Source organism: Heterocephalus glaber, unplaced genomic scaffold (assembly GCF_053883595.1).
Source record: "Heterocephalus glaber isolate CG9 unplaced genomic scaffold, H.glaber_assembly_v1.0 deba00001569, whole genome shotgun sequence".
Classification (NCBI taxonomy): domain Eukaryota; kingdom Metazoa; phylum Chordata; class Mammalia; order Rodentia; family Bathyergidae; genus Heterocephalus; species Heterocephalus glaber.
Genome location: NW_028258354.1, coordinates 506,361 through 578,449, shown reverse-complemented (window position 1 = coordinate 578,449; position 72,089 = coordinate 506,361). Strand labels below are relative to the sequence as shown.

General features: G+C 33.4%; 3 protein-coding genes and 2 pseudogenes across 3 annotated transcripts; 3 read left to right on the top strand and 2 right to left on the bottom strand.

The window, feature by feature from the left end:
* Positions 1 to 7,434: 7,434 nt before the first annotated feature.
* On the bottom strand, positions 7,435 to 8,379 carry LOC101697398 (olfactory receptor 10A4). The gene has a single exon (XM_004875462.4). It carries the CDS (start codon positions 8,377 to 8,379, stop codon positions 7,435 to 7,437), a length of 945 nt encoding a protein of 314 aa, XP_004875519.2.
* Positions 8,380 to 24,502: 16,123 nt separating this feature from the next.
* On the top strand, positions 24,503 to 25,462 carry LOC101697025 (olfactory receptor 6C6-like). The gene has a single exon (XM_013069540.2). It carries the CDS (start codon positions 24,503 to 24,505, stop codon positions 25,460 to 25,462), a length of 960 nt encoding a protein of 319 aa, XP_012924994.2.
* Positions 25,463 to 27,960: 2,498 nt separating this feature from the next.
* On the bottom strand, positions 27,961 to 33,479 carry LOC101696666 (olfactory receptor 6C6-like; annotated as a pseudogene).
* A 16,327-nt stretch (positions 33,480 to 49,806) lies between these two features.
* On the top strand, positions 49,807 to 62,076 carry LOC106008743 (olfactory receptor 10C1-like; annotated as a pseudogene).
* A 1,224-nt stretch (positions 62,077 to 63,300) lies between these two features.
* Positions 63,301 to 64,257, top strand: LOC101725710 (olfactory receptor 6C74). The gene has a single exon (XM_004875459.2). The coding sequence runs from the start codon at positions 63,319 to 63,321 to the stop codon at positions 64,255 to 64,257; it is 939 nt and encodes a 312-aa protein (XP_004875516.1). The 5' UTR covers positions 63,301 to 63,318.
* Positions 64,258 to 72,089: the final 7,832 nt, after the last annotated feature.

Genomic DNA, 72,089 nt, shown 5'->3' with positions numbered 1-72,089 from the left:
CAATATTTTCAGACTAGAAGACTCTTCCTTCTAGCCGTGAGACTTTGTTTTGTTTGAATATAAGTGTGGGCATTCTCCACACCTTCTTCTCTGCTTTGAACAGTAGTATTAAATCCAGGCATGCAAATTCTCCCTAAATGTAGTTTCTACAAGATAAGTGGGTCCCAAATTTTGTAGTGTTCATGCACAGGATTGAGCCCTAAATCACCTGGTTCTGGACATTTACAGAAGTTAGCATTCTGAGTCTTCTAAACCACAGAGAACTGAGTCTTGACTTTGGAGTGCATAAAATATCTCCTTGGCCTAAAGTGAACAGTCCGATCAAGAGTACAGGCCTCTCCTTCAGATTCAATGCATGAGGTCTCAAAATTCCAGTGTCATTTTTCACAGAAATAGAAAAATTATCTTTAAATTCATATGGAGCCACAAAAGATTCTGACTAGCCAAAACAATCTTGAGCAAATAGAGCAAAGCAAGAGGCATCAAATTCCCTGATATTAAATATGTTCTAAAGCTATTATAATTAGAATAGCATGGTATTAGCATAAAATTAAACATATCAACCAACAGAATAGTATAGAAAGCTCAAAAAGAAACCTGACTATTTAGGGTTACTTGATTTTTTGACAAAGTTGCCAAGAACACATTTTGGGAAAATGACAGTATCTTCAATAATTCATGTTGGAGAAAATGAATATCCACATGCAAAAGAATGATACAGAACTCATACCAATGAAGTTAGACTGAAAAAAATCACATCAAAATGAGTTAATAATTGAAATATAAGTCTAGAATTAAAACTGTAACACCCCTAAAAGAACACATAGGTAATAAAGTTAATGATATTGATTTGGGCAGTGGTTTCTTAGAAAGAAATCTCAAAATATAGGGAACAATACCAAAAGTAGGCACATGGGATTTTATAACACTAAAAAGTTTGAGTAAGCAATAGAGCAAATAATATGGTGAATAGATAACACATGATCAGGAGAAAATATTTGCACATTATATATTGATAAGTGCTTAACATACAAAACATATCAAGAACTGAAACAACTCAAAGGCAAGAAAAGAAATAACCAAATTGAAATTTGGCAAAGAACTTGAAAAGGCATTTCTCAAAAAATTACATGTGCATAGCTCCGTGGTTTCGCCGCCTGCCTCGCAGACGCAAGGACCCAAGTTCATTCCCCAGTACCAAAAAAAAAAAAAAATTACATGTGCAAATAGCCAATATTTCATGAAAAAATGTCCAACATCAAGGAAAGGCAAATTAAAACCACAGTGACATATTACCTCATACCTGTTAAAATGCCTTTCATTAAAAAAGATGATTTATAATAAATGTTTGAAAGCATGTAGAGAAAAGTGAACACTTGTACTTCTACATGGTTGGTGTGAATATAAAGTGATGAAGTCATTTTGATAAAATAGTATAGAAGTTCCTCTTAAAACTAAAAATAGTATTATTGTATAAGGATGTATATATTAAGAAAATGTAGTAGATATACAATGGAATATCATACAACCTTTAAAAAGAAAATAATTTTGCCATTTGTGTGACAACATAGATTCAAATACAGAATGTTATGCCAAGTAAAATAAACTGGACACAGACAAACAAAAATGTACCATCTCACATATATGTGAAATTTTAAAATGTCAATTTCATAGAAATAGGGCATACAAAGGTTATTACCAGAAGATGGTGGTAATGAGGAGGCATGGTAGAAAGGGAAGATGTTAAGCAAATTGTTCAATGTTTCAGCTGGACTGGAGAAGAAAATATTAGTGATCAATTTCACTGCACGTTAATCACAGTTAATAATAGTTTATTGTATACTTCAAAACTTTTAAAATAATAGATTGTAATGCTCTCACTAAACATAAAGGATAAGTTGGTGAGATGGATGGACATTTTACCTTGATTGAATCTTTCCATAATTTATACATATATGAAAAATCAGATTATACCTCAAAAGTATTGAGAATAATAGACAACAGTTACTTGTCTGTTAAAATAAACACATGAGTATTTAAAAATTAAGACAATCTTTGAGATAAATAGGAAAAAATACTGGTGTACAGGAATAGAGTTCTCATAATAGTAATAAGGAAATTGATAAAAGCATGATAGTAATAGAGTAAGTGTTGCTTATAAAAAACTAATACATTCCTGAAATGCAAAAATAAAAATACTACTTTTCATTTATTATATTGATGATAATATATTAAAAATCATAATACTAACATACAGTATATGCAATTTCATTTGAGTGCCAAAATATTCATGTCAACTGACACCGCTATTCACTTCTGAGCAATTTACAAGAATTGATCAGAAATGTGGAAAATTATTTATATATTTATTATTTACACTAATAAATCATTGGAAAGCATCTATTTCACAGGAAAGAAAATGGATAAATAAATTATTGTATAACTAAATAGTGGGATATTCCACAGCCTAAAGATATTTAAGACCTGAAAGAATGAAACAAGTAGACAAAAGCATAGGGAAACATTTTAAAATATGAGTATATGCAAAGATTTTTTAATGTGACTGCAAAAGCACAGGAAGGAAGCAAAAATAGACAAATGGGATTACATAAAACTAAAATAATTCTGCATAGCAAGGGGAATAATATTCGGAATATTTAAGAAACTCAAACTCAACAACAATAAAAACAAATGTCTGGGGATTTAGCTCAGTGGCTCCGCCGCCTGCCCCACAAGTGCAAGGATCTGAGTTCCATCCCTGGTACAAAAAAATGATTCAATTAGAGAGTGGCAAATGATCTGAATAGATATTTTTCAAAAGAAGACATACAAATGACCAACAAACATATGAAAAATGTTTGATAGCATTAGTATCGAGGAAATGCAAATCAAAACTACAATGGGGTATGGTCTCACTCCAGTTAAGAATGGCTATTATGAAAAAAATCTGCTGGAAAATATGGGGAGAAAAAGGAACTCTTCTTATACACTGTTGGTGGGAATGTAAATTATTACAGATGTCATGCAGAACACTATGGAGGTTCTTCAAAAAATTAAAAATTGATTTATCATATGATCCATATATATCTACTTCTGGATATATATGCTAGGAAATGAAATCAGAATATCAAAGTGTGTTAGTTACTTTTCTCTTGTTGCTGAGATAAAATATGCAACACCGAAATTTAAAGGGGAAAAGGTTTATTTGGCTTACAGTTCAGAGAGGTTTCAGTCTATAATCAGCTGGCTCCAAGGCAGGGTGACAGAGGAGCAACAGTTCATGGCAGTAGAACCAGCAAAAGCAACAAGAGGCCTTAACAGCATCTTTCTGCTCCTTTTATTTTATTCAGATTACCACGATTAGGGTGGTGTCAAACCAATCACTCACTGTAGTGGTTTAGTAATGACACACCCTTAATCCTAGCATCATAAATTCCATATTTAGCCACCTTCCAAAAAGACTGCATGAGGTTTTGGGGGAACATCTAAACACAAGCCACAACACAAAGCTATACCAGCCGTGTCATATTTATTGTACCACTATGCAAAATATGTAAGGTATAGAATCACCTTAAGTGCTCAAGATTGATGAATGGAAAAATAACTGTGGTATGTATGCACACAAACTGGGTATCACCCAGGCATAAAGACAAATGAAATCTTGGCATTTACAGAAAAATGGATAAAACCAGAGGATATTATGTTAAGTGAAATAAGTCAGACACAGAAAGGCAAGTACTATGGTACAACTTTTATTTGTGGAAGCTAAAATTGACATGAAGGCGGAATCATAATCACTAGAAGTTTGGGAGGGTAAGAAGAACATTGATAAAGGGAACCTGGATGTACTGAACAGAAATATTATACCTTATTAATAAATATAATTAATACATATTAGTAACAATAAAGCATTAAGACTTTTTAAAAGACAAAAATAAATTAATTGCATGGTAAAAACAACGTGGTTTTGTAAGGAACAAAATCAGATAAATAGAGCAGTAACTATTAATCAACTATATCTAAACAAATATAACCAGAATGAAAGCCCATCATGTATGAATGGTTATTTAAGGATTTAAAGGCTTCGGGTGTTTAAATTATTTTAGGGTGCTTTTTGTTCCTAGGATTTCTATAGAAAACATTTTTTACCTTTTTAATCAGAAATTGATCAACACAAATTAATATTTCAAGGTTCGCCTGTGTCTTTGTTACTAAGAATGTTACACAGTCCACTAGCATTATCATCATATCCACACAGAGTCAAACGAGATCAGTACCTGCCCATTTTCTGGAAATCGGCTCACCAACTTCAAACTCCTCTAAAGACTCAACAGCATTTCCTTCCATACCTTTCACAGTGGAGTTTAGTTTGAGCTTACATTTTGCCACCTCTTCATAATCTTCTAAAATCTAAACCAGTATACACAGTATGAATTTCCCTCTTATATGTGTGGAAATTACTCTCTAAACTTCTAACATGGGAAAGAATTTTTTTGAAGTCAAAACAATCAAATGTGAAACAAAATTGGTAAAGAGATTTATTTACTTTCTTTTCTTCAGAAATTAGCACCATTCTCAAACCCAAATGAGTGAAATTGAGACTATCCAGAAATATTATTTGTCACCCACCAATAGATTCCTTCATAATTTAGTAAGTGAACAACAAAGTTGCTCTAACTAGATTTGCAGAGCAGTAAGTGTTTAAATATGAGCACATAGTATAAGATATCAGACACCTGTAATGAATGATAGGGGTATGCATGTAATATGATGTGTATATGTGGTGTGTGTGTGTGTGTGTATACATGTGAATTATTATTTATGTGTCTTAGAGATATCAAGGAGACAGAGAGCTTTGGGGGAGAAGAGGTTCAGTTATGTACAGAAAATGCCTATGAAGCAGCAAAACATCCCACTATTCTAAACTTTCCCTCACCCAAGCTATAGGACCATCCCAAATGCAATGGCAAATATTCACTTCTTTCCAATAGAGGAGAGAATACATTTATTTTCAATAGGGGAGTGGAAGTGGATATATTTGTTCAGCTTCCAATTTCAGTGATGTTTAGTCTCTGAATTTAAAATCACTGGGTATATCCTTTCCAGTTGTAATTCTATTCTAGGTTTTGGATTCTCTCTATCATAAAGCTTAGGACTTTAGGGATAACTTGATTGGAATGATCATTTTAATAAAGCAATACAACTGGCATTCAATAAAGAGAAAACAAAAATATTGGGGGAAACTACCATAATTTAGTTAAATAGGAAAACAATTTGTATTACAGTCATTTTTTATCATAGACTACCAAATGTGTCTGTATACTTTCTCACACACAATTATGTAATTATTTACTGAGGACTAATGAGTAATGTGTCAATTTGATTATGTACTAGGAGGGGGAGTCAATTCACAGTTGTCAAATTTAGTTGCTACACTATCTTTCCACTTCAAGTATTTTACTCTTAGCCTTTCTTAGACATTGATGATAAAAATATCAGAGATTTCTTACTAGAGAACAATATATTAAATGATCAAAAATACTTCTCAGGACCTCTGAGTCCAAACTACACATTGTATTTCTCTTGACAGGACTTAACTTACTTCTCATTAATATTTTAATTAATTGATTTTACTTGAGGACAAGGATCCATGGAATCCAGAACACTACCAAATGTCTGATAGTACAGTCATAATTGCTAAAAATGCAATAAATCCACACCAAGAAAAATCAACTTTGGAATAGTATGAATGTCTCAAAATAATTTAACATATGCTTATTTTATCAAAGTTCATCGATATTAACAAAATAACTAACAAATAACTGTTACTGTATGACTAACCAGTGTCTGGATATGCACCAGGTGATCATCAGTAACACTTAAAACATTGAATCTTCATGACCAATAAACATTTGCAAAAACAAAATAATTAATCTGTCATTGGATCATGTTATAAAATACTAAAAGGAAATGGTGTTTGCAACAAAAGTCCATAAAAGAATCATTGGTATCTTTTATGGCTATTATAAAAGGAGTGTTTTGCATTGGAAACCACATAAAAAATTGACATCCTTCTAGCCAGTGAAACTGCACAACAAAAACAGTTGCAGAAACAAAAAAGAAAAAAATCAAAAAGATTAAAAATTGCTCAGAGTACAATATTTATATGTGTGTATTTCTTGATTTTTTTCTTCAGAAATTTGGGCTACTTAATCCTAAGAGCAAATAAAGGAGCTTCATATTACCCATATAAAACATGTGTGTTTATAGTAGTAGATTCTTTGGGGAACAAATACTTAAAAAGCAGATTGTATACTCATTTTTCAGTCATAAAACTAAATGGATACAAATAGAGAAATAAATGGTGAAATTGACTTACTTTATTCAGTTAAAATAATGGGTCACAAAAAATTATTTTACGCATAATTTCTTTAAAAATCACATTTAAGCACACTCTTTTACAAATATATTCTTTGGACAGTCACGGACAGTCGCTGACAGTCACTGACTGTTCTTGGGACAGTCTCCCAAGTCAATGACTCAGGATAGTCACTTCTATGCCCTGATTAATTATGTCTTTGATCACTGATTAATATTTAAAAGATATATTTATACTTGTGAATGGTACTCTAAGAAAGATAATAGTTTAAATGTGTAAAAAATAAGTCAGTGATTTAAAGGAAAGTTGAGCTCCGAGGAGGAAGTGTTATGATATGATTTACATTTTTCTCCAGTGTCTGACAGACACACAGTTCTAGCTTAGAACTGTAAAGATTTTCCTACTGCACAGAGTTTGAAAATAAATGAGAGAAAAATAATTATGGAGATAAGACCCTTACTCTATATTCAAATCAAGTCTTGTATACATGTGTTTCACCTTCTTAACCATCACAAACACAATCACAACAAATTCTTCTGTATCGTAAAATTCTAGGTTTTACTGAACATGTGATCTCTAATATCCCTCCCATCTTATTTGCTAATTTGAGGTTCAAAACCAAATGTTCTTTTGCCAAAATTCTGATTCATTCTACCTGACACCATTTTCAGAAGTATTAACACTCCCTATGTCAACTTTTAAGCAATGCCTTGGCTATATAAATGTAGAGGTCAATAAGGTCCAGGATTGTGTGTTTTATACTGCTTCCCCCATAAAATTAAATTTTATTTTTTTCCAAAGATTCTTAAAAAGAGTGACTATGACACAGGAGATGATCATTAAATACAGTTGGATAGAATAATGATAAAGCAATCAAATGATCTGACTGCACATTTTCTTTTGCTTATTTGCATTGAAAATCATAAAAAAAATCCAAGTGTCTTTAGGTTGCTAGGCCATGAAAGCATTGGTGACAACATACACTGATAGAAAGGTCATAAAGTCTTGGGTAAGGCCTCTGCAAAACAGTAAATGTTTTGCCTACTTGGGCTGAACTAGGCCATCTGTCTATGAGAGCTTCTGTGAGTTACCCAGTGAAAGGCTTCCTTCACTTCCTTGTTCCTTGAAGTATAGATGACAGGATTCAGAGCAGGTGTGATCACCGTGTACATGAGTGCAGTGGCCTTGTCTGTGTCTGGAGTGTGTGAATTCTTGGGTTGGATATAGGTGAACAAGGCTGTGCCATAGAACAGAGAAACAACCAGGATATGAGAGGAACATGTGGAGAAAGCTTTATGTCTCCCAGCTGCTGAAGGGATCCTGAAGATGGTCACAAGGATGAGCACATAGGAGCACAGAATAAAAATACAAGGAATTATAAGAAAGACCACAGAAAAGAAAAAAAACACAATCTCAAGGTGGGAAGTATCCACACAAGACAGTTTCACTACAGGCATGATGTCACAAAAGAAATGGTCAATCTTCCCTGTTCCACGGAAGGGCAGACTGAAGATCCAGGTGGTCTGGGCTGACTCCACCACCATACCGATGATCCAAGATGCTGCAGCCAATTTTGAACAGACAGAAGGGCTTATCCTGAGAGTGTAGTGCAGTGGGTAACAAATAGCTATGAAGCGGTCATAAGCCATGGCTGCTAGCAGGCAGCATTCTGTCAGTCCCAAGATGGCAAATACATACATCTGGGCTGCACAGGCCCCCACACTTATGGTCTTGGTCCCCACCAGCAGGTGCACCAGTGTCTGAGGCATCACACTGGTGATGTAGCACATCTCCAAAAAGGAGAGGTTCACCAGAAAGAAATACATGGGAGTGTGCAGGGAAGGGGTGACCCAGATCAGACAAATGATGATGAGGTTTCCTCCCACCGTAAATAAGTACATGATTAAGAACACAATGAAGAGAACAATTTGTAATTCTGCTAGAGAAGAAAAAGCCACAAATGTGAATTTTGTGCAAAGAGACTGGTTTCCACTCATCATGGACTCAGAAATCAGACATCTGTGAAGATAACATAAGATACAGTACACAGTACCTAGAAATCCAATCATCTAACACAGCTCTCTATCAAACTTAAGTAAAAGAGCTCTCCTAGAATCACTGCTCTGAGATGATACCTAGACAACCAGATTTATCTATTATGTCTTTATTAACAAAAAATCCTCTTATTTATATTTTAATTATAAACTATTATAAGCTATTGTGTCCTTAGCATATGAAGTCATTACAATGTGAAGGAGTGACATAAAACATAAATGTAGAGAGCAAAATAGGGAAGTATTATACTCTAATCTGAATTCTACAATCCTCTTTCTACATTAAAGAGCCTGATAGGGAGTTTATTTCCAGTTACTTTTCTATACATATATATATATATATATATGTGTGTGTGTGTGTGTGTGTGTGTGTATACTTTTATTCATTTCCATTTGAACCAAATAAATCAATGATTAGGCAGCTATGATCTAGAAAATTAAAGCAACAGAATCTCTTTTACACAATATTTATGCAATTTTGCATGAAATTTTGACTATAAGGACATACCTAGAACCACAAGATAAACTTCTTTTTTCTTTTTGGGCTTCTAGTTTTGCTATATTTCCAAAGTATAACACAATGACAGAATATATAGTATTTGTATTTTTGTAAGAGCCTCTAGGAATTAAATCCATTGAATCATTTAATTATGTTCATCTCAAGGGGAATATGTTTAAAAAATAACAACAATGAATGTTCAATGTGCAAACATGAATTTCCAACATAAAAAAAAATCTCAAAAGTACATAGAGTATCTTCTTCTTTTTTTTTTTTTTTTTGGTACCAGGGCTCGAACTCTGGTCCTTGAGCTTGCGAGGCAGGTGGTGGAACCACTTTAGCTAAATCCCTGGCCCCTAAGAGTATCTTTAATCCTATTTTTAAACATATATGATAGCCAAGTCTTAATTTCCCAAATGACTCCAACAAAGGAACTTAAACATTAGTAGAGAAAAATAATCAAGTTATTAAAAATATACATACTCTGGATTAACTTACACAAATAGTACTTTACATGCTCTCCTGTTCACATGTGTTGAGTGTTTAGGAATCACTTTTGGGTGAGTTTAACTTGTGTTCACAATTCAAAAATGGTTGATAACTTCTCAATTAATTCTTAAATTTATATTCTGCAACTCAAATCTAGACCAAAGTGAGGTCTCATTTTTACTTTTTTCATGAAGTCAGTAAAAAGCCTCTTGCTGACATTCCTTCAATAAAAATTAATTCTATCAACTGAGAATTAGGACACTGTAAACTTTTTGAGATAGAGACCTATGTATATTTCACCCTTCAAACCCACAATACATCCAAACACTGTCTACCAATTCTTAAGTGCGTCAAAATATCTAAAGGAAAAGAATTCTTGACTAGTTTTAGGAACATGAAAAATTCAAACATCTATAACATTTCAGCTAAAATAATGAAGATGAATCACCAGCAGAATGGCAATGGTATGGAGTAAACAACACAATTTAACTTTAGGTATTTCTTTGTGAGGAGCAGGAATTCTCTGCATCAATAATAGTGCATCTAAATAGTGAGCTATATTGTATATTTTTTTCACATCTACAGTGATTGAGTGGGTGACATTCATTTAGGAAGAGGCAACATAGAATTCTGGTGAAGTTTTAAATCATCAGCCAGGGGGATTTTCATGACGTTCTGTGTTTTTATTCATTAAGTTTATTGATACATTTTTGGTATACAATATGATGACATTCATCATTGGGAATTTGTACATTTACATGATAGATCTTGATTCTCATTTTTTCCCCATTCGCCTGTGATCCCTTCAATCCCTCCATCTCTCTCTACTTACAAAGACATTGTTTCCAATTTTTCCTTTTCTTATATTTTTTCTTTTCCCTTCTATTTCCCCTACCCCTCCTATTTCCCCTTCCCCTTTAGATGTTTTTTTCCTGTTTCACACTGTCTACTATACATTTTGATCCTTATTTACACTTTCAACATCACTGGTCATTTGAGAGGTCTCGATGAAAACTACACTGAAATTCCACCTCACTCCAGAAAAAATGGCTGCTATCAAGAAATCAACCAATAACCAAATTCTAGTGCACCCAACTACATAGAACAAATACTAATGGACATGAAAAATCAAATAAGCACTAATAAAATAGTACTGGGGTACCTCAATACCCCATTGTCAAAAATAGATAGAACAACTAGACAGAAAATTAAAAATGAAATATTAGAACTCATTCAAACTATTGAACAAATGGACTTAACAGATGTTTACAGAGTGCTCCACCCCACAAAATCAGAATACACATTCTTTTTGGCTGCACACAGGTTGTTGTCCAAAGTAGATGACATAGTAGCTCATAGAACATGTTTAAGTAAGTGCAAAAGAAGAAGTTATCTCTTGTATATTCTCAGACCATAGCAATAGAAATCCCAAGAATTTCATAAACCATGGAAATTAAACAACACACTTCTGAATAATCAAGGGTCACAGAAGAAATTAAAGAAGGAATTAGACAGTTTCTACAATTAAATGAAAATTCCAATACAACATATTGGAATCTATGAGACACAATGAAAGGAGTCTTACCAGGAAAATTCATAGCAGTGATTATTCATATTAGGAAAACAGAGTGAGCTCAAATAAACAACTTGATGCTGACCCTCAAGCTTCTAAAGAAAATCAGGACAAACTCAAAGTTCAAACAAGGGAGGACATTATAAAGATCAGAGCAGAAATCAATGCAATGGAGACTAAGAAAATGATACCCAAAAATCAGTGATGCAAAGAGTAGGTTCTTTGAAAGAATAAACAAAATTGACAAACCTTTAACCAACCTTATCAAAAAAAGGAGAGACCCAAATCCATGCTATAGGAATGAAAAGGGTGATATCACAATGGACCCCACCAAAATCTAAATGATCACCCATACTGACCTTGAGAAGCTATATACCAATAAGAGGGAAAACACAGAAGAAATGGACAAATTCCTAGATACATATGAATTAGCAAAGTTGAACAAAGAAGACCTAAAAATTCTAAACGACCCAATATCAATCAATGAAATTGAAAATGTAATTTAAAAATTACCAACTAAGAAAGGCCCAGGTCCCAATGGCTTCACTGCTGATTTCTATAGACAATTAGAGAAGAACTATTGCCACTACTGTTTAAACTCTTCAGTGAAATTGAAAGGGAAGCAATACTCCCAAATTCTTTCCTGGAATCAAGAATCACCTTGATCCCAAAGCATAGAAAGACCCAACTGAAATGAGAAATACAGACCAATCTTATTAATGAACATAGATGCAAAAATCCTCAATAATATACTGGAAAACAGAATGCAGAAGATCATCAAAAAGATCATACACCCTGACCAAGTGACATTCATCTTAGGGATGCAAGGATGGTTGAGCATACAAAAATCAATAAATGTAATACACTACATTAATAGAGCCAAGGACAAAAACCATATGATCATCTCAATAGATGCTGAAAGAGTCTTTGACAATATCCAACACTCGATCATGATAAAAAAAAAACTACAGAAAATTGGAATAGATAGCCTCCATCTCAACCTGATAAAAGCCATCTATTAAAAACCAACAGCCAATATCATACTACGTGGTCAAAATCTGAAATCCCTCACATTAAATCAGGAACAATACAAGGATATCCACTAATGCCACTCCTGTTCAATATAGTTTTGGAAACATTAGCCACAGTAATTAGACAAGAAGTACAAATAAAAAGAATAAAGATAGGAATTGAAGACGTTAAATTGTCATTATTTGCAGACAGCATAATACTCTGTTTAGAATACCCCCAAGAACTTCACCAAAAGTCTTCTAGACTTAATAAAAAATTCAATCGAGTAGCTGAATACAAGGTCAACACACAAATATCAATAGCTTTCCTATATACAAAGAACAGACTCACTGAAAAAAGAACTGGAGAAACAACTCCCTTCACAATAGGATTCCAAAAACTGAAATACCTAGGAATCAACCTAATGAAAGAAATTTAAGATCTCTACTCTGAAAACTATACCACTCTGAAAACAGAGATGAAATAGGATATCAGAAAAATAGAAAGATATTCCTTCGTCCTGGGTAGCAAGAACTAATGCAGTGAAAATGGCCATACTATATAGTTTCAATGCAATCCCAATTGAAATTCCAATAGCATACCTCACAGACCTTGGGAAAACAATCCAAAAATTCAAGAAGAAGAAGAGACCTAGAATAGCAAAAGCAGTTCTAGGCAACAAAGACAAGACAGGGAGTATCACAGCCTCCAACTTGAAACTATACTACAAAGCTACTGTGGTAAAAACAGCATGGTACTGGCAAAGAAATATATCCGAGGATCAGTGGAACAGATTAGAAGATGTGCAAACAACTCCAGACACACTCAGCCACCTCATCTTTGACAAAGGAGACAAACACTCTGGCTGGAGGAAAGATAGCCTCTTTAATAAATGGTGTTGAAAAAATTGGATTTCAACTTGCCAAAGATTAAAACTAAACCTATATCTCTCACCATACACTAAACTAAAATTAAAATGGATTAAAGATCTGAATATTAAAACAGAAACACTAAACCAGCTGGAAGAGGGTTAAGGTAGAACTCTTGAAGACATTGGCATAGGAAAAGATTTCATGAACAAAACTTCAGCTGCCCATGAACTGGAACAAAGAATCAAGAAGTGCAATCTTTTCTCATTAAAAAGCTTCTGCACTGGAAGAGAAACCACCAACAGCATGAAGAGACAACCCACAATGTTGGAAAAAAATTTTACCAACTGTTCCTCAGACAAAGGTCTACTATCCAGAATAAAGAATTTGAAAAAAATCAGACCTCTCAAATGTAAAGATCCAATCCAAAAATGGGCATCTGAAATGAACAGACATTTCTCAGACAAAGAAGTAGAAATAGCAAATAAACATATGAAAAAATGTTCAACATCATTGGTCATTTGACTTTTTTAAAAAATATATATATTTATTGGTACATTTTAGGTATAAAATACATTTACATTTATCATTGGGTGTTGTACCAGAACATGATGCATCTTAGTTTTTATTTTTACTCCCATTACCTGTGCACCCTTCACCCCTCCCCCCTTCCCTATCTACACAGAGTTTGCCAATTGAAATTCCAACAATATACTTCACAGAATAGAGAAAACAATCCAAAAATTCATTTGGAACCAAAAGAAACCTAGAATAGCAAAAGCAATTCTAGGCAACAGAGACATGGCTGGGGGCATCACAATCCCCAACTTGAAACTATACATCACTGGTCATTTGAGAGATGCAAAAGGAAACAATATTGAGATTTCACTTCATCCCAGAAAGAATGGATGCTATCATGAAATCAACCAATAACAAGTGCTGGCAGGGCTGTGGGGAGAAAGGATCACTTTCTCCATTGTTAGTGGGAGTGCAGAGTGGTGTTACCACTGTGGAAATCAGTATGGAGATACCTCAAACAACTAGGATTATAGGTCTCATTTGATCCCACTATTTTCCTACTGGATATCTTCCCAAAAGAATTAAAAGAATCATACAATGGTGATATATGTACACCCATGTTTATAGGAGCACAATTTGTAATAGCTAAAACTTGGAAACAGCCCAGTTGCCCATCAACTAATGACTGGATAAAGATGTTTTATTTTATTTTTTTATAAAATGGAGTACTACTCGGCTATAAAGAATGAGAAACTAGAGACATTTATAGATAAATGGAAGCACATTGAGGTGATACTCAAGTGAAATAAGTAAGACACACATGTGTAAGTACTGAATAGTGTCTCTGGTGTGAGAAACTCAAAGTGTAAATAAAGTTCATGACCTTCTTATTGAGGTCATGTAAATCTTTATTTTACAGTTTTTTAAAACAAATGCATGAATGAGGAATATACCACTTTTACTTGATTTTTGTTCAATACTAGAAATGTTTGCTTCAAAATAGTGCATAATTATTTATTTGGAACAGCTATGAGTGAAGACCAAATAAAATTTTTTGGCAGTTCCATGAATGAAACATAGGGCCCCCTACATGCAAGGAAAGTAGTCAAACACTAAGCTATGCTCTTCCATGGTTCCAAATGTATTTAGTTAATCATATCTTAGCTTTTTTTCTCAGAAATGCTTAGAGGTCATTTAAGATGACAGGGCCCTTGTATTTTCTGGGAAACTATAGAATGCAAGAGGAGAGTATCTTTTGAAATATGGAAACAAAGTTTTTGTAAATAAGAGGGGAGGGGAAAAGAGAAGGAAGTGGATTGAGAGAAAAAGAGGACTCAACACATATCATGAACAGGTACAAACTCCCCTTGATAAATGTGATTGTTATGTATATTTAAATTGTACCAATAAAATTAATTTAAAAATAATAATAATTATGTATTTAACAAATGCTGTGAATTATAACCACAAAAAGCTTTTAAAATCCAGATGTAGGATTATTTGATCACTTACTTCCAGAAATAGTTTTATTTAGACAAATTTATTTAGCTCTATATCATATCCCAATACTGATGATGTAATTTATTAATCCATAATAACTTTTATGAGAATACATATACTTGTAAGAGATCTATCTAGATTGAGAAGTAAATATATATTTTCTATGATAAAAGTCAAAGTCAGGGTGTTTATTGGGACATGAAAAACTTTTTGTACTCGTTAGGATGTAACCATATAAATTAATGAAGTTAACTAAATGATGATCATTGACTTACCAGAATGCCATGAGTGAGGTAGCACATTCTTTCAGTGCTATTCACTAAATCCTCAACAGTACAGAAGTTAAAAGAAACTGAAGTAAATTACTTATTTTCTTAAGGTATTATGCCCTATAAGGTACTCACTCTCAATGTAGGTTTCTTCCTGATTTGACTTGAAGTAACAAAAGGCTTAAGACTTAAGAGTGGAGTCCTTGCTGTTGGAGCCAGATAGCCTCCAACAATGCTCATCGTGAATATAACCTTCCTGTGGTAACTGTGCCCCAAATAATTTCACCCGAAGCCATGGCTGCAAAATGGAAAAAAAGTGCCAGTCCAAAAATGGTAGGTAATATGTGGGCTATACGTTCTTTCAACATGACACCCTCTAACATTGTTCATGCTCTATTGCAATATATAATATTCATTATTTAATGGATGACTTCAGGGACAAAAAATCATACCCATTTGATGATGGAGTTCTGCTATTCAGACCCAGCTTTATGAGTAGGAGGGTCAGAAAACAGCCAGTTCATGCTGGGCAGCTAAATCGCATGGTAACTTAGGCAAGCAGTCACTCTGTCCAGTGCCAGTAACAATCCAAAACCTAGGTTTCAAACAACGAGAATTGATATCTATAGATGGTGGCCAGATATTCTCAAAACCATAAAGGTCTATGCTGAGATTCACCTACAGGAAGTTGTAAAAGCCTGCATACAAAATGTCTGTCTGCCACTGACTTTTAGATTGTAAAGTTATTAAATGGGAATAATTCGATTTAATTTAACATTTACACTTCCTACACACCTATATGAAATAATTTTAAAGAAGTTGTATATAATCATCTCACAGATCTTTTCAGGCACAGAGAAATTACCTAAATGAGTAGTTACCCAAAAAGCCAGATTTCTTAATGAAATAAAAATTTCACAAGTACCAAGATGAAATGAGATACAGATATTTTGGAATGATTTACTCTTGCTGTAATTATGTTTCACTTCATTTCTGACCTGGTAGATATTGAGGTATAGTTTAGGTTAGAAATATTCATTGCTTTCTTTCAGTCCCTTAAATCATTCACTTACATCATAGAGAAATACAAAGTTATACTTTTCCTTCAATCTTCCACATCCCCTTTTCTTTACAGGCACTCCCCATCCCTCTCAGTAATCAATGTTTCCTGGGGTTTTGGTTTACTGCGAACTTTAAAAATGTTTGCCTGAGATTCATATGTGTGGCCACCAGTTTTGATCTGTAAGTGAACTACTTCTCATAAAGTCAAAGCAAGGAAAACTCTTACTTTATCTGAGCTGAGTTTTTAGAATCACACTGCCGGTTTTGCCATAACTAATAATTAATGGCCTAGTTTACTGATTTGGGATATTTTATTATTAAATGTCATATAATACAATACAATATAATCATCAGCACTTAAAATCCCAGTTATTTATAGTTTCTCTCCCCAAAGTGAAATGCTCATTCTGTGTGACACATGAATGAGTATTCTCAAATATCAGGCCCTGGGACTTAACCCATTCCCTTTCCCAGCAAATATGTCAAGGAGTATTCCCTAGTTAAGGTGATTAGGAGAGATATAGTCTCATGATTTTGCTAAGTTTACTTCTTAATTTTCACTTTCAACTGGACCTTCCAGGAGTATATTCCAAGTGTAAAAGTGGAAGTGCATGCAGTTTCAAATCAATGATTCCTTTTACGTCAGTCATTTTATTATAGAGTATGCAGCAATTCTGACAATTTTTATTTTGTTTTTAATTAAGACAATTGTTTCATGTCTTCTAGAGAGCAATCTGGCTCCAAATTTGGTTTTATTATAATGTAATACTTATGCACCTGGGTACAATAGTGTAGTATGAGGGAGGGGGTGGACAGCAGCACAGAAACACAGAGAGTGTGAGATTAAAATCTGACTAGATAACATTTAATTTTTTTCAGTGTCTGAAAAAGTCTGACTTTAATGTCTCTGTTGATTCTTTATTATGTGCATAAATTTCTTCTCCACTTTGTGAAAGCTGGATTTAAAACTTCATACGTAAAATTATAGCATCATTTTATTTTCAGCATGAAAATCTATTTTCTTGTCATCATCTTTCCTCTGAAGTAACACAGGCCACATGATTTCAAGCACCATCAGATCTGTTGGATGCTATGGCACATTTGACACAGAAGTTTGCTCAGAGGCTTAGATCTATCACAGAGCTTTTCATTATTGTGGATTCTACTCAAAACTTTCATTTTTATTTACCAATGAAATGCATATAATATTAATTCAAACCATTCTCACAATTAAACTTATTATTCATTGATTTTGTGAATAAAAATATCACCTATTCCATACATGTTTCTTATTTTCAAAAACTCGAAGTCAAAATACGTCATATTAAACCCATAATCACAATTTAATACTTTGTAAATATTTGAAAGCTAAGATGGAAAAGCCATAAAATTTTGAATGCCATTTTTTGCTGTTTTGCATACTCAAATATCTGTGCTAGAAGATATTTCAGGTTGATAGAATACTGTTATAATTAATATTTTCTGCAATTTTATTAGCTATTAACTTACAGATAAAAATCAGAGTTCTGTTTATTTTATTTTTGATTAATATGTGTTAATTCTCTATATTAATGAGATTCAGTGATATTTAAATGCATGCACTTAGAGTTGACTTTTAAAATGCTGTGTGGTTCCATCGAACAACACAGATATCTTAAGAAATAACTACACAGTGTTTTACCAAGAACAACAAAACACATCTTTCCAACACCCCACAGAACTTTCCCTCAAATAGGCAATATTTGTCTATTTTATTATAAAGCATATCTTAATAAATACAAAATTATTAAAATATCTTCCATCCCATCAGATCATAACAGAATTAAAATATAAATGAACAGCAATATAAACCATACAAATACCTAGAGATTAAATAATATATTCCTCATAGATCAACTGGTCACAGAAAAATATCTGGGAAGAAATTTAAAACCTCCTAGAATCAAATAACCATGGCCATATAACATATCAGAAACTGTGTGACTAATGAAAGCAGTTTTGTGAGACAAATTTATAGCTGTGAAGGTCCATGTTAGAAAAACAAAGAAATATAAAATAAATAACGCAAAGGTGCAATTCAAACCCAAAAGTTTTACAAGGAAAAAGTTATAAATATCATAGTAGAAATTGATATAAACAGAATAAAAATCAACACAAAGGATCACTGAATCAAAGAGTTATTACTTTGAAAGGATAAATAAAATTGATAAACATTTAACTAAATGTACTAAAAGAAGAAGAGACCCACATTAGCACAATTAGACCTGAAGAAGGCAAGTAGAATGAAATTAAGATGATTACAAGGTACTATTCTTGAATAATAATATTTTAATAGATTGGAGAATCTGGAAGAAATGGATAAATTCCCAGATACTTACTAAATGCCAAAAGTGAACCAAGAAGCTTTAAAAACTGAAGAGACCAAAACAGGAAATAAAACTGATGCAGTAATAAAATCTCTAACCAGTAAAAAAAAAACAGTAAAAAAAAATTGAAGCAGTAATAGAATCTCTAACCCAGTACTCAATAAATTCACTCCAGAATTTTATTAGAACTTCAGTTGAAGAACATCAATACTTCTCAAACTCTTCCATGAAGAAAGGAAAGCTACAAAAGTTATTCTGTGAAGCCAGAACTACCCTGATACCAAAACCAGACAAAAACTCAACAACAACAAAAAATTAAATTACAGGCCAATATACTTGGTAAACATAGATACAAAAATCCTCAACAAGATACCCATAAACAGAATTCAAACAATCATTGAAAAGATCTTACATCATGACCAAGTTGACTTCATTCTAGGGATGAGAAAATAGTACAATATATATAAATCAATAAACATGATAGATACACCATATAAATATAATCAAGAATAAAAAATCACACCACCAACTTAATACATGCAGAAAAAGCCTTTGACAAAACTCATAAAATGCATGGAATAATTTTGACTCACATATTTACTTAACTATGCTCTATTGGATAGTATTTGTCTGTATTGGTGAAAGTTCCATGTCTTGCTGAGAAGAATGTGTGTTCCTGTGTTTTGTTGCTGTTGTGAACAATCTGCAAATAACTATTAAGTCCGTATGTTCAAAGGTTTTCTTCAACCTCTATTTTTCTTTGTTGAAGTTTTTGTCCAGTTGATCCATTTATTTGTGACAGTGGGGTATTGAGGGCCCTCACTATAACTGTGTTTATTTTTATCTGATATTTTATGTCCAGTTTTAGGAACTTAAGTGCACTGTTGTTTAGTGCATATATATTGATAATTGTTATCTCTTCCGGTTTCAGTGTTTCTTTAACCAATATGTAGTGACCTTCATTGCCTCTCATCAGTTTTGGCTTGAAGTTCACTATGTCTGAAAATAGGATAGCTACTCTTGCTTGTTATCAGGGTCCCTTTTTGATTGGATATTACTTCCCATCCTTTGTGTTTTTAGTCTATGAATTTTGGGGGGGTTAAATGTGCTTTCTTCTATACAGCCTACTATTTGGTTTTGTTTCCTGATCCATTCTGCCAGTCTATGTCTTTTGATTCAGGAATTGAGACCATTCACATTGAGACTTATTACTGAAAGGTATTGATGTATTCCTTTCATTGCATTATTTTCCTGTTGCTGACTCCCTCTCTTTCCTTTCTTTTAACTGCTCATCCTAGTTCTAGATATATTCCTTCTATTGCCTCTTTTGTCATTGTTAGCTTCATCATGAAAATTTTTTGGAGTGCCAATTTGGTGGTCATGAAGTTTTAGGTGTTTTTTTTAATCATGGAAATATCTTATTTCTCCATAAATTTTGCTAGTTACTTTTTCAAGATATATCAGTCTGGGTTGGAAAAATCTTTTTTTTCAGTGTCTGAGCATACTAAAATTTATGACAAATTCTCCACTGACATCCTTTACCCTTGATTTTGTAGGCATATCTTAAAACTGAATTAAACTGATGATTTTAATCATGATGTTTTATAATTTAATATAATAAATTCCTCATGGAAAAAATATAGTATAATGAGAAATTCAAACAAACAAAATACTTCATTTGTCGTAGAATTCAAAATAATACTGTAATTAGAACTCAACTTAACTAAGGAGTTGAAAGACTTGACCACTAAAAGCTACAAAATACTGATAAATGAAATATGGGAAGACACAAATGGAAAGACATACCAAGTTCATGGAATAGAAGTTTTGATATGGTTAAAATGCCTATACTAATTTAAAATGATTTATAGTTTCAGTGCAAACTTCACCCAAATTCCAATTATGTTTCTACATGAAGAGAAAAAATATTAAATTCACAGAGAACTATAAAGGACAACAAACAGCTAAAACAATCTTGAGAAAGACAAAGAAAGCACAGGCATTCACTTTTGAATTTAAACCACATTGCAAAGCTACAGAAATTAAGAGATTGAGAAGAGATTAAGAGACATTAAGCATTATACTTGCATGAAAACAAATGGCCAAGTAATTGAAAAGATGCTCATATCATGAATAATTAGGAAATGAAAGCCAGCACAACAATGAGCTATCATCTCAAACCTGTTAGGATGTCTATAATAAAAAACAAAAGATGTGTTTGTCAGGATGTAAAGACACCAGAACACTTGCACAGTGTCAATGGGAAAGTATGGTAGTGTAGTCATAGAGGAAAACATTATGAAGGGTCCTTAAGAATTAAAAATAAACTGTCATATGATTCACCAATTCTGTTTCTAGATTTATAATCAAATGAATGTAAATCAGAATGTTGAGGAGGCAGCTTCATACATATTCACTGCAGCATTAGTCACAATAGCCATGCATAGAAACAGTTTAAATATCCCCCAGTGTAGGATCGGATACAGAAAATGAAGTGTGTACACACAATGGAATATTATTCAGCCTTTAAAAAATGGAAATTCTGCCATGTGCAACAACATTCATGAATTTGGTATAGTACACTAAATCAAAAAACACTGTTACAGAAATTATTCACTGCATGGTTCCAATTATATAAAGTATCTAAAACATTTAAACTCATAGAAGTAGATTTGAATGTTGGTTACCAAAGTCTTGATAGATAGGTAAGAGGGCACTTGTTTTACAACAGGTATAAATTTTCATTTATACAAGATAAGTTTTAGGTATCTTCTCTTCAACATAGTGCCCATATTGAACCATACTGTTTTGTGATTTAAAATATCTGAGAAATAGATCTGTTAAGTGCTTTTTAAAATTTTTTTATCTATTTATTATGTATGTAGGTATTTATTTGTTTGTGATAGGGTCTTGCTTTGTAGTTCAAGCTGACCTCGAACTCACTATGTAGCCTAGGCTGGCCTTGAACACGTGGCAATCCTCCTGCCTCAACCTCCTACGTGCTGGGATTACAGGCATGCACCACCATGCCTGGCTTTTTTTTTTTTTTTTAGTATTTTCATCAGAACAAAAAAATCATCAAAGTCAACCTTGTGTTTTATGGAAGCCCTATTTAGCACCTGAAATATGGCTAGTGTGACTGATAAAATGAACAATTTAAATCTATCTTTCTCCACATATGGATAGTAGCCATATTATTAGTATTATTAGGCACTAGAGTCTTAAATTCTCTTCCAAAAAAACTGATTTAAAAGGCAAATTGTAGGCAAATAGTTTTGTTGGAAAGATGATTGTGGTTTAATTAAATTGCAAGGCTTATTCTGTATATGTTTTGATTAGCTTTGAAGACATATAATTGTGTGACCATTGCCAAAATCAAAATATGACCTATTTTTGTTATTTTAAAAGCTTCTCTTATGATAGTTATAGAGTCAATATCTTCCTTTCAGCCTCAGCCCATGGATCTACTGATCAGGTTTCTGTCTCTCTAGTTTAGTTTTCCAGAATTACATAAGTGGAATTATATATTATTTTGTGAAGTCATTTTGTATGTTTCTTTCTCTTATTATACATTTTTTAAGATTCATTCCTCTTTTGTACAAATCCATAGCTCATTTCATTGGGTGAGCCATTTGAGGATTTTCCAATATTAACAGACAGTGCACTGTTGATGTTCCTGTTAAATATTTTATTCATTTTTCTAAATCATGTAAAGATACTCCTCTGGGATACTTTTTCTTCAGCTTTGAGTTAAGGTAGACACAAGTGATGTCTTTTATTGCCAATAATTAGTACTTTGTAACACTAATTCCCACAGGAGAGTTTGTGTTTGTTTTCTTTCAACAGATTCTCTTGACCTGGTAGTAAGTAGAAAATGATACAATTGCAGCATTTATAAGCTTACAGTGGGCCATATGGGATATCTTTCTTGGTAGCCTCATTTATGCTTCTGAAGTGATTTTATGTTTCATTTCTCACTTTTAATTTTATTATATTTTAATAAATATGTATCTAATTAGATCTTTTGAATGACAAAAATCTCAACTGTTAGAATAAAATTTTACAAAATTCAGCAAATCTATAATGGAAGACAGGTATCCATTAAAATTATTGACATGTGGGTCCTAAGCTTTCAAACTGCATATGAACTTAAAGGAATGTGGATATTCTTTACAGAAAGGTGATATTTACTCAACCTCTCTCCTCACAAATATTATAGGTAACAAATCTCCACAATAAATAATAAAATATGATTATAAAATTAAGTTAAATTTTCAATACTTATAATAGTATACATGTCTTCCACATACATAGAAGGAATGAATGTTAGCTCAAATAAGGTAAGTTCATTATAATTTTAAATTAATTTCAAACTAAAAAGCTAGACAAATCATTAAATCCAATTCAGGGAAGTTCCATTTGAATTTTTCATTTTCATGTCTTACAAATCTTTTAAAATTAATGGTAGATTACTTTTTATGATTATATATTAACAGATAATATATGTTTTATTCACCCAGTGTTGCATCTATGATTTATTATCTCTAACCCTCCTAATGAATTAAATGTTGAGCTGATTGAAAGAATTCTGAGTTATTCTTCCCTATGATTAAAGATTACATAATCCTAAAATAGTCTCTTGAAACTCAAGTGTTTCAGAAATTGTTTGACTAACTCCTAAACAATGTTTCAAATTAGAGAAGAACAATCAGAGTTTTAGAAATAAAAAAGCTGGAAATACAACGTTTTTTGTAATATAAGCTTGTGACCACCTCATAGCTGAAGCCAGCAACTCTTCAGTTTTCATTTAAAATATTAAAACTAATCGCTAATATGTATTTTGAAAAATTACATATGTAGAGTATTACTGTTTTTAAAATTAGTTTATAGAAGTAATATATGGAAATGAAAGCCATATTTACAACACAAATGTAAAAGAATAAAGATAGCAAAAGAACACTTTAATAACTCACTTTTTTGTTAACTCACTTTTTAAAATGTCCATAAATAATGGATATAGTTAAATGTGCTGGCTGACATATTTAATATATGACAAGGGAACAGTACAAGATGGGATTAAATAGAATCATTATACATATAAAAACTATGAAGTAATATTTTTACTGTGATATTCAACAGTTTTGGAAAGAATATAAGAATATGAGGGAAATAAATACTGTAAAGAGTGCCCAAATGATGCAGACATGTAAAACAATACATTTTTAAAAGATTAAGAAGATGATACAATATTTTTTAGTAAATATATAATTCATTTGATTTGGTCATGTTTTGTTTTGTTTTATATTTCCTATATGTTAGTGAATAATTATCCTCTTGAATACAGGAAAACAAATCAAGAAAATTGGTAACAATAATGATATATTCCCAGTGCAGAGAAAACTTCAAAACTACCAAAACTAGGATGTTAACTGTTAGAAATATGTGCTTCCTCTGTTATTGATAGCATAGGACTATAACATAATCTTAAATTCTGATTTTGAAATATCACCAATATTCATTTTAAAAGTCAAACCAACTTAGTGAAAGTTATATAAATAAGAAAAAAGTAGTAGTAAAATGAATTTTAGATAATTAATATATCATTTAAACTATACATGCAGATAAGAGGCCACTTGGAAGCAATAGGTTTAAATGAGTAGTAATCGTAATACATATTATTCCAATTCCTGCAGAAATTTTGTTAGAGATATTAAAGAAAACACACAAAAATAGAATTTTGAATTGTCTCATAGTATATAATTATATGTCCACTGAAATATCAGGCTAGAAATATCATTCGCAAATGGATACATTTTAGAATATATATATTTTGTTTTTATATTTGTGGAAATGCATATATTTTGATTTTTCTTCTTCTCTTACATAGATTTGATTAGGCTCAGAAAAGAGAAATGAAGAACCAATCAATAATAGAGTTCATTCTCTTAGGATTGACAGATGACCCGTACCTGCAAATTGTGGTTTTTCTATTTCTATTTCTAAACTACACATTGAGCCTGATGGGGAATTTAGTCATTATCCTTCTCACCCTGCTGGATCACCGCCTCAAGACACCAATGTATTTCTTCCTACGAAATTTCTCATTTTTGGAAATCATATTTACAACAGTGTGTATTCCCAGATTCTTGGTAACCATTGTGACTGGAGACAAAACTATTTCTTATAACAGCTGTGCAGCACAATTGTTTTTTATTCTTTTACTAGGAGTTACAGAGTTTTATCTTCTGGCTGCCATGTCTTATGACCGCTATGTTGCCATCTGCAAACCACTGCATTACCCAATTATTATGAACAGCAAAATGTGTTACCAGCTTGTGCTCAGTTCTTGGGGAACTGGATTCTTAATCATCTTTCCCCCTTTGGCCATGGGACTAAAGCTGCATTTCTGTGCTTCCAACATAATTGATCATTTTATGTGTGAAACTTCTCCTATCCTGCAGATCTCTTGCACAGATACACATGTCCTTGAAATGATGTCTTTTGTGTTGGCTGTGGTGACACTAGGGGTCACATCGATGTTAGTGATTCTCTCTTATAGTTATATAATTAAAACCATTCTAAAATTCCCTTCTGCACAGCAAAGGACCAAAGCTTTCTCCACCTGCACTTCCCACATGATTGTTGTCTCCATGACATATGGTAGCTGTATCTTTATGTACATAAAACCATCTGCAAAAGAAAGAGTGACTATCTCCAAAGGTGTAGCATTGCTGTATACTTCAATTGCTCCTTTACTAAATCCCTTCATTTATACTCTAAGAAACCAGCAAGTGAAAGAAGTCTTCATAATGTATTACAAAAGATTTTCTGTTTTCCAGAAAATGCTATTTAAGAATATGTTTAAAAATTAATTACCTTGAAAACTGAAAATAATGCTTTATACGTCTAACTTTATCTACCTCACCAGTTACCACATAGAGGAGATTCTCTTGAAGTTCCATCCTATGTTTTACAGCTTTTCTTGAAACATTCCCTTCAACTAATATCTCCTTGTGACATATTATATCACAGAAACTGTTACTTTGAATAAAATCAGCTTTGTATAAGTATAGTTTGCTGGATGTAATTTGTTAATTAATTTAACATGTATTTATTACCTATCTATCTTATTCCAAACATTAAGAGAGGCTGAATTTTTGCCTGTAAGATTTTTTATTGCCTAAAAGACATAGACATATATTGCTATTTAGTATGTAATTAGTGTTACTGCAAAAATATTATGTGTAGGTAGGATGACTTTTGTGGAATTTCGAAGACAAGAAAAATCTTCAAGAGAAAGTAGTCACTGTTCTCAAACTAAAAACATAGATAATGACTTCCATGAAATGTCAAAGATAAGAAAAACCTTTATGCAAAAGCAATAACTGTTTTCAGACTAAAAATCTGCACAAAATTTGTGGTATAAATATGTGCAAATATCATATGGGTTTTACATAACTATGCATTTGAAAAATAAATATAATTGATGGTGGGAAAAGGGCTTTGAAATATTCAAATAGATTCAGTAAATAATCACATAGTCTTAGGATAATGTCCAAATTATGCAAAATTGTTATCCCTCAAAGTTTCAATATGTAATGTAGGAGAAATGTAACCCATATGTCTTGTTCAGTAAATACATGCTATTAGAGTAGTTTACCACTCATTAGAGAGTTATACTTAAATTCTTGAAAAATTCAAGAATGTAAGAAAATCTAAAACTAGGACTTGACATACTGATGTAGATAGAGGCAACAATAAATCTGGAGAGGTAGAAGGATCAAAACATAAAGGGACCTAGCAACCAACTAGTGCTTTAAACTTAAATACACTATGTTAGTAATTTCCAAACATTTTGTGAAACATAGCTTTACAAAAAAAAAGATAGCTTTACAAAAACATTGTATTTTTTCAATTGACACTTAATAATTGTACATTTTAATAGGATGTAGTATGGCACTCAATCCATGTATATCTTTTGTAATAATCAAATCAGATTATTTAACATATTCATGTTCTTATACACTTATTATTTCTTTATGATGTGTCAAATTATTTTTCCTAGGGCTTCTGAGTCAAGATGTTTTGGATATGGTCAATATATCCTATGTTTGATATGCACCTCAGGTTTTATTGAGGCCATAGTCTGTAAACAATGTTGATACTTTCAACTATAGAAATCATTAAACTATATGAAAGATGAAAATAACATTTATTTCTTTAATTTTAGGGAGATTACTCTTGGAAATAACAGTAAACATGCACTTTATTAGAATCAGGATAACAAATATAGGACACTGTGTTTGAAATTGTATATAAAATGTGAAGCTTAATACGTAAAGATGACAAGTCTATAGTACAGATAATAGAGTCACAGATAATTAGGAGAAAGGAATTAGAAATTTGAGACTTTTATATTGTGACCATATTAAATGAGATTAATTGGATTTAATTCAACATTTATACTCCCTACACACATATATTAAATGATTTTAAAGAAGCTATATATAATCATCTCACAAATCTTTTCAGGCTCAGAGAAATTACCTAAATGGGTAGTTATCCAAATAACCAGATTTCTCAGTAGAATAAAAATTTCACAAGAACCAAGATGAAACAAGATATAGATATTTTGGGATGTTTTACTGTTGCTGCAATTATTTTTGGCTTGATATTTAAATATATTTAAGTGAGAAATATTCATTACTCTCAGTTCCTTAAGTCAATCACTAATCCCACAGGGAAGTGTAAAATCATGCTTTTCCCTCAATCCCCTTTTCTGTAGAGGCACCCCCCATCTCTTTCAGCAATTGAGGTTTCCTAGGATCCTGGTTTACTGTAATAAACATCTATGGGTGCAAAACTTTGGAAATATTTGCCTGAGATATATATGCCTGGTCACTAGTTCTCACCTGTAAGTGAAATTTTCATTAGGCCAAGTCAAGGGAAACTGTTGTTTTGTTTTATCTGAGCTGAGCTTTCAGAATCAAGCTGTGGGTTTTTTCATAATCAATTATTAATGGCCTACTTTATTGATTTACAATATTTTATTAACTGTCATATAATACAACACAACCAACCACATTTAAAACTTCCTATTTGAAGTTCCTCTCCACAAAACAAAATCCTCACATTTTGTGACTCATAATGTTCTCAAATCTCAGGCTTTGGAACTTAACTCATTTGTTTTCCCAGAAATTCTATCAAGGATTATTCCCTAGCTAAGTTAATTAGAAGAGTTACAGACTCTTACTGTTTGTGGTAAGTAGACTCCTTATTGTTCACTTTCAACTACACTGGCCAGGAGTACATTCCAAGTGTGACAGTAGAAGTGCATGTAGTTTCAATTCAATTATTCCTTTTTCCGCAGTCATTTTATTCTAGAGTATATAGCAATTCTAACAATTTTTATTATGTCTTTGAATTAAGGCAACTCTTTTATATCCTCTAGATAAAAATTTGCCTTCAAATTTAATTTTATAATGACATAATACTTATGCAGCCTGATACAATGACTCTAGGGGCAACACACAAGAGAAACAGTCAAAGACAGAGACTCAAGCACAAAGCAAGTTTGGAATCTTACTAGATGACAGTTAATTATTTTCAATGTCTAAATAGTATGATATCAATATCTCTGTACAAATCTCTTCTCCACTTTCTGAAAGCCTGGCTTAAATCTTCATATTATAAAATTATGGCATAATTTTATCTTCACTATGAAAACATGTCCTTTCTTCTACTCATCTTCCTCTAAAATAACTCATGATTTCAGATAACTTTGCTCAGACCATGTAAGTGATGACTAACGTATAAATCTAATTACTAGGACCATCAACATATCTTCATATTATCATATCTTCGGCTTCTTCACCATTTTCAGTACATTTTCAATATTTTTGAATGCATGAACATACTGATTTGAGTTATTGACATATGAATACAATCATCATCTTTCCTTGTTCATTTCTTGATTTCATGCATTATAGACAAAAGTAGGAATATTCTCTTCTTGCCTACTGCAGTATCTTTGTAGTCTCAATCTATATTCAATTTCTTAGCTGCTCAGTTTTATGCATTACCAGGAAATTATGATTTATTATTATACTAACATAATACATAGAGATTACTTTTGATAAGTGAAACATTTTAGAATTCTTATAATTCTTTTTCATTCATAAGATCAAATGTGTACCCAGAAAATTAAACAAATGAATGAAATACAGTAATGGTGAGCTTCCCAATATATCCAAGTATAATTGTTATCTTAATAGCTGTCAGTTTTGAGAAAGGGTAGTCTTGTGGAATCTGAGTTTCTGGTAATGAAAGAGTTAATCACAGATCTCTTGCTATCTCCACCTTTAGTGACATCCTAGAAGTTTTGATTTAGATCAGACTTCCTTGTGTATTTGTTCAGAGGGAACCTACTAGGTAGAAGACAACCAAGATTCTCAGGGGCCTGTAGATTGTATTATCATGAGTAGGTTTAAAATGTTTGCAGGAAAATAAAAACTTGTTTGTATCAATCAGGGTTTTTAAAATTTAGAATTATTAACATTTCAAGCCTGATCAATTTTTGTATTCTGTGGTTATATTTCAACAAATAATGTATGAAAAATTGGCTATTCAGGTGGCAAACATCAACCATGATTAACAAATCTCAACATATATAAAACCGCATTCAAATATGTCATAGCTATCAAGGTATAAAACTTCCAGGTAAAAACATAATAGAAAACACCTGTAACTTTGGTAGAAGCATGATTGTAGGGAAAATAACTTTAAAATTGAATTAATTAATATTAAGAACATCTGATCTCCAAACAACATTATTTTGTGAATGAAAAGATAACTCAAAATATGTGAAAAATGTTTTAAAATTATATATTTGAAAATGATTCCTATAAAGAATATATAAAGAATGTCAAACTGTAATAGTAATGATAAAAATATAAGAGTAAGTATATATTTAAATGGTAATTTACCAAAGAAAATATATAAATGACAAAAAGCATAAAATATGATCAAAATTATTAGCCATTTGGGGAAGTGAAGTCATAATTACAATAAGCTATAACTACGCATCCTTTGGAATAATCAAATTTAAAATTTGCCATAAGATGTGTTGGTAAGGTGGTAGAGGCAATGAAACTCTCATACACTGCTGATGAGAATGTAAAATTGTATAAGCACTTTTTAAATTAGTTTGGTATTTTCTTTAAAATGTCAAATATCTATCATCTAACCAAACCACTGAAATCATGGGTATTTATTCCAAAAATCGAAAACATATGACCATAAAAGTTTGTAATCAAATGTTAACTTTATTATAGTAACCAACAACAGAAGACAACTGTAATACCCACCAGCAGATAAATAGATAAATAAATTATGGTACAGCAATAAAATCAAATTTCAGTAAGTAACAAAAGCTATCCATACAAGCTGGATGAATCTCAAACTAATGTGAAGAAGTTTAGTTAAAAACAATATTGTATTAGTCCATTTCTAGATTTGGAAAGTAATCTATAGAGACAAAAAACTGATACAAATCTTTTCTGGAGGACAGAGTAAGCAGGGATTGCAATGCTGCATTAGGAAGCTTGGCAGGGACAGATATGTTCATTATTTTGATAGGTGATGGTTTCAACTGCATTTAATTCCTAGAAAATATGAAATATTTCATGTATATCAAAGCTTGTCACACTGTACATTTTAAACACATGCACTTTATTGTATACCATATCTGATAAAGCTTTCAGAATTTGATCCAAAGTCAGTCATCATGGAAAATAAAGGTTTATATAAGTGCGTTCTTTTTATGCGTAAGAACCAAATGTTTTCTTGAATTTTATTGTTAAAATAAACAAGTGTTTTTCAAAAAATTGAAGACATTGTACCACAGCGTCATCTGCATACCTATGTTTAGTGCAGTACAATTCATTCATAGCTATATCTTGGAACCAGCCTATATGTCTATCAACAGATGAATGGATAAAGAAAATGTGATGGTATTTATACATGATGGAGTACCATTCTGACATAAAGAAGGACAAACTTGAGTCTTGTAGAAAACAGATCTACCTCAAGACTATAATGTTAAGTGAAGTATCTCAGACATATAAGCTTAAATATTACATGCTTTCCCTTACATAAAATTTGTGTATATATATAATTATTTTAAATAAAAGACATCTAATAGGAATGAGAGAGGGAAGAAAGTACTGTATTCCAACATAAATAATGTAACTAAAAGTGTAGCTTGACTTAGTACAATTGTCTTATATGTTTTATATATAAACATATTAGTCTGATTTTCAATCTGTATATATGATCATTTATTTTATAAAGTCTCATAAATAAATGAATTTGATGCCAGGAAAATAAAAGGGGGTGAAAGGAAGGAGGAGAAAGGAATTGAAATGTATTATGTACATGTACCAATTTGCTGCAGTGAATGAAATCATATGTACAGCTAACATATAATAATAAAAGTAAAAAAAATTAATGATAGTGTCAATTCAAATCATTAGCTGGCATAATATTTATTTCTCTAACACAAAGTATTTTTCTCAATTCCGATTGCTTTTCTACCTGGCAAAGTTATGTTAAATAATTTTGTCCCACAAAGAAACCGTGCAAAATTAAATTGTTTGTATTTTCTTGTGTTTGTTGTTCTTCATTCTAATTCTTCCCTCCATAAGAACTATACACTAAGCCCTACAGAACCATGTTTTCAAATGAGGCTGTCAAAGAAATCTCATATAACATGAATGTTTTTCATGGATTCAAGTATTCATAATGGTCTGGAACTTGAAATAGTCCTATACAATGTGGGTAAAATAAACAAGATGATCCAAAATGCATCTCTTCTTTCCAGCACTGCCATCACTCTTTGAGTGCAGGTAATGATAGAAGCCATGAATTACAACTGCTGAGACATTAGCTTTGCTTATTTTCAAAGAATCTGCATTGCATTTTATATTGCCAAATCAACATCACATGTGACCTTCCCAGACATTCTCTAAGAGCAAAAGAGAAACTGGGAAGCCATTTCTCAGCATCTCCTTCTCAATATGTTTCTAATCTCAGATAGTCAAGGAGGAAACTTTGTACATAATTTTGAAGTTGGAGTAGGAATGAATGCTACTGTTCTGCAGAAGCCTTTGTTGTCAGGCTGGTGAGCTAATGTGTCATCCACAGTAAGCTTTTCACCAATTGTTTAAGGACTCCCTACTTTACTGTGAGGACTGTAGGTAAGTGCACTCTTACAAATTACTGACATTCAGTGCCATTTCCCTCTAAAACATCCTACATCTTCTCTGAAATCTTTTTTAGTTTCCTCAACATTCTGTCAGCAAAATTTAAACTTTGGTTCCATAACAACATCAAAAGTAGGCTGAGACTTGAAGCTTGCTGAATTAAAAAGCAGGTAGAGTACTTGAATAGAATTTCAGACGAGGTGGGCCCCTAAAGGGAGCAAGGACATGTGGGTCCATGAGTATGCTTCTTTTTCTCTAGGGACAGCTGCTGAAGCTGACCTGCCTGGAGAATGGGAATTGAATAGTGGAAGCCCCAAGGCATAGGAGACCTCCCCTCCCAATTAATTCCCTTTTGGAAAACAATTGATTTCAGTAAGACATTATGGAAGGATAGGTTCCTTCAGGGGTTGCGATTTTGATTAACCCAAATTTCACATTGATCAAAGTCAATGATTCTGACTCATGAAGAGACTGAAGTAGGAGGGATATATTCAAAAGGAGCAAAAGAAGCCAGATATAAAGTTCAAACTGTGGGGTTTCTTGTGTATGAATTTAAATTCTTTTATTGGTACATTTTAGGTATACAATACATTTACATTTATCATTGGGTGCTTGTACCTGGCCCAAAGGGGTAGGGGTGGTGGGAGGAGATGGGGACAGAATATATTTTTTTGTGCCAAAATTTTGTCTCATTGCTTTGAAAAGAATAAAGCCTTTGAAGCACATGCTTGAGAGATTCTTTTACCTGTTGGTTCCTTAGGGTGTAAATGAAAGGATTGAGTAAAGGGGCAACAGAAGTATTGAGCACAGCTACTCCTTTAGTTACTGTCACCCTCTCCTTTGTTGATGGTTTCATATACATAAAGATACAACTCCCATAAGTAATAGAGACAACAACCATGTGTGAGGAACATGTGGAAAAGGCCTTTCTTCATTGTTGAACAGAAGGGAATTTTAGAATGGTTTTGATGATGAATGTGTAGGAGAGAACGACTAATAACAATGTGATAACAAGAGTCATCACAGCTAAGACAAAATTGGTCAATTCTATGAAACTTGTATCTGTGCATGAGATCTGTAAGATTGGAGAAGTGTCACATAGAAAATGATCAATCACTTTGGCAGCGCAGAAATCCAGCTTGAGTCCCAAGAGCAAAGGGGGAAAGATGATTAAAAGTGCAGTTGCCCAGGAGCTGAGCGCAAGTTGGTGGCATACTTTGCTGTTCATAATGTTTGGGTAATGCAGTGGTTTGCAGATGGCAACATAACGGTCATAGGACATGGCAGCCAGCAGGTAAAACTCTGTAATTCCTATTAGAAAGAAAAAGAACAATTGAGTTGCACAACTATTGTAGGAAATTGTTTTGTCTCCAGTGAGAATACTTGTCAAGAACCGTGGAATGCAGACTGTTGTGAAGGAGATTTCTAAGAAGGAGAAATTTCGGAGGAAGAAATACATCGGTGTCTTGAGGTGGGGATCCAGCAGGGTGAGGACAATGATGATGAGGTTTCCCATCAGGCTCAAGATGTAATTGAAAAATAGAAACACGAAAATCACAATTTGTAGCATAGGGTCATCTGTCAGTCCAAGCAAAATGAATTCTATCTCTCCTGACTGATTCTTCATTTCTTTTTGTCCTGTCAGATCTATAAAAAATAAAATTAACATCACAAGTAAAAGTATTTTTTCTTCCTATTCATGCATAGAATTTTAATATTTAGAACCTTACCAATGTACAAATATTTTCTCAAATTATCTTAGAGTTCATCAAAATGAACATATTTTCAACTTCATCAGTCATATTTGTAAGAATGATAGGAATTCTTCACTTATCCAAAGTGGAGTAAATACCATTTACGAATTTCTAAGAGGTTTATTAGTTTGAAATGCAGCACCTCCATTTGGTTAATGTTGATCTATGATTCATTTTCAAATATTGTATCTCAATAAGCTGTTCTAATATTTGACATTTTTCACGTTCTGAATTTACCTATATGTCTCATTTAAATTGTTACTTGAGTTACATGGTAGTTATACAAAATGGATTTATTCCCAGTAGCTATAGTAAATAGACACTGAAGTATACATATAATAATATAAAAATTTATTAAAAGGAAAAATTCAAAACACATGAGGATCATAAAGTGAGCACTAGTGTGACTGTCATTATGATCAAACTGAAGTGGTGCTAAGTGAACAATTGAGAAGATGAAAAATAATTAACAGAACTTTCAAATGTGTGTCATCAGTTAAACCGGCAATGATAAACACTGATGCTCTTGTATAGTTTCTTTATTTCTTACCATATCCAAATGGTAAAAAAAAAATTCCACAGAAAAATATCAGTGACAACTACAGTACTTCTTAATCTCAGTTAAAAGAGTGATGTTTCAGGTAGAAATGCTTGTTTATGTTTTACAGATGATTATGGTACTAACATTAATAGCTTATATTTCTAGAGTTTCCTAACAGAACATTTAAGCTTTGGTTCTTATATTTTAATAAAAATTATTTATGTGAATAATTAAAAGACCCATAAAACATGGAAAATGCATTTATTTCCTGCACAATATATAAGATTTGAGATGGCATATCACTTCCTGATTAATGACAGTGTTAGGTAGAATCAAAATTACATATGCACAGCAATCTACAGTACATGTGGTATTTAGGATACACAATCAGAGAAATAAGCCTTGCCCAGGTCAATCACCAGAATTTGCTTATATGTGCTTTTTTATGTGAAAAATCAAAGATTAACACACCTGACAATTAAGTGGGGTTTTTTTATGGTTAACTATACTGGTTTTCAGCTATTTCCAAGTAACAAACAGGGAATGATATATATGTTCCTCTCGTGAGGATTTCCCCGTCTCTCACCTTTGATTGCAATTATTCGATTTCTCACTTACTTGTAAATATTTTTTCTTCTGCTAATGCTATTTCAAAAACTAAGATATGCACAATAAAGGGTTTTAAAAGCAAAGAATTAAAATTGGATTAAAAATATCTTCTGAGAAAAGAAACGTAAAGTGAAAGGAAAGATAAAAGAGTTATGGAAGTCCAAACAAATTATAGTTAGTTAACTGAGTTGGAGGAAAAGTTAAAAGATTAAACTTATGGCAACTAATTTTATAAATATATAACTAAACAAGCAATAAGGGAAAACTGTTAAAGTAGAATATACTTCTATTACTAATACATACCTTTTGCTAATTTCCTGAAGATTAAAGCATAAGTTTATTTTAAATCAGCAAGATATAGAGAAAAAAATGAGAGTATATAATAAATTTCACACTCACAAAAGTGGTAGCTCTGCAGTTGAGACAAATTAGCCTTGTCAAAATAATAATATTTAAGTGTCAGGCAAACAATCAAGTAACTAAATATAATCTTGTATTTATTGATATATTTGTATATTTACTCATTATTCTCAATGCTTTGCATATATTATGTGAGATAAGCAAAATTAAACCTAAAAGTGTGTATTGCGGCTTGCATTCAGAGAAGGGGAACAGAATAAAAGAGGCTATTTTCAGAAGTCATGATTTTAAAGTTACATAGTTTTATAAAAGTTTCTGAAGAAGCTGTCATGAAAGTTCTAACTTGAAGTGAAATTATATAAAATTTCTTCTAAAACTAATTATTGATACATGTATGGAAAAATTCTTAGATTTTCTTTGATCATCAAAACAAATAATTAAAGACATTTTAAATGGGCACTATGTAAGAGCCTGTGAGCCACATTGAGAATTTAACAAAATCATCTCCAACCTCTATAATTATTTTGTAGAAAGAACACATTCAAAATAAATACATAAAAAACCCAAAGTACAGTGGTACCTTGGTTCATAAACTTAATACTCTCCTCAGATCTGGTCATAGATTTCATTTCATGATTCTGGAATTAAGTTTCTGAACTGAGAAACCACTGTAGTTAGAAAATGAATGTTCTTTCTAATGTTACCCACAGGAATTTCTAAAATGAGATATCTGAGTATTTTGTTTCTTAGCTAGGTCTTAAAAGGAGTCAAAGATATGAGAAAAGATATACAATGAAAATGAAGCAGTATGAGTCAAAGAATAGTACTGGCTTTAACATGATTGATTGGAAACAATCTTTAGAGATCCCCTACCTGGTCATTACCTCTGACACCATAAACTAATAGAATGAGTAATGCCCAAATGTCTGGAATTCTTTAGCACACTTAGGTGATTGTGAAAAAATAAAATATTCTTCTTTACTGAAATCATGGAAAAATTGACACAAATGCTTAATTAAATAATATTTAAACTAGAAATCCCTCATATTAAACTATCAATTTGTTCTGCTTTAACAGTCACTCATACCATCTACTCCCACAAGAAGCACTGTAAGAAAAAGCAACACAAATCACAGTAGAAGATTGTGTGACTACAGGGCAATGAAGGCAATTATATTCAATGTTGTTGGATATTATATCACATAAAAGTTAAAACGTTTTTCAGTTTTAAATTATTATCAAATTTTTTGGTAACCATTCAACATTACTTACAAATAAAATGTAAAAAGTAGTAAAAACTATAACATTTAATAGTTTAACAGCTTTCTTTAACAAACTTTATACAGACATGGGCAAACTTGATGTACTTCAATACCTAACTCATCCTGATGAACAGAGGGTCGTCATGTCCATTCTTCTTCCTAACCATTTCCTTCTACACTAAAGTATATGCCTGCCCTAATTTTTGCTTATAAAATAATCTTGACTGATTTATTGCATGCTATTAGGAAAGTTTATCAGTTCACCCTCTTTGCTACACTTCATTTATCTAAGGTACTATAAACCTTGCTAAGTGTGACAGTGAAATATGACAACCAAATCTTAAAGAGTGGAGGATGTAGGCCTTCTCTGTCTTATGGGAAAACATCTAACAAAAACAAAGAATTCTCAGGGTAACTGGGACCCAGGAACATCATTCCCTAAGGAATTTTAAATTTTATGCTGCAGAAGTGTTTTCTATGGGCAAACACACACACACACATTTTTGTTTGTTCTAAGTATGATTCCAGAGATTTGATACAGAAATCATATAGATTTTATATAGAAATCACATCAGTCTTGTAAAATCACATATACATAGTTCAGGGTAGAAAGGACAGAGAAGGAAGAATAGTTTAAGTAGCTATCAAAAGGGAGAGTATAAGATGGAAAAGCCCTGTTCTATCCCAATTGACCTCAAGCTAAATGTACTACACTACAAGTACCTTGTTCCCTTTTGCTTTATTCACTTAACATTATATCCTGTCAAACTTACCAAATCAACTCATGGACATTTCAAATTTGTTTACACCTGCTTAGTCCTGCTTTGTGAGGATGTGCCATAGTTTATTTCATTACACTTTCTTCATTTCTTTTGCTTGTTTGTTTCTTTGTTCTAGAAGATTTATTTATTTAACTAAAATGCCACACACCAGCTTCCATTGATTTTGATACATCTTTTTCTTGATGTTTTATAGGGTCTTCAAGCCAACATAACTATCTTATAAATGTTTGATCATTTGGGTATACATCTGCACAATACCTAACATTTTTCAGCAAGAAAAACACTGAAGAGTAAAGACCTGACACAACTAACTAGGTGTAATAAGAATCATGATACACCATATAGAAGATCCCCAAGAACTCCACCAAAAGTCTTCTAGACTTAAAATCAAATTCAGTGAAGTAGCTGGATACAAGGTCAACACACAAAAATTAATAGCTTTCCTCTACACGAATGACAGACTCAATAAGAGAGATGGGGGAACAATTCCTTTCAAACTAGCATCCAAAAAATTGAAATACCTAGGAATCAACCTAACAAAAGAAATCAAAGATGTCTTCTCTGAAAACTATAGCACTCTGAAAAGAGAGATCAAACAGGATATCAGAAAATGGAAAGACATCCCTTGCTCCTGGGTAGGAAGAATAAACATAGTGAAAATAGACATCCTTCCAAAACTGCTATATAAATTCAATGCAAACCCAATTGAAATTCCAGTAGCAAACTTCACAGACCTTGAGAAAACAACCCAAAAATTCATGTGGAAAAAGAAGAGATCTAGAATAGCAAAAGCAATTCTAGGCAACAGAGATATGGCAGGGGGTATCACAATCCCCAACTTGAAACTATACTACAAGGCTACTGTGATAAAAACAGCATGGTACTGGAAAAGAAACAAAACTGAGGACCAGTGGAACAGATTAAAAGATGCAGAAACTGCTCCAGACACACTCAGCCATCTCATCTTCAATAAAGGAGCCAAACACCTCTCACTGGAGGAAAGACAGCCTCTTTAATAAACGGTGCTGGAAAAATTGGCCTTCAACTTCTCAAAGAATGAAACTAGACCTATATCTCTCACCATGCATTAAACTAAAATCAAAATGGATTAAAGATCTAAATGTTAAAATAGAAACTCTGAACCAGTTGGAACAGAGGTTAGGTAGAACTCTTGAAGACATTGGTGTAGGAAAAGATTTTATGAACAAAACCTCAGTTGCCCGTGAACTAGCACAAACAATCAACAAGTGGGATCTCTTCTTATTAAAAGGCTTCTGCACAGCAAGAGAAACCACCATCAGTGGGAAGAGACAACCCACAATGTGGGAAAAAATCTTCACCTGCTCTTCCTCAGAAAAAGGTCTACTATCTTGAATCTATAAAGAACTTAAAAAGATCAGACCTCTCAAATTTAAAGACCCAATCCAAAAATGGACAGCTGAAATGAACAGACATTTTTCATACAAAGAAGTAGAAATAGCAAATAAATACATGAAAAAATGTTCAACATCACTGGTCATTCGAGAGATGCAAATGAAAACAACGCTGAGATTCCACTTCACTTCAGAAAGAATGGCTGCTATCATGAAATCAACCAATAACAAATGCTGGCAGGGCTGTGGGGAAAGAGGAACCCTGCTCCACTGCTGGTAGGAGTGTAGACTGGTGCAACCACTGTGGAAATCAGTATGGAAATACCTCCAAGAACGAGGACTGGAAGTCCCATTTGACCCAGCTATTCCACTGCTGGAGATTTTCCCCAAAGAATTAAAAGAATCATACCACAGTGATATATGTGTGTCCATGTTCATAGGAGCACAGTTTGTGATAGCTAAAATTTGGAAACAGCCCAAATGCCCATCAACTGGAGACTGGATAAAGAAAATGTGTGTGTGTGTGTGTTTTTATAAAGTGGAGTGCTACTCAGCCATAAAAAATGAGAAATTAGAGACATTTATAGCTAAATGGATGCCTATTGAGGCAATGCTCTTAAGTGAAATAAATAGGACACACATGTATAAATACCAAATAGTTTCTCTGATGTGAGAAACTGAAAGTGTAAATAAGGACTAAATGTATAATAGGTAATGTGAAATAGGATGAAAAGGGGCAAAGAGGAAGAAAGTGGGAGGGCTAAGGGAAAGGATAGAAGGGAATGGGATTAATATGAGAAAATGGAAAAATAGGAACAAAAGCTTTGTAAATAGGGAGGAATGGAGGGGTTGAAGGGAGGGTTGGGCAAGGGTGAAAAATAAGAACCAAGAGAGACTATGTAAAGGTGCAAATTTCCACTGATGAATGTCATTATATTGTATACCTAAAATGTACCAATTATTAGAATGAATAATCGATAATGTAAAATAGGAAGAAAAGGTCCAAAGGGGTAGGGGTAGTGGGAGGGGCAGGGTAAATGTAAGAAGGGAATGGAAAAATGCTGAGAAATGGAAAAAATGGAAATAAAGTCTTTGTAAATAGGGAAGGGTGGAGGTGGTGAAGGGAAGGCTAGGAATGGGGAAAAAATAAGAACCAAGAGGCATTATGTAAAGGTACAATTCCCAATGAGAGATGTAATTGTGTTGTATACCTACAATGTACCAATAAAAGAATTTAATACAAAAAAACCCAAACAAATAACTTACAACTATTTCATATTGATTGAGAAATACATATATTTATTAGATTCAATACTTTGCTTACATTATATGGGACAAGTACAATTAAACCTAAAAGTATATATTAGGGCTTGCATTCGGAAAAGGGTGCCAGATTAAAGAGGCCATTTCAAGAAGTCATGATTTTAAAGTTACGTGGTATTATAAAACTTCCTGTAGAAGCTCTCAAGAAAATTCTAACTTAAAGGCAAGTTATAGAAAATTTCTTCTGAAAATAAACAGTAAAGTATGTTTGGAAAAATTCTTAGATTTTCTTTGATCATCAAAACAAATTAGAGCCACTTTAAATTGGCACTATGTAAGAGCCTGTGTTATATAATGAGGATTTAACAGAATCATTTCCAACCTCTAAAATTATTATTTAGAAAGACACATTCAAAATAACTACATGAAAATTGCAAAGTACAGGAGCACGTGGATTCACAAACTTAATTCTTGCCATGAATCTGGTCACAGAATTCATTTTGAGATTCTGGAAAGAAGTTTGTGAACCGAGGTACTATGTAATTAGAAAATGAATGCTCTTTCCGGTGTTACCCACAGTCATTTTTAGAATGAGATGTCTGAGTAGTTTTTAGATGGGTCTTAAAAGGAGTCAAAAACATTAGAGAAGATATACAAGGCAAATGAAGCAGTATAAGACACAGAAGAGTACTGGTTTAAGCATAGTTTGATTGGAAACAATGTTTAGAGATCTCCTACTTGGCCATCTCAGCTAAAACTATATACTAATGGAAAGAATAGTGCCCAAATGTCTGAAGATCTTTAGCATACTCAGATGACTGTGAAACAATAAAATATTCTCCTTTACTGAAATCATGTAAAGGTACAATTCCCAATGAGAAATGTAAATGTATTGTATACCTACAATGTACCAATAAAAAAATTTAAAAAAAAAGAAATGGAAATAAAGTTGAAGCAATTTAGGAGGTGAAAATACCAGTAAAACCTATAAATTTTCTGTACAGAAGTCATTTTATATACTTGCATTTGTTATATTAAATGAGGATGAAATGGTGTGTATGATAAAAATTGTGCTGAGTATAGGACAACAATCATACAGTATTCTTTTCTCTTTCCTTCTTGCCTCTCTTTGGGGAGTAGAATGATAGTTCTGAAAGGATAGAGCTAGAGCTATATAGCACACAGACATTATACAAGAGAAAAAATAAATTGTGTCATAGTAATACTATCTTATTAAAGTTCAACTTCCTATTCAACTAATGGCTCTTTTTATATTTCTGAAACATTATCTTTCTTAGAATAGTTATCACAAATACAAATGTAACACTTTAAAAACACTCCCTTTATATTAAACATGAGATTTTCAGAGTCCTGTATGAAATTCTATTCAAAGGACCCTTCGCTTTTTAATATGGTTTAAAATAATACAATAATTAATGAAGCAATTATACTTTTTGGTAATGCTTATAGGTTGTGGTGATTAAATATTTCAAGCAATGTTAGGAATCAGCCAGTACATGTCTAGACATTGAGTAATCACACAAAATACATATTTGATTTGACTTTGTTACTATTGACATGCTTTGATAAAAGTCAATTTTATTTAACTTGTGTTGAGATATTCACCTGCACTCAGAAATTGATTTTTCTTCAAGATTTTATTATATTTCCAGCAATTAAAGTCCACTTCGAGCCACAATTTAGGCTTCTACATGTTATATGTTCTTATATTCAAGAAAAATCAGTTCATTAAAATGTTTAAAATACATATTTTGGATCTGAAATCCTATGAATTCATTTTTGTTATTATTTTATTGTTTATTTAATTATACTGTTCCCTCATGGCAAATTTCCCCAAAATTCTTAACATTAGTGCTCAAGAAAGTCAAAGAATAAAATACTTTAAGTGAATGGAAAGTAAAAGAACTAAATTAAATAACTAAAATTGACTCCACACTCCAGAATCTCATTAAATTGTTGCCCCTATCATCTTTTACTGGTTACAGGAAAAGATGACAAAATTGCCTACATATATTTCTCAGCCAATGATATTGTTATATAAACATTTTCTCTTTTCCCATTTTTAAATTTTGGTAGATTTTTTTTCCTCCCATATTCTTATTTTCTTATATATTGCACACAGAGCATACTATTTATTAAAATTATTGAAGTGAAATTATTACTTTGATCCTAATCTTCAGGAGAGTGAGAGTCAGAAATGGGAGTGTTAATCAATAAAATAACAACTAGAGAGCATCTATCTGGGGATTTTAATCTCAGGTAGTAAACACCACTGGAAGTAGAAGTTGCGAAAATATATCCACTTCTTCAGATGGAACAACATGAATATGTGCTCTTTCCTCTTGAGAAGAAGTAAGCATTTCAAGTTGTGCGTGGGATTGTCCTATATCTGAGGGGAGGGAAAGGTCAGAATAGTAGAACTACTAAAGGCTTTCCGGGGACTCCCTGTATCATAGCAAAACATTATGTTTTCTAAAACTGTCTCTTCCTGACTCTGCAATACATAATGAGTCACATACACACACACACAAAACACACACAGACACCCAAACACAGACCCCCCCCATAGATCCACACAGACATATGCACTGGGCCAACATTTGCCAGTCAACATGGGCTGTCTGATGTCATATAGTTTTGCTCTTACTTTTAAACACATTTTTCTCTGCAAAACTTGTTAGAGAACTTCGCTGATTACTTACTAAACTATCAAGAAACATATTTTTGCTGAAAGCAATGTTTTTCAATATTCTCAGTCTCCAGTGCCTGTGGGATTCTAGAATTGTGATAAAAACTCAGAAAGATAAATAGATTTTACCAAACTCGTGACACATTTTCTTGATTTGACTTCAGAGCAATTCCTTCACAGTTTAACGGTTTAAAGGTAATTTCCTCACGTATCATGAGAGGCAAATCATCACTGCCCATTGGTTCATAGGAAAATAAAGAAGTTCCAAAAAAAGCGATGTTAAAAAATACTCTATTAAAAGATGTATGGAAGAAAAAATATGTGTTTAGATCTGGAATTTAACTAGTTAATTACAGACAACACTAAGATGTGTTCACAGAATATGCCTACTTCTCTGCAAATTGTTAAGCTCTTATCTCTTATTTTATGTACCTGAAATACCTAGTAGAGACTACCTCCATAAACTACCAAAATGCCAAATTTGATGTTGTATTTCATGTAACTATTGTTTTAAATATGTAGCAGTAGTACAGTGGACTTTTTCACTCATTTGACAAATTCAGATGAGAACAATGCTGAAGGAAAGAAATACTTTAAATGGTGGTTACCATAGGTCCAGGAGAATAGAAAAGAGGGTAGGAGGGGAGAGGATGATCTACGTAGATGAACTACATTGTAGTTTGATACTACACAGTAGGGCAACAATATTATAATATATTTTTTACAAAATTAAAAGAAATAGTTTTGCCACTAAGAAATGATAAATATTTGAGGAGATAAAATATATTTAATGTGATGTAATCCATGAATGTGTGCATATCAAACATCACCTGGTAGCCCATAAATATATAATTTTTGTGTTTTTATGTATTAGTTAAAAATGTAAAAAAAGGAGAAAATAAATTCTAAAGAACACTGCAAATAAGCCAGTAAAAATTAGGTTTACTAAAAAAGGTAGAAAATCACACCAGCCACATACATGTACTCACTTGTATGTGAGGTAAACCTGCAGGTACATGTGAGCAAAGAACTATTTTACTTGTTGAATTGTCAAGGCTTTAAAGAGATGGGAAAGAAATGCTGAAAGTATATCACGTTATATTTGCATGAATCAGAGTAACCTCTTAAAAAGATTTTTATGCCCATAAAACATTTAAACCATAGTTCCCCAGCTAGATGCTTCCTAAAACATGGAACTTGTGACCAACTTAAGCACTCTCATGGGAGTGATGCTTCACATGACTTAATGTTTAAAGCAGAGCTTGACTTGTATAACCCAGAGTTTTAGGGGGATATGTGAATGTACAATTTAGGACCATTTTGCATAACCAAATATTACCAGGAGTTTGAGGTTCACTAGAGGAAACTTTAGAGTTGGAAGGTTATGGAGTAGACAATATATAAGAAAAGATCATACACTTCAGTGTAAATGTAGTGAAAACTGTATTAAATCGATCTGAGGAAAACTATAAAACTTTGGTGAACAAATGCAAAGAACTAAATACACAGAGAGCTGTATTATGATAACATATACCAAGATTCAATATTTTCAATATGTTAATTCTTTCCAAATTGATCCATAGTTTCAAAAAGGTCTTAAGAAAATTACATCGTTTTCATGTTTTAAACAAACTGATTTTAACATTTACATGGAGATACAAAGGGTTTGGAATACCCAAAAAAATCTTGAAAGAGAAAAAAATTTTGTACAATTCTATTGCAAGACTTACTATGAAGGTATAGTAACCAATTCAGTGAAGTATTGGAGAAATAATAGAGACATAGATAAATGGACTGGAATAGAAAGACCAGAACTACAATATGTACATGTATCAAAACATCTTATGGAAATCCATAATGATATGTATAATGTCTACATTATATATAATCAACTGGTCTCTGACAAAAGGGCAAAGGCAATACAATGGAGTAATGACGGTTGTCAATGCTGGAACAAGGGGTGTTCACCCCAGGCAGAGGAAAAGACAGAACATAATTCAGGTTCTGGTTCCAAACATTGTGAATGTACTAAATACCATTAAAACACACGTTAAACTGTTAGTTTAAAAAATTATGGGCACATCATCAAACAATATAGTCAGAAATTTAAGAGAAAATATATTAGAAAAAATTATAATACACAGTGGATAAAATTTTGGTATTTAGGGTCTTATTATTTAAAAATTCAATTCAATTTATTATTATCTTACTTCATTCCACCTAAAATTCATTTTTGCTCCTAATTGCTAATAATTTCAAAAAAATTGCTTCAACCTTTAAATCCTGATGTTTAAAGTTTTCACAGATAATTTTTAAATTTTAAAGGGAGTTATGTGATGTAAGGAAGCTTAACTCCCAACATGTGAATCAAGAGTTAAAAACAGGAAAATGTTAATGTCAACACAATTACATAATAGATAAATCTCATGCATTAGACCTAGAAATCAACCAATTCTAATAGCTAAGAAAAGAAGTGACAATGCTGAAAAAAAGTGAGAGTTTGCCTAATGTACTTGAAACTAATGAGGACATATCTGTACTTCTCAAGGCTAAGCTTAGGGAGAGGTTTCTGAAGAGTACATAAATAACTTTGTAATTGTTTTAGAGAAAATTAGGCCTCGGGGTTACAAAACATCATGAAATAAACAGACTATAGGCTACGTTGTGACTCATCTGAAAAGAAATATTTATGTTGTCAAATGTATATATGTTGTCATATATTACTGACAAGTCATAGAACATTTATATAGACTCTTTAAAGATAAAAAGTGAAAATAAAGAAATCTGTTTATTGAAAAAATTGATATTATTAAGGAGAAAAAGAGAGTAACTATTTAAGCATTTTGGCTCCAAAATGAATTTTCTTAACTGCTAAATTACATTGACTCTAATTTTTAACATCACAAAGACTGTCTGAAATCATCAAGTCCTATTTCCTTTTTATTTTTTGCCCCACTTATCTTTCTCCTCTCACATTTAGTGAAAGAAAGAAAAGGTTCCAATACTTTGATAGAATATTGCATCAGCTAAATATTCAACTTTTATTTACAAGTTCTGCTTCCCACACGAATGCAGGAAATGATTTTGTTCAACTATTTTTCATTCTAAACAAGGAACCCTCTTCTTTATCTTCCAATAATACAGCCATCATTTTCTCCTGAGCCTTCTCTAGCAGCAACTTTAACATCTGTATTGCTACCAGTAATCTGTCTTGGCAATTTAGGTATTCTCACATGGTTTTTTTATCTTATGTAATATGATTCATTGACTTTATAGCAGTATTTAGGTATTATTAATTTTTCATTGTAGCATTTAAGTCACTGCATATCAAGAGAAAAAGAAACATCACTCAAGGAATTTGCTTTCTCTACTGAGGAAGGGATTAATGCAATTTTTGGTGGTATACAGTATAGGTGCATCACATTAGGTGGAATTATTTGTTATTTATTACCTTTATTTGAGATAAGTATGGTTCAAATTGATGCACCAGTGCCAAGTAGAATGGGGGTGGATTTCTGATGGTTAATTTTAGGTGCCAACCAGATTGGGCTAAGATAAACCTGGAAAACATTATTTTGAGATGTGCCTGCACTAGCATTTTCAGAGGTTACTGTGTAAGTCTGAGTGGAACAAGTAAGAATGATCCATCTACCCTCAATCTGTCAAATATCATCCAGTTAGCTGGGGCTGAAGAACACACAAGAGAGAAAAATAAAAGCCCAATGTGCCAATGTCCAGGAGCAAGGATTGACTCTTCCTCTCCTGCCTTGAACCTCAGACTTGTATGGTCTCTGTCCTTTAGAATTCAGGATTTATACCAGAAGCTTCAGGGAGTCTCAAGATTTTATCCTCAGGCTGAGAGTTATACCAACAACTTTCATTTTTCTGAGGCCTTTTTTACTTGGCACTGAACTGCTGGATCACCATCCAAGTGTCTGCAGCTTGTAGATGGCCCATGGTGGGTCTTCTCAGATTTCATATCTATGTGAGATAATTCCTTAAGAAATCCCCTCCTATCTGCCTACCCATCTATCTGCCTACCCATCTATCTATGGTATCCATGGCATCTATCTATCTATCTATCTATCTATCTATCTATCTATCTATCATATTCCCATCTATCTTCTATCATCTCCATCTTTCTCCCCTTGATTCAGTCCTTTGGGGCTCCTTTACTACTATGAATTCCTATCTTTTGGTTACTTTCACAGTACTTGTGGTAGAGGGGAAAATAAGCATATTTAATACAGCTTCAAAATTGATCTTAACCTCCTATCTTCTTTCATTACTCATTCCAGTAAATTTAAATAGTGAAAAGAACATGTGTTTTGATTACATGCACAAGTTTTTCATTGCACAAGGACAGTATAAGACAATTTTCATTAATTACAAGAGGTTATTGAAATATATGGAGGTTATGGTATATGTCAAGAATCCCCCATACAATACTCATGTATTCCCAGGTGCGAATTTTGTAGTGATTGAATTATGGGGCATTATACTTATCAATAGATTGATATCCTGAAGAGTTTAGTGTTAAATGCGCTTTTTTTGGATAAAGTGTGGCCAGAAGAGCTGAATCAGTGGGGGCATGATCTGGAAGGGTGTATCTCCCTTCTCTGCTCCTCCCATTAATCCTTGTTTTCTGCTCACCATCACATGAGCAGATATCCTCTGTCCAGACCTTGTCCCCATGCTGTTTTTGTCTTAGAGCCAGTTGACTATGAATTATAACTATGAGCCAAAATAATTTTCCCTTTTGGTTGTCAAGTATTTTTTCCTAGGGACAATAAAGTGGCTAAGACAGATTTTGCTACCAGAGAAGTGGGGTTATTGCTAGGATTATAACTGACCAAGAGGTTCAGAAGACTTTGGAACTGGCTTGCAGGAGAAGTTTAGAAAGCTTCAGAAATGCTGGCTACAGAAGCCCTAGGATGCTGTGAGTCAAACTTGATGGGAGGCTGTGGTCAGAGCTCAGAAGAGCAGATCACTGAGAGGAATACTGAAGAAAAGGCCAGACTTGGGAGTTTTTAGCTGAGAACAAGGACTCCATTGACAATAGCACTTGAGACCGTATGTGTTACGCTCTGTCAGAAAATTTGTCTACATTTTGTCTATGTCCTGAGACTTTGCAGGAGATTGAAATTAAGGTTGGTGGACTAATTAATCAGGCAGAGAAATTTCAAGGCAGCCCCAAATTCTGGTTATAGCATTAGTACTACTTGCTGCTTTTGGTAAGATCTTCAGTGAGGTCAGCAGCAAAAATCTCATTTGAAAAGTTTTGAATTTCATCAGAATAAAATTGTCTACAAAATTAGGGCAAAAGACAGCATGGCTGGTAAAAAGATTATCATTAAAAAGAAGCCAAGGACTTCACATCAAGATAATGGGAAAGATGCTTGAGGATATCTCAGGAATCAGCAAGATCTCATCCTTCCTAGGCTCAAAGTTCCAAAACTAGAAAAGAGAGCCACAGCATGCCCTGCTAGAGAAGGGTAATTTAGGCCAGTGGTGGCACACCTTTGGCACACGTGCCTCAGCTAGCTCCTTGTTATCACTGAAAACTCTAAAACGTTCATCATCACTAGTCTAGGGAATTGGCTACAAGAATTTCACAGTTCTCAAACTTCCAGGCACTCAGACACCACTGCAACTATGATTCAAAAAGATGCAGTTTCTGCTTCACTGTGTGCAGACCCTCATGCCATCTATATGATGCTGATTTTTCATCCATCCAGAATGCAAGTTATTGGGTCACGGAAGTTTCTTCCTAAATTTTAGAAGGCCTGGGAGACTTGTTAGTGTGCCCCTGAAAGGGTGGTGCATGAGGCACTGAGCATGAAACTGAAACTTCCTGGGGTACTGAAGACCCCAGGAAGGGGAAGATGCCAAGAACATGGAATGCAAGGAAAGGAACAGGCAGTGAGCACAGCCACCCCAAGAGATAAGGCATGAAGGCTGCAATTGGCAATTTTACAGAGGCAGAGCTGCCCAAGCCTTGTGGAGGTCACATTTTGCTGCAACTTTCCCTGGGTGTGAGATATAGTGCTACAGGATTTAATGTTTCCCTTGGGTTTTGTCTTGATTTTGTTCTATTACTTTCTATCCTCCTATTGCTCCCTTTTGGAATGGAAAAGTTTGTCCTGTGCCATTACCTGGGAAGTATTTAACTTTGTGATTTTTTTCAGGTGCTTACACCTAAGAGTTTGCCTTGAGTCTCAGAGGAGACTGAACTTGGGGTTTTCAGCAAAGCTTGAACTGTTAAAACTTGGACAACTTTTAGAGATGGGCTAAACACATTTTGCATAAACAGATGATATGAGTCTGTTAGGAGCCAGGGGCTTAATGCTATTGTTTAGGTCTAGAATGTCCTCCAAAGTCTCATGTGTTCAGAGGTGGTGCTTTTAGAAAGTGATTTGATCAAGGGGAAACTACTCTTATCAGTGGATTAATCCACTGAAAAGTTCAGAGCTAACTGCTATTAGGATATGGGGTCTGACTGGAAGATGCGGGTAACTGGGGACATGGCCTGGAAGGTCTCACTGGGGACATGACCTGGAAGGTCTGTCTCCAGCTTCTTTCTTCATTTTCTGCTTCCTGACTATGATGAACTTAGCAGTTTTTCCTGGACTTACGCCTTTCCATCATACCATTTCTGCCTTGGACCCAGCCAACATGAAATGTAACCATGCACCAAAAGGAGCCCCTCCTTCACATTGTGAGTGTTGCGTATTGTGGCCCAGTGACAGGAAAGTGACTAAAACAGTGGTTCATATTAAGTAAAAAATATTTTTTACAGTAAAAAACCTATTGTCCTTAATTCTCTTCAAGGTACTTTCCCTCACTTTGAATACACTTATCACATTGTTTTTGCCACTTTCTGAAATAGTTTTGGAAGTCCACATTGGAAAATATCTTTAATAAGAGTTACGTAAAAAATTCAGTGAATGATGAATTCAGAAATTCATGGTGGTAAAAATATAGATATTGATTTTACATTGTTGTTGTTGTTGACATATTTCTCTTGAGACTAGTATAATTAAGTGATGTCATTCATGTAATCCCTGTGGTCTCTAACAGGAATAAAAATACTGCCTATTCTGTCATCATGCTATACTCCGGAAACGTAGCAAGTCTAGAAGTCCAAGAAGAAAAGCAATTTTACTTGTGGTTCTAGGTATGTCCTCATGATAATTTCCCTTGAAAATGCTTTCTGGGAAAGCTCTTTCACTGAAGTTTGAAAGCTGTGTTAGATGACTGAATTCCTAGGCACTATCCACCTTCAGTGTTATCTTTAGAAATGTCTGACTTTGAGCCCATGATGAGTGTAAACCAGTCCCTCTGCACTCAATTCACATTTGTGGCTTTTTCTTAACTAGCCGAGTCACAAATTGTACCCTTCATTACGTTCTTCATCATGTACTTATTTATGGTGGGAAGAAACCTCCTCATCATCTGTCTGATCTGGGTCACACCCTCTCTACGCACTCCCATGTATTTCTTCCTCATGAACCTCTCCTTTATGGAGATGTGCTACATCACAAGTGTAGTTCCTCAGATTCTGGTGCACCTGCTGGTAGAGACAAAGACCATAAGTGTGGGGCCCTGTGCAGCCCAGATGTATGCATTTACCATCTTGGGACTGACAGAATGTTGCCTGCTAGCAGCCATGGCTTATGATCGCTTTGTAGCTATTTGTTATGCACTGTATTACACTCTCATGTTGAGCCCTTCTGTCTGTTTAAAACGGGCTGCAGCATCATGGATCTCCAGTATGGTGGTACAGTCAGTTCAGATCAGCTGGATCTTCAGTTTGCCCTTCTGTGGGACAGGAAAGATTGAGCACTTCTTTTGTGACATCATGCCTGTAGTGAAACTGGCTTGTGTGAAAACTTCCCACCATGAGGTTGTGATTTTTGTTGTTTCTATACTCTTCATTATGAGTCCTTGTTTCCTCTTTTTATGCTCCCATATAACCATTCTCTTGTCAATTTTGAGATTGCTTCAACAGCTGGCAGATGCAAAGCTTTCTCCACATGTTCCTCTCATGTCCTGGTTGTTTCTCTGTTCTATCCCACAGCCTTGTTCACTTATCTCCAACCCAAGAATTCACACACTCCAGCCACAGACAAGACCACTGCACTCATGTACACAGTGATCACACCTGCTCTGAATCTTGTCATCTATACTTAGATAAATAAGGATGTGAAAGAAGCTTTCCACAGAACATTATGCTCTCTAAAGCTGGCTCTTCCTGAATCTGTAATACATAATGGATCACACACACATGCGCGCGCACACACACACACACACACACACACACACACACACACACACTGGGAAAACAACTACCAGTCATCGTGTGCTATCTGACACTCAGATAGTTTTGCACTCAGTTTTAAACACTTTTTGCTCTACAAAACCTGTTTAAGGACTAATCTGTAATATAGCACATAAATAGAAGCAAAGAAAAAAATCATACGAACATATCAGTAGATGCAGAAAGGCTTTTGACAAAATCCATCACTCCTTCTTGAAGAAAGTAGGTATAAAAGGACCTTAGCTAAAGCTGATGAAAGCTATTTATGACAAAACAATGACCAACATCATATTAAGTGGGGGAAAATCTGGAAGCATTCTCCCTAAAATCAGGAACAAATTAAGGATCCCCAATATCACCACTGCTGTTAAAAGTAGTACTTGAAACAGATCAAGCTAAAGAAATAAATAAAGGCGATATGTTGAAGAAAGGAAGAAGTCAAATTATCATTATTTGAAGATGACATGACACTCCTAGAATTTACATCAAAAATTCTTAGAATTAATAACCAACTTCAGCAATGTGTCAGGAACAAAATTAACACACAAAAGTCAATAACCTTCATGTATACCAATAATGAACTCAATGAGAAAGAAATCAGAAAAATAATACTATTCACAATAGCACCAAGAAAAATTAAATACTTAGGGATTTATCCTAGCCATGGAAAGGAAAGACCTCTGAAAGACAACTATAATACTATGAAAAAGGAGTTTAAAGAAGTATCAGAGAATGGAAAGATATTGCCTGCTCCTGGTTAGGCAGAACCAATGTTTTCAAAATGGCTATACTCCCTCAACTGATATACATATATGATATCTATCTACCTACATCCATCTATCTCTCTCTCTATCTATCTATATTCCATGCTATCTCACTCAAAATACCAACAGCATTCTTCATAGAAATGAAAGGAAAAGTGAAGAAAATCTCTGCTATAAAGGCACAGTGGACCACTGTGGTTGGTAAGTTGGTGGGACCAGCACCTCCCATCAGAACTCAGACTTGCTTCAGGGTAAGGGCAGCTGGAACCTGCAGTAAGACCTTGCAGAGTCCAATCCTGCAGAAGGTCAGGGAGCTCAACTAGGGCCTTGCAGACAGAAATCAGCCTGAATCTCAGTGGACTATGTCTGACTGGCTGAGACTACTCAACTTAGATCTGCATGATACTGCCCATGCTGTGTACCATGATGGCAGAGATATATCCTGAAGAAAGTCCTATTTTTTTTCTTTCTTTTCTTTTTTTCTCTTTCTCTCTCCCTTCTTGTTTTTCATTTCTCTCCCTTTTTCTCCCTGTTCCTGTCCAATTTAGGACTAATTTCTCTCTCCTTCCTTATCTTTATTGTCACTATTTTTTATAGAAAAATGAATATAATTTCTAGATGTCCTATTGCTGTTAGTTTGTCCTGTTCTTGTCTTTGTTCCTTTGCTTTGTCTTTTCCTCTTGTTTTCAAGAGTTTCCCAAAGTTTTCTTGATCTTTCTGTGTCCTCTAGCCTCACTTCTAACCTTTTCCTCTCCTTCTATCTCTCCCTCCCCAACTCCCTCTAAGTCCTCATCCTGAAATGTAAATTGGCTATATTGAAGGGTTTATTTACTACAAACATATTTTGGGCTGGTCCTCTATTTGAATCTAGTTCACACATGTAAAGGTGACTGATAAGTAGCTATCACAAATTGTCATTTTCTATGCTGTGTTTGATGCTATTGTTGATGCTGATTGCAATACTTATGTTAAGGGGCCTTGATTGAACTATTTAGTTGTCCTTCCAGGTATACTGATAATGAGATTTCCCGAGTCAGTAAAGACTTAAAACCTAAAAAACAGCTATATCTGGAAGACACCTCTGAGAAGCAATCTTTCCATAAGGGTTCTACATGCAAGCAATAAAGATACTCACAACAAGCAATATCAAAGTATTAACCCAGGAATTAAACCAAAACCAGCACCAACAACAAAAGTAGAAAGGAGAAGACAGCTAAATGAGGCAGAAACCCAGACTTTCAGCTCACCAAAGGAAAATTTGGGGGGGAATGAGGAGGAAAAATGTGATAATCAACTACCTGGAAAACCCTGAACTGATAGCATGGGAAGTAGCAAAACAGATAAACTAGGCTGCAGAAAAATTCAAAACAGAAATAATTTCAAAGGTATCTACAGAGATGGTGAGCAGAATGAAAGACATGACTAGAGACTCTAGAACAGAAACAGATAAAAAAAAAAAAAAAATGAGCTCAGGACCATGATGGAAGCCATGAATGTTCAGCATAGGAAAGAAATGGAAACCATGAATACCCAACATATGAAAGAATGGAATACATGAAACAGGTCAAACAGATAGCCAGGACATTAAAAACTCCATTGAAAGTGTTTGCAGCAGAATGAGCCAATGTGAAGACAGAATATCAGATATAGAAGACAGGATTGTGGCAGTGACCATGAAAAGAGAGATTTTTAAAAAATAGTAAGGGACCATGAGAAATCAATCCAGCAGCTGCTAGATGACACAAAGAAGAAGAATATAAGACTGATAGGAGTCCACAAAAAAGCAGGAGAAAGTACAAATGACATAAAAATAAAAAACCTTGTTCACAGAATTGACAGAAAACTTCCCAAACAGAGCAAAAGAATTTGACATACAGATAAGTGAAGCATGTAGGGCTCCAACTAGCCATGATCAAAAAAGAAAATCTACACTGTGACATATAATAGTCAAGATTCCAGAAACCCAACTGAAGAAGAAAATTCTACATGCAATTAGAGAAAAGAAATAAAACACATGCAAAGGAAGGCCCATCAGAATCACAGCAGACTTTTCAACACAAATCCTCAAGTCAAGGAGAGCCTAGAGTGAATTATTTCAAGCCCTAAAAGAAAACTACCTCCAGCCTAGATTGATGAATCCTACAAAACTATCTTTCAAACTCAATGGGGAAATAAGATACTTCCATGACAAAGAACACCTGAGGAACTGCATGAATACAAAACCAACATTCCAAACAACTTGAAATATTATCCAAGGAAAAGAAAATGAGGGTCACAACTCCATGAGGCCCAAAAGAGCAAATTCATCAGGCAAGGCAAGAAATTAAAGGGAAAGGGAGAAAAAATAACAAATAAAATACCCAACAACAGGTAAATATCATGACAAGAATAAGACAATACATATCAGTTAAAACCCTCAATATTAATGGCCTCAATTCACCAATCAAAAGAAATAGACTGACAGAATGGATTAAGAAGCAAAATCCAACAATATGCTGTATACAAGAAACACACCTAACTCAAAAAGAAATTCATACGCTGAAAGTAAAAGGATGGAAAACAATTCTACATGTAAAAGGAACTCAGAAAAAAGCAGAGGTAGCTAATTTATTTACAGACAAAGTAGATTTCAAAGCAAAACTAATTAAGAGAGACAAAGAAGGTCACTACATCCTTATAAAGGGACAATCCAAGAGGAATAGATGACTATCATAAATACATACACACCAAATACTAGTCAACCCAACTATACTAATGGACACAAAAAACCAAATAAGCACTAATACAATTGTAGTGGGAGACCTCAATACCCCACTGTCACAAATAGGTAGATCATCTAGACAAAAAATCAACAGCAAAATGCTAGAACTGAATCAAACTTTTGAACAAATGGACTTGTTAGATGGCTACAGAGTGTTCCACCCCACAAAATCAGAATATACATTCTTTTGGGCTTCACATGGGTCATTCTCCAAAATAGAGCACATGCTAGCTCATAGAACACGTTTAAGTAAATGCAAAGGAATTGAAGTTGTCTCCTGTATATTATCAGACCATAGTTTAATTAAATTGGAGATCAGTAGCATATGAAATTGCAATAACTTCACAAACACATGGAAATTGAATAACACTCTTTTGAATAACCAGTGGGTTACAGAGGAAATTAAAGAAGAAATGAGATAGTTTGCAAAACTAAATGACAATGCCAATACAACATACAGGAACCTATGGGACATACTGAAAGCAGGCCTAAGAGGGCAATTCGTAGCAGCAAATGCCCATACTAGGAAAACAGAGAGAGCTCAAATAAACAACCTAAGGCTGAGCCTGAAGCTCCTAGAAAAAGAGCAGTAAGACAAACCCAATGCTTGTACAGGGGAGGAAATTATAAAGATAAGAGTAGAAATCAATGCAATGGAGAATAAAAGAATGATACAAAAAAATCAATGAATCAAAGTGTTGGTTCTTCAAAAGAATAAATAAAATTGACAAACCCTTAGCCAACCTTATCAGAAAAAGAAAGAAAAGGCTCAAATCAATACATTTAGGAAGAAAAAGGATGAAATCACAAGATATCCAACAAAAGTCCAGAGGATCATCAATACCTACTTTGAGAAACTGTACTCCAATAAAATGGAAAACAAAGAAGAAATGAACACATTCCTAATATATATGAATTATCAAAGTTGAATGAAGATATAAAAAATTTCAAAATCTCCAATTTTAATCAGTTAAATTGAAAATGTAATTAAAAATTTACCAACAAAGAAAACCCTAGGTCCTGATGGCTTCACTTATGAATTCTATAAGAAACTTAGGGAAGAGCTAATGCCACTACTTCTCAAATTCTTTAATAAAATTGAAAGGGAACGAATACTCCAAAATTCATTCCTGGAAGCAAGCATTACTTTGATTCCAAAAGCAGAGAAAGACCCAAACAAAAAATAAAACTACAGGCCAATCTCCCTAATGAACATAGATGCAAATATAATGAACATAGATGCAATAAGATAGTGGCTAACAGAATACAGAGGATCATCAAGAAGATCATACACCCTGACCAAGTCAGATTCATCCCAGAGGTGCAAAGATAGTTAACATGTGTTAAACAATAAATGTAGTACACTATATTAATAGAGTCAAGGACAAAAGCTATATAATCATCTCAATAGATGCAGAAAAAGCATTCACCAAAATCCAATGCCCATTCGTGTAAAAGTCCTACAGAAAATATGAAAGGATGGTCTTTATCCCAACTTCATAAAACCAATTTATGAACAACCAACAGCCAACATCATGCTAAATGGTCAAAAAGTTAACTCTTTCATGCTAAAATTAGGAACAAGACAAGGATCCCCACCATCACCACCCCTGTTCAATATAGTTCTATAAACAGCAATTAGACAAGAGAAAGAAATAAAAGGAATAAAGATAGGAAAAGAAAAAATTAAAGTGTCATTATTTGCTGACAACATGATACTCTACACAGAAGACCCAAAAAGCTCTGCCAAAAGACTTCTAGACTTATTTAATAGATTCAGTATAGTAGCTGGATACAAGGTCAACACTCAAAAATCAATAGCTTTCTTGTACACAAATAACAGACTCACTGAGGGAGAAATTGGGGAAGGGTCAAAGCGGAAAGGGGAGTTGGAGAGGTAGGAGAAAGGAAAGAAGGGACAGGAAAAAATATGAGAAAAGGAAAAAATGGAAACAAAGTCTTTGTAAATAAAATGGGGTAGAGGGGTTGAAGGGAGGGGAGGGGAATAGGGGAAAAAATAAGAACCAAGATACATCCTGTAAAGGCACAAATTCCCAATGATGAATGTCATCATATTGTATACCTAAAATGTACCAATAAACAATGAAAAAAAATTAGTCAAGTGAAGAGAAAATCGACAAAAGAGCAAAATTTTTGCCAGTTATGGGAGAGGACTGATATTTAGATTATATAAAGAGCTAATACAATTAGACCACCCAAAATACAAGACCCAATTTTTAAAAAAGGGGAAGTGAAATAAATGGTCACTTCTTAGATGTAGTACAATGACCAACAAATATGTGAAAAAATGTTCAACATCTCTGACCATTAGAGAAATGCAGATTAAAACAATGCTAAGATTTTTATCTTGCACCAGAAAGAATGACAATCATGAAGAAATCAAACAGAATAACAACTGGTGGTGGAGCTATGGTGAAAATGGAACCCTCCTGGATTGTTGGTGGGAATGTAAACTATTATAAACATTATGGAAACTAGTATGGCGGCATCTCAAAGAGCTAAAATTAGAAATTCTGTTTGAGCCAGGTATTGTCTTTCTTGGTATCTTCCCCAAACAGCTATTATATCACATTACACTGATATATGCATACCAATGTTTAGTAGCACAATTCATAATAGCTAAATCCTGGAAGCAGCCTGTGTGCCTATCAACAGGTGAATAGATAAGTAAAATGTTATCTATACACAATGGAATACTACTTTGGTATAAAGAGAAGGACAAATTCAAGACATTTTTTAGGAAAATACACTGTTAAGTGAAAGAAATCAGACACAAATTTAATATCATATGGTATTTCTCATTTGAGTAAGGCAAAGTACAAACAAATATCAACAGAGGATCCACAGAAGGAAACAAAGAGACATTTTCTGCAAATGGGAAAGGATCCAGTTGAATAAGGGCAAAGCGAAAGGAGACAGAAGTGGAACTACAAAGATTTAAGATTTGTCACTTACGTGTACCAAATTCCTACAATGAATGTAAACATTATATTAATAATCATTAACCAAAACCACTCACATCAATTAGAATTCAAATGGAGACAGGGGATTTAGAAATGGAGGGAGGGTGGTGGGTGGGAAAGGCAAGTATATTAAAAAACAATCAATCTATGTTATGCATATGCACGTATTTCCTAAGGTGACTATCAACTTCACATACCTCAAACATGTACTTAGAAAAAGAAATGATAAATATTTCAGGAGATAAATATATTTAATCTGATTTAAACATTATGCAACATATACACGTATCGAAACATCACATATGTGTACTCTAAGCAAAACATTTGCTTAAACACAATTACTTAGAGTTATTACAAGCAATTTTCTGGGTAATGGTTATTCCCTTTTTCTAAAATAGGGAAAGGAACAAAAAAATTGATCATTTTGTTCTACTCTGAAGTGGCTACTGTGTTCTGATGGATTACTGATGGATCATTGATGGATTCTTCTTTTTTTTTTTTTCTTCAGGACCAGAGATCAAACTCAGGACTTTGCACTTGCGAGGCAGGCGGCAGCACCACTGAGCTAACTCCCTGGCCCCGATTATCTTATTTTTATATTGTACCTTAAAGTTCTTTTCAAATGCTTCTAGAGTTGCACAAGTTGCACAAGTTCAATTCATTGATTTTTAGTGTTATTTTACCGTACTTTTTATTTTGTTCTCATTTTGTTTTGGGGAAAGCTTGAGATAAAATTCTGAACCTGGAGTATGCTAAGCCAATGGTCTACCATTGAGGTACAATCCAAGCCCCTTAGTGTTGGCTATTTGAAAGTTGGGAAGATCTGTATTGGAAGATTTTTCTATACAGATGATATCTTGCATTGGATGTTTAAAACTTAGGTCATCATTACTCTATTTCAGTGGCGGCGAATCTTTTGAAGCTGTCAATGATAACAAATATCTGTCTGTGGCATGCATGACGTAGCTTAACAACCACTGCTGTATTTCATCCAAGCTTTCTCCATGCTCACTGCCAAGGGTTCCACTTGCTGTCAATGTCTATGACATTGTTTTATTTTGTTTTTCATCTTGTTCAAAATTTTCCACTGGTCTCACTTCCAAAGAGATCACATTTTTTTCCCTTAAAAAAAATATATATATATTTAATTTCTCTTTGATGTGAAAGATGTTCTTGACCTTAACTATCTAGAAATGAATAATACAATGGACAGTCTCTGCCATGAGGTGGCATAGAATTTTGTAGGGGAAGCATTAAAATTTTTAAAAAGTGAAGAAATGACATGTAGAAATAAATATTGATTGAGACAAAAAAAAAAAAAACCCAAGATGAAGACTGTAAGGAATAGAGGTGTCTCCTCAAACGTAGTTTGCCCAAAATGACATTTTTGTGAACATGACTTTTAATATAGGATCTTGAATTTGATGGGGATTGTGGGGAGTGAAGGTGAGGATTGGAAAAGAAGTAACAAAGACTACAGGAATGGAAAAAAGTTACAGTGGATAACATGGCAAGTAAAGAAAAAATGGAAATACAGGAAATTAGGATGGGTAATTAGGACCAGTCAGAACCTCCATTTCAAATATGTTTCATGAAAAGATAGAAAAATTATTTCCAGATCTATAAATAAAAACCTCCCATATGATTCTGTATTCATCCTTTTCCTTCACTTGCCGACTGACTGAATCTATATTCAAGAAGGCAGAGCATCAATTGGGCAGAATCTCTGAGTAGTCACTCAGTAAAACAATCTTTCTTACCATTAAACAAGCAAACAAAATCAGTGCCATTCATACTGCATACTTGACTTTAAATTTTATAGAGATAACTTTCTATTTGTTAAAACTGGCAAAAGTCACTTGTTCTATTGAAAGTAAGGATGGTGGGAGCAAAAGCAAGGATTCTGGATCGCTGGTAAATTACTGATTTTCATCCTGAGTGCTGCTCATGTAGGTATGGTTGGTCGTGAACATAAGCTTTATAATCATGCTAATTGCATGCTCTGTACATTTTATATTTCATTCACTATTTTTTAATTGTCTCATGTGTATTGTCAGTGATTTTAAAATTTGTCTTTTATAGCAGCTATTGTTTGCGTACTGAGCAGGGGAAAAGTAGAAAAAGAAATGTATTTGAAATATAATTTATATTTATAATAGACAAGATTTTTCTACTGATTAGATGTGGACATATAGAGAACAGATACAAACAAACTTGACTGTCATGTGTCTGCCTAGAGAAATTCAATATGGCCCTTTCTTTCAATCCAGTTAGGATCCTGACCTTTAATGGAATCCCACTTTCTATTTTGTTCATGATAACATGCCTTTGCTGTCTACATTCTAAACTTGACTCAGTTTCTTAATTGTCCACTCAAGTGGCCTTCGGGGGATTAACCAGAGAAATAAAATGTAAGTTAGCCCTTTTTTGAATCAATCTGAATTCAGAATTTTGGTAGAGCCTCTAAGTATTTCCATGCTACAGATTAGCGAATTTCATATTTCTTGTTTGCAATGTACACTTGTGCACATGTAAGCTTAGGTTTTGTTAAAACCCCTTTAGGATTTAAAACATAGAGCCACCTCAAAAAGTAGTTTGTACTGTTTTAAACTAGAGTTTATGGATTAAAAGCTTTCTTCATTCAGTAAATAATTGTAATATATTTTAAAAATCCTAAATAGTGTCCTCCAGGGAATAGGTTTATTTTTTAAAATTTGTTTTTGTCAAGTAATCCCCCTGGGATTAGCAGTATAGCGTACAAAAGAAGTATAGTCTTTGCAACCTTCAAACTACAAAATAAGCTATTGTATTTCTCAGGGAGGCAAGCTTGTCCCTCCACCTTGTAGACTTAGGAAATAAAATATAAAATGTTTTTATGTGTAACCAAAGAAAATGTACTCCAAATTTAATATTACATACATCGGAGAATGTTCTTTTTTAATAAAAATATCATGAGAAGTGAAATGAAATAAAATTCGTGGCATGATAAAATATTTGAACTTATACACCCTGAGTGCATACTGCTGGAGCTAATGTAGTAGTTTTGAATGAGAAGTTAAAAATATGGCTTAGACCAACATAATATGTGGGATATGAAACATTGAGAAATTGCCTGTTGTGAGACCTACTGTAGAAGACAATTGAGAATGAAATTACTACTACAAAAATTAAGGTTTGGAAAAATTATGTATTTATTTAATCATACTAGCTTTGCTACATGAAGTTAGAAGAAAAATGATTTTTTTTTGTAAAATCAATGAAATTTTATGTCATCAAAGTAAAAGTAAATTTTTAGGACACATACATTAAGCTGTTTTGGAATTTATACTAAGGAATCAGGTGTATGATAAGAGTTGAAACTTTTTATTGTGTAAGAATCGAGTTTGAACAGATATTCACAATATACAACTTGTATTAAATGATTGCATTTTTATTCTGATAATTACAATTGCATATGGCTCTAACATATATTGTACTAATGAATATTGGAAAATATGAAAGTGAAAAAAATGGATTTGTCCTGAACTTGAGTTCCTCTAATATTTATTAAGTTGTTATATTTAATCAATATAATTTTAAATTTTCATATAAAATCATATTTTCACATTTTAAAGAAATCTCTTACCTCATTAATAAATTATCTAATCAACTTCAGATGCCTTTGGGACTATAATGATGGTGAGAAACATATGTGTGATCATTTTAACATCAGCTAGCATGCTTTCTATTACAGGGTTAAGAAACCAATGCTGTCAAGTATACAATAAGAATTTTATCATTTTGTAATTTAAATTTAGTATGAATCTACTGACTTTATACTTGCATCCTATATAACTCAAGTTTTGTTGAGGTTTCCATACGCTTTTTCATCTTAATGGATTCTAATAAGTGACTTTTATTCCTTTTTCATCAGTCCATATTTGCAGTGCATGATGAGTAATTAGTGGGAGTACATACCACATTCTAATTCTTATTTTACCCTTCCCTCCTATCCTTCCCTGCTCTCCCCAACTCTTTTTCCCCTTTCCATTTGCAAAAGTTGTTACCATTTTCTTCAACTTTTTGAAAATCTTTTTCCCTTCCTTCCCTCCCATCTCTTGACCTCCTTCCCATTTAAAAAAGTGACCCCGACTTCCTATTATCTTTGGTTTTGCCCATATGCTTTTTGGCCTTTAATATGGATTGTAAGTTTTGAAATTTAAAAAATCTCACAAATGAGTTAATTATATTTAAATGGCCAAAGTTCAAACATACAGATAATTTTAGAAATTGGCCTGAGAATGAGAAAGTAAAAGAAAAAGAAGGACAAAATTGTGGACAGTTTAGAACAACAGTCTTAGTTATTTTGTAATCACTTATAGTCACTTGAAATGTCTGTGCAATTTGTAATACCAGATTTGGAACATATGAAATGTGATAAATTTCAAATACAAGGTAATGTATAATCTGATATTCTTTTTAGGGAAAACATTATTGTTCTTTATGAAATATCAGTGATTGACTTCTCAGGTGATAAATACAAAGACCTACTCATGGTCTACAAGAAGACAAAAAAAAGAAGAAAAATGTTTTAAAAGTTAACATAATTTTTACATGTTATATGCTGTACTAGGATGAAAATTGATGGGGGATGTGAATAAGACAGAAGAGGCTACCATGGTAAAAAGGAGAAGCATGTAGATTCTTGTATATTTGACTTTTTATTTTGTAGGTACTTTCTGGCACTGCAAATAGTCAATAAACCACACTATATAATTAAAGATGCATAATACATGAGGATGCTTTATATCTACTTGTGTGTATATGAAAGAAAAGAGGGTAATCAACATAAGTACATGTATATAATTATGATTTGTCAATGTAAGGATTTTTTTCATTTTTTATTAGTACATGTTTGCAGTACATAATGTTTGCATTTCTTCTAAGTAATTGGTGCATGTACATACTACACCTGAATTCCTTTTTTAAATCCCCTTTCCCTTCCCTCCTTCCATTCATCTTTTGGTTTTTTTCATTTTTGTATATATGCAATGCATAATTTCAATATTCTTTGTGTGCAGTTGGTACATGTACATAACATATCTTCTTTTTTGGTACCGGGGATCGAACTCAGGTCCTTGTGCTTGCGCAGCAGGTGGCAAAACCGCTGAGCTAAATCCCTGGGCCCGTTCCTCCATCTCTTAATCCCTTTCCCATTGAAGACATATCTACCTCTACTTCCTCTTGTCTAACTTATACTTTGCTCTTCCTTTATATTTTAGGTTTTTCATATGAGAGAATCTATGTGATATTTAAGCTTGTGTGTCTGATTTGTTTTACTTAACATTATGTTTTCAATGTGCACCTATTTTCCTGTGAATGACTCAAATTTATCTTTCTTTATGTCTATGGAAGGTAAATATAGAGGAAAAAAATACATGGCAGACTCAGAAAACAAAAAGAAAATGAATTCAAATCTTCAGAAAAAGTAGGGAAAAGTAGGAAATAGTAGTGGTCATGAAGATGCAAATCTTGACGAATATTCAGAAGTTTGATGAAGATATGAAAATCTCAGTGATCTGGAGATATTTAAGTCAACTGCATGTTGATTTTAAGGCAAGGGAGAAGATTGAGTCATCAAATAATATAAAATAATTTAATATGAAGTATATATGTTGGAAAAATCAAATGTTACCAAAAAAATTAAATTGTTATAATTTTTGCTTTTATATTTTTATGTCATTATCAATACACTATATTATCCCTGTAGGTTGCTTGGATTTATATACTTTGGGAAACTCAAACAAACTAAAAAATTTATACTTAGTGAAGTTTTGAATAAAAATTATATGAACACTTTTCATAAGCTACTACTGATGACTACTGAAGGAGGTTGGATGTGGTTAGCAATATTTTTGTGAATGATCTCAAGAAGCATCTCATGTAGATCCAACCCCTTTGCTTCTAATTTTCTCTTCTTGTTTATTTAAAATAGAAATCAGCCATGAGAAACCACACAACAGTGACAGTCTTTATTCTCCTTGGACTGACAGATGATCCACAGTTACAGGTAGTCATTTTTCTTCTCCTGTTTTTCACTTACCTGTTGAGTGTTACAGGGAATTTAACCATCATCACCCTTACCCTATTGGATTCTCATCTCAAGACCCCCATGTATTTCTTCCTCCGAAATTTCTCAGTTTTAGAAATCTCATTTACAACTGTCTGTATCCCCAAATTTCTTGTCAGCATGGTAACAGGAGATAAAAGCATTTCTTACAGTGACTGTGCAGCACAGCTGTTTTTTACTATCCTCTTGGGGGCAACTGAATTTTTTCTCCTGGCTGCTATGTCCTATGACCGCTTTGTGGCTATTTGCAAGCCCCTACACTACATGACTATCATGAGCAGCAGAGTGTGCAACTTGCTAGTCTTTGCTTCATGGGTGTCTGGCTTTCTGATCATATTTCCACCACTCCTTGTGGGTCTCCAGCTTGATTTCTGTGCAACCAACATGGTCGATCATTTCTTCTGTGATGTTTCTCCTATACTGCAGCTCTCTTGCACAGACACAGACACAATAGAGTTTATGATACTTCTCTCAGCCATTCTGACACTCCTTGTGACACTAGTATTAGTGATCCTCTCGTACACAAACATCATCAGGACCATTCTGAGAATACCTTCTTCTCAGCAGAGGAAGAAAGCTTTTTCCACATGTTCTTCCCACATAGTTGTTGTTTCCATTTCTTATGGCAGCTGCATCTTCATGTACATGAAACCCTCTGCAAAGGAACGAGTGTCTTTAAATAAAGGGATAGCTCTGCTCAGTACTTCTGTTGCTCCCATATTGAATCCCTTCATTTATACACTGAGAAACAAACAAGTGAAAGATGCTTTTAAACACATTACCAAGAGGATTGAAGCTTTCTCAATGAAGTAAAGCTCTCTAATGACATTAGTAAGTTTATGAGTACAAGAAGCAAGAGTAGAGTGTGACCTTCTGCTGCTATATTCAAAATTATATGACCTTTCCCTTGATTTATAACTTTCACTGTGGCCTGCCCAATCCCCAAATCCTAACCCTTACTGCTATTTGTCCCTCATGCTGAAAGCACAAGAAATATATTTTTTGTTTATGGTTAAATTAATTTGCCTTTTTATTTCTACTGATTTCCTCTCAAGTGTCTCTCAGAGAAAAAGTAGGACTTCAATTTTTCTGTTCATTTCATGGTCTGAAATTTAGAGATTTAATTTGTTAGGTATTCTATGTAAATTTTAATAAATTACCTAGATTTGATTACTTTATTACTAGTGGATGTAAAAATGGGAAATATGATTTTTTTGCCCAATGTTTAGTAGAAACTTGGAGCAAATCAATTTAATAGTATTTTAATTATGCCGATTGTTTCAATTTTTTAATTTTTCTTTTTAAATTAGTATGTCTTTGCAGTACCTAATGATTACATTCCTTATGGTGGGGTGGTACATGTACATAACACATCTTAATTTAATACAAAAATGTAATTTCTAAATGTGTATTATGTGTAATTGATGGGCCAAACTTGATAGCAGGGCATGTGAGAAAGAAAATATTTAATATTTAAAATTATATATTTACAACAGTGCAAAAAAATTTTAAATTTTCATAGAGAAATAGAAATGAAAGGATTAAAAAGAAACAATATGTTTTACATCACATAATATTTTAATAAGTTATAATTATTGATTGATGGACATATATATTTGTATATATTTATGAATCACAATGTGATATTCTGATTTGTGTAAACACTGTCTAGTGATCACCTGAGGGTACTTAGCATACCCATCACCTTAAAATTTTTATCATTTTGTTATAGTGAATCTCTTCACATTTCTCTAACTATTTGATGGCATTATTGTTTATTATATTCATCACATTGTACCAATCTTACTAATGGTAGAGATATTACTTTTATTTTAATTACATTTATTATATTGGCAAATATTTATTTATTTAATACTTCTAATAAGTGATCTGAAAATCTTATCCCAAGTTTATGCTAAGTAGTGGTTAGAAGAATTGTATAATTCAAAATTAATGTTTTATAATAATGTACACATATCTTAAAATAAATGAATATTCAGTCCAATTCAAATATTATTTAAACTGCTAAATTTCTTTCTCATCTAATGTTAATTATCTGTCTTGATTTTGTATTTCTATATAAAATTTTAAAGCAAATTTATTCTTTATTGGAACAATTTTGAAAGAGATTAATATGGCTTGATTTCCAAGTTTTCTTATGTGTAGCTGAGCATTTTCACATGTAATATTTTACATTATGTCCCATAACGAAATTCAAGACAAAAATTTCAAAAGATCAGTTTCCAAATTTTTTATTTATTTCAATATTCTTCTGAAATCTAGTTACATTTTCACAGATTGTTAAAATACCACATAATTTTGAACAGAGTGGCCGGGTCAAATCTTTATAAAAATACAGTACTGGTAATACAGTACTTGTCATCACCAAAAAGAGAAAATTGGAATATATTTACCTTAAAAACTTGTGCAATATTCACTAATGTGTATCTTAAAAGTACTTTTCTTGAAATACTGAATCTGAAACGTTTTAAAAAAAAATCTAGTTGGCATATCGTCATATACTTCTCATACACTTCTCTTTCTTTCTTTTTTTTCTCCTCTTCCTCCTGTCAACCTTCTAACAGGTAAAAGACATTGTTAGATTGAAGGCTATGAAAAACATAGTTCTTGGGTTATCATTGGCCTGTAGGCTGTGGTTTGCTGCTTCAAGGAATAAGTTATGACAAAGTCCCAGAAAATGAGAGTATACTATTTTATGTGACAAGTTATGACAACTATTTCTGGCAGTGCCAGAAGCTTAATCTATAGCTTAATCTATAAAATTGCATTCACCAGATTAACAACTTGGTATTTAGTACTGGTATTTTCCCAATATTTTCCACTGAATGGGCCATAACTTGAAAGATAGATGCAACTGAAGTTGCTACCTAATTCAGCTGATTGACTCATTGTCTCCTAATATTCATCTGTGTTAGAAAAGGTAAATTGTTGAGTTAGATGGGGATAGGGAATCAATCACTCATCATATATTTGTTTCTTAGGTCTTTGAAGATACTATTTTATGTAGTTTTGCCAGGTAAAACAATGCTTTAGATTTATTGTTAGTGAGGGATACACTTGGATTTCTGTATTTTAACTATCTGCTCAGGAAAATTTTACATATGCAAGAAAATCACTATAAAGTAGACTAGCACATAATCACTGTTTATCAATGAAACTTCTTTCCGCTCTGTTTTTCTCTACTCTGATAACTGAACACAGCAGCATTCTATAGTTATAGGAATTAAGATTAACTCAGAGATGAAGCCACACAGTCCTTGAATAATCTGTTTCAGTGACTTAACTGGACAGTTTTTTTTCCCTGGCATAAGAACATGCATCATTTGAGAAAGAGTAGAGGAAGATTTTGATATTAATAGCAATGTAAGACCCTTCTACAAAAACCATTCTTCATGGGTTCTGGCTCTGTGAAGTGACTGAAGTCTGTCATTGGCTATGGAATTTACCCTCTATTATAATGGTTGAGTCATTTGTCCTTTTCTCATCTTAGAGTCCTTTCAATTATACAGACCAATGAAATACTTAAAAGTTTAATTATCTGTTTTAGTATTTAGAGTTCCATGATGTTTTCCATTACTAAAATGCACCATGCAAATTTGACTACTACTTCTGCTTTACTGATCAATAAGTAACCACAACTTACTACTGTCAGTTAAGTGCTATAAAATAGGCTCTGGCTTCCTCTTATGCATCCTTTCCAATGAAGTTCATTTTAATAAACTATCTCCATTTCAGGCTGGAGGTTACCATACTTTTTAAAGCTGTTAGTTAACCACTTTGTGAATATGTCAATAGTTTTAAGGAGGATTTTCCTCTGGGTTTTTTCTGGTTACATAGATAGGACATATGTATGTGAATTGAATATGATGAGACTGCCCCCTGTCACTAACACCCTACATCTTAGGATTTATTTTTCTTCATTAAAATAAGTAATTTAAAATTATAACCTTGAGGATAAGCTTGAGCGTATCTGTTACTTCCATGATCTCTAGAAATATATGTCTGTATGAAATATTGACCTAAGTAATTATTCTCACATATTTTTCTGGCATTTGTCAGCATAATAAGTAGGTTACTACAATACTATTTGCATTTGTCATTTCATTTGAAGTTTGGTGGGGGTTTTTGGAGTAATAAGGACTGAACCCAAGAACTTCACATTCATTTATATTCTCGGCCAATTTTAAGTTTTTATTTTGGGACAAGTTCTCCCTAATTTGCTAAGTTGTCTAAGGCAGGCTCAAACTTGGGATTCTCCTGCCCCATCCTTCCAGAGGCTAGGTTTACAGAAGTGTGCCACCGCAAGGTTTGACTTTTTAGTAGGCTCCCTACATTATGCTGGGATGGCTATTTATTTAAGAGGCAGTAAATATTTACAGGCATGGGGAAAGTGGTTATCTGGAATACTCTTTAAATTAAACTATGACATCTCAGGTCATTAGTGCCTTTGAACACAATAGTACTATAAGACACAAAAGGAGGGATAACTTTTGCTGACAATGAATTCCACTATGATTTTGTTCTGGAAAAATCAGAAATATTTGAAATATCTGCATTCCTCTATATTCCTGTTGATACCCATCATCCTCATATGCCAGTCAATGAATTGTCATAAAATAGACCTGGTAAGGATGTAAATTAAGTTAACATTGCTATAACACCTTGAAAAATAAGAGCCTAGGTTTGCTTTCAGGGTCAACTGACATCAGGATTAAAGAGATAACTAATTCATTTAGGAGAATCATGGGATGGGTCATGGGAAAACCAGGAGTCTCCCTCACTAAAAAATAATAAATCTAAAGCATTATTTTACCTGGCAAATCCACAGAGCTTAATAGCATTGAAGACCAAGGAAACAAATCTATGAGTAGCGATTCATTCTTCATGCCCATTCAACTTGATAATTTACCCTTCATGACAGAGGTAAATACCAGAAGATGGCAATGATCCCATCAGCTTAATTTTTCTTTTTGTACTGTCTATCAAACTTGGGACAATGCGCTTTCCTGGAGGCACCACTAAGCTAAATCCCCAACCCACCATGAGCTTAATTTGATAGCAATGTTGATATTGATTACATTTGTCTTTCAAGTTGTGGCCCATTTACTGAAGATAGTTGGGAAAATTCAGTACTAAATATCAAGCTATTGATTTAGTGAATGCACTCTTATAGATTAACAGGTAATACCAGAAGCCCCTACAAATCTATGATTTTGCTATGTGTCAGGCTAAGAATTAAAAGGCGTAAATTTGTAATTTTCTCACAACAATCTTTTTTTTCCAGTACCGGGGATCAAACTCAGGACCTTGCGCTTGCGAGGCAGGTGGCAGACCCTCTGAGCTAAAGCTAAATCCCCGGCCCTGTAATCTTTCTTTCAGATCCCTTAGTGTGGTTAGAAACAGCCTGCACATTAGGATATTTGCAGGAATATTGCTTTCTACCCAATACAACTTATTTGAGGTTAAATTTCATGCAAATGTCTTTCCAAGTGATAGTACTTGAAACAATGAACTGTTAATATTGCATCCATTCTGGGTTACAGATTTAAGATACTTCGAGATGAAATAACTAAGGTGATATTACCTTTACGCCTTAAAGGTTTGTTTCACACAACCAGTGGTGACAATTATATCAGCCATGACTGCTGGGCTGCAATTTTCTACAGTATTTCTACACATCTTTTATTATCTCTTGTTTTGTATTATTTTGTTGAAGTTGTTTTTATCCAATCCAGGTTGGAAGATAAAGATAATATTTCTCTCCAGGCAAAAAAGGCAGGTTTATTTCCTGAACTAGATTATAAAGGTAATATCTACCAGAATGTCAAGACCTGGCAGGTTACCTGGGAGCTTCCTTAAAATATTAAGAATGTCCTAAGATTGAGGTTCCACAGGTGTAACACAGGCCAACAGTGTAGAACCATCCATGTGGGCCCTTTATACTAAAAAGAAACCCAAATAAACAAAATTACACAATTAAGCATAAAATGTTCAGATGGTATGACATCAAAGAGAAAGAGAAAATATTGAAGAGAGTCAGAAATAGAAACCATTTGACATATAGAGGAACTTTCTGACATCTCATTTGAAATCATGAGATCAAGAAGAATATAAAAGATCATGAGAAAATTGAAAGAGAAAAAAACACCAAGTATTTTATATTCAGTGAAATGATCTTCTAGAAATTAATGAGAAACACATATTACATTGTTCAACTTTCTTTTGTTGGGACAAAATACCTGACCCTCACAACGTATAGGAGCAGAAGCTTATTTTGGCTCATGGTTTCAAGGTTTCAGTCCATGTTTAACTGGCACCAAGTCAGAAATATTGTGGTGGAAGGATGTGGCCAAGGAAAGTTCTTCAATTTATAGCAGTCAGGAAACAAAGAGACGAGCAGAGCTCAAGAAGGAACCAGGGGCCAGGTATAGGCTCTAAGTTCAAACCGTCTGATACATTTCCTCTATTGAGGCCCTTCCTTCTAATTGCTTATTCAGATATCAACTCATCAATGGGTTGACTCATCAATGACATTAACTTTTCATTATTCGATCACCTCTCTGTGGGTCTCTTAATCCAGTGAAGTTGACAATCAAGAGTACTTGCACAAGTACTTGCTCAAAAAAAAAAAAAATTAAGGAATTCATCCCCAGTACATAGGCCTCTTAAATATATTTTTTAAATGTTTCTCAGGGAGAAGGAAAATAATATGTGTACAAATAATGCACCTACATAAATCAAGGTAGAGCAATAAAGACACAAGTAAAGACAAAATTACTATTTGATCTTTTATTTTAACTTGTCTCTAAGAGTACCATGTTTTTAAAGAAATCATGGTAACAGTGACTTGGAAATATAGTATATAGATGTGTAAAATTAATGACAAAGCTGAGATTTGAATATCTTTTTTAAAAAATATGTTCAAATTTAATTGCCATTTTGAAGATGTTTACAGGTGGATGAGATCGGACGCACTCAGTGTGGTATGGCCGTAGACTGGAGGTGGAAACTGTTAAGGAGTAAAGAGGTAGGGGTAGTGGGAGGGGCAGGGGAAAGGAAAGAAGGGAAAGGAAAAATGATGAGAAATGGAAAAAATGCAAATAAAGTCTTTGTAAATAGAGAAGGATGGAGGGCGTGAAGGTAGGGCTAGGAACGGGGAAAAAATAAGAACCAAGAAGCATTATGTAAAGGTACAATTCCCAGTGAGAAATGTAATTGTGTTGTATACCTACAAGGTACCAATAAAAGAATTTAATAAAAAAAAAGATCAATGTCTAGTTATTGTAGGAGCTTGCCCCCTTTCTTCTCTTTCATATAAGCTCACTTGCCCTTTGAGTTTCTGTCATGAGTTGAAGTTGCATGAGCCCTTTAACTGCTGCAGCCATCTGGTCTTGGACTTCTCTGCCTCTAGAAACACTAGCCAAAATAAAGCTTTCTCCTTAATAGGTGACCCAGCTTCAGTTATTCTATCATAGCCAAAAATGCACTAAGAGGCCTAAGTGATTCAAACTTAATTTTAGTTAACTTTATAAAAATATCCTTGTTCCTCACTTAACTGACCCAAGGGTATGAGAAGGGTATGATAGGAAGCACAAACAAACAAAACATGAAAATATGGCTGCTTGAATAGCCATAACTCTGAACATGGTTATAGTGGAAGTAGAGAAAAACCTATTACCTAAGGGGAGAATTCCTTAGATCTCAGAAGGCAGGAGAAGGATTATTTATGACTTCTGTTTTTAACAACTGTTCCAGAAGTCTTCCTCTAGAAGAAAACTTCTAGAGAGAAGATCTCTCAAACTGCTTCAAGAACCTTATACTTAACTGACTGCTGGGGATGGCATCCATTGTCATGGGCTTTGTGAGGCTACCAGGGATGACAAGAAGCTACTCCCACACTTGCCTGTTCCCGCACTCACCCATCCACACTCCAGGCAAAGCACCTCCAGACATCCTTCTAATTCTATTCAGAGTCACTGAATAGGCAAAGAGTGGTACACAGTTGTTGGCTTGAAGAACTAGACAGACTGGATCAACTGCATTAAGCTAACAATCCAAACCAAGTTACTGAATTGATGGGCCTAAACTAAAATGCTCAGCTGGAAAGTGATCTTGGAGGCAATGCTAACCTGTAATCTGAAAGATTATGTATATCTTAGATGCTTCCCTGGAAAACTAAACATTTTGTTTTCATCAATGGAAATACAAACATGCATTAAGGCAATCTATGCTGATTTCTCTGATGACATAGTTTAAAGTAGTTTCTAATAGATATTTCATTTTTGAAAAAATAGAGTACCTGTGGAGAACATTTATATAAAATAAAATTTAGTGAGCCTTTAGGAAATGCTGTTCTTGAATCTCACATTCTCATGAGCATTCTTCATTATCTTTATAGATATTTTCATTAGGGTACAGAAAGCATAAGCATTCCAAAAAGTCAGGATTGATTGATTTTATATGGTAGTGTGTGTAATCCATTGAAAAGGATTCAGTACATGAATAAGTAAATGACAGTAAATGGAGGACTTCACACACTAGTTTAACTTCAATCAATGAGATAATGAAACCATTTCCAAGAGTGCCACTTATAAGTGAGATAAAAATAGCCAAAGGCAGTGGCA

Coding starts and splice junctions, on each gene's coding strand:
- LOC101697398 (XM_004875462.4), bottom strand. CDS start 8,379: ATGATGAGTGGAAACCAGTCTCTTTGCACAAAATTCACATTTGTGGCT.
- LOC101697025 (XM_013069540.2), top strand. CDS start 24,503: ATGAAGAACCAATCAATAATAGAGTTCATTCTCTTAGGATTGACAGAT.
- LOC101725710 (XM_004875459.2), top strand. CDS start 63,319: ATGAGAAACCACACAACAGTGACAGTCTTTATTCTCCTTGGACTGACA.